General features: G+C 45.3%; 1 pseudogene; it reads left to right on the forward strand.

Moving 5' to 3' along the window:
- The first annotated feature begins 30,124 nt into the window (after nt 1-30,124).
- Nucleotides 30,125-36,092, forward strand: LOC123080093 (cytochrome P450 71A1-like; annotated as a pseudogene).
- The last annotated feature ends 22,507 nt before the right edge of the window (nt 36,093-58,599 follow it).

Here is a 58,599-nt window from a genome sequence, read left to right on the forward strand (position 1 = left end):
GGAAACTCGTCTGTTACAAAGGGATTTCATTTTTTGAACTTATTTGAACTCCATAGTTTTTCTATGTTTAAAATGCACCATTCAAGCTACATCATCAATTTACAACCCTTTCCGACGTCATTTGTTATTTATCATGCATTTACTGATTATTTTGAGCTATAAGACCATGAAATTGAAAAGCATTTGAAATGAACTCTGAAAAGGTTCCAAGTTGGCATGGTATCATCATTTTACCCACATAGCATGTGCGAGAAAGTAGAGAGGGTTACGACAAAAACTGGATGCACTTCGTGTACAAAACGGACAATCTCTTTCGAAGTATCAGGGTTTCATACGGAAACTCGTTTGTTACAAAGGGATTTCATTTTTTTGAACTTATTTGAACTCCATTATTTTTCTGTGTTCAAAATGCACCATTCAAAGCCACATCATCAATTTACTACCATTTCTGACTTCATTTGTTATTTTTCATGCATTTACTGGTTATTTTGAGCTATAAGACCATGAAATTGAAAAGCATTCGAAATGAACTCTGAAAAGGTTCCAAGTTGGCATGGTATCATCATTTCACCCACATATCATCATTAATAGAAGTTCATCATCACATTAAAACCAAAGTACATACATAGTTCTCATTGAACACCATATAGCTCTAATTAAACCATACATTGAAATTATGTAAAACATTTCAATGCAATAACAAATGCGATCATAATCGCAACCAAGGTAACAACTGATCCAACTGCATAATGATAGCAAGCCTCGATATGAATGGCATATTTTCTAATCTTTTTAATCTTCAACCGCATTGCATCCATCTTGATCTTGTGATCATCGACGACACCCGCAACATGCAACTCCAATATCATGTTCTCCTCATCAATTTTTCTTATTCTTTCCTTCAAGTAATCGTTTTCTTCTTCAACTAAATTTAAGCTCTCGACAATAGGGTCGGTTGGAATTTTTGGTTCAACAACCTCCTAGATAAATAAAATCTATGTCATGTTGGTCGGCATAATTGTCATAAACAATAAATGAACCAAATAGTTATGAAAATATAATATATACCACATCTGAATCATAGAGAGGACGAGGGCCGACGGGGGTGGATACCAAAACCATCGCACTATATAATAACAAGGAATAATAAAAGTAAGAAAATCCAGTATCTATCTGAAGTAAGAATTTTTTTCTTTCAGAAAGAAGATAAGAACAAGAGGCTCACCACGGTGGTGCCGGCGACAAGATCGACACAGGCGATCGACGAAGGTGAAGACGGGGACAGGACGTGACGGACCGCTAAACCTAGACAAATCTCGGGGAAAATGGAGCTCGGAGGTCGATTTTTGAGAGGAGAAAGATTAACTAGTGTGGCTCGGGCATTTCATCGAACACCTCATGTGCATAGGAGGTGAACTAGAGCACCCAAATGCCCTCCCCTCGCCTGCTTGAAAAAACAGAGTATTGTGGAGTGCTCTGCCGCGGCGATGGGTATATATAGTCAAATTATTTGTCTCGGTTCGTGGCACGAACCGGGACTAAAGCCACCCCTTCTACACCGGTTTAAGGCATGAACCGGAACCAATGGCTGTGGGCTAGGAGCGCGGCCCATTGGTCCCGGTTCGTGCCTAAAACCGGGACAAATGGATCCAAACGAACCGGGACCAATGCCCTCGAGGACCCGACCGCCCCTCTGGGCTCATGGACCGGGACTAATCCCCCCCATGGGTCCTAGTTCGTGAGGAACCGAGACTAATGGGCTGGCCAGGCCCGAACGATAGCCCTGTTTTCTAATAGTGCCCATAAATTTTATTGTTCTTCATATTGATTGCAACCCGTCTTGTCCAATTATTCTTGGTAGATCGTTTTTACGTACTATTGGTGTCATGATTGATATGAAAGAAGGCAATATTAAATTTCAATTTCCACTAAGGAAGGGTATGTAACACTTCCCTTGAACTAGAATTAAGACACCATATGAATCAATCATGAGGGCATCGTATGGATCTAGAAACAAAGATGACAATACTTAGATCTTTGCACTATGCCTAGCTAGGGGCATAAATCGATAACGCTTGTTGGGAGGCAACCCAATGAATAATTTTTTTCTTTTTTTTCTATTCTTGAGTTTTAGGACCATTATGCTACTGTTATGATTGTGTTTTTTGTGTTTTAATTAGTGTGTGTGCCAAGAAAAGCCTTTGGGATCATGTTGGATGATAGTTGATTTCATCTTGTTGAAAAACCGAAACTTTTGCGCTCAGAAAAATAATTTTCATAAATCACAGAAATGTGATTTTGCTCTGAATTTTTTACACATGATTGATATACAAATTTCCCACATTTTCCTATTTTTCAGAACTTTTGGAGTTACAAAAGTATATGAAGTTCCCTGATTACTCAGACTGTTCTATTTTTGACAGATTCTGCTTTTTTGCATTGTGTGCTTATTTCGATGAATCTATGGTCTGTATTGGAGGGTATAAGCTATAGTAAAATTGGAATACAGTAGATAATGCAAAAATAAAATATGGATGTGTTTGCAAAAGTACTTATAGTAGTGATTTGCTTTGTTATATTAACGGATCTCACAAAGGTTTTGTTGAGTTTTGTGTGATTGAAGTTTTCAAGTTTTGGGTGAGATCACGATGAATGAAGGAATAAGGATTAAGAACAACTTAAGCTTGGGGATGCCCCATGGCATCCCAAGCTATTGTCTAAAAGAGAAGCAAGCAACTAAGCTTGGGGATGCCCCGAGTGGCATCCCCTCTTTATTCTAACGACCATCGGTATTTTCCTCAAAACTATATTTTTATTCATCACATATCATGAGTTTTGCTTGGAGCATCTTGTATAATATGAATCTTTTCTTGTTTTGCTTTTTGTTTTATGTCATCTATCGTTGCTGGACACACCTATTTGACGGAGCCAAAAATATGCTATGACTTGTTAGAATTTCTCTCTATGCTTCACTTAAATCTTTATGATCTTTGGAATTGCTCTAGTGCTTCACTTATATCTTTTTTAGCACATTGTGCTTTATTATTTTTTAAGAAATTCTCTCTTACTTCACGTATATTATTTTGAGAAAAGAAAATTGTATGCTCATGTCCTTCACTTATATTTGTTTGAGCTATCAAAAGCAACATATGAAATTAGTCTGAAAGTGATAGATATTGAAGAGGGATATAATAAAAACATTCATGATGATCATTGGACAAAATAAACTTTATTCCTTGAAATGGTTTTGCGAAATGTTGATATAATATGTGAGTCATTTTTATGAGTAATTATGCTTTAGTAAGAATATTGGTGTTAAGGTTTTTGATTCCCTATACAAGCACGAAAGTCAATAATTATGCAATGAAATTATATCCTACTTGTGGTGCATTATTCGGTGTTAGTTATGCTTAATGCTTGTTTATGATATTTTTTGTTTCTTGGTTGGATGCTTCTCAATCTTTTGCTAGCCTTCATTTGCACTAAGTATGATCACTACTTGTGCATCCAAAATCCTTAAACCCAGTTTTTCCACATGAGTCCACTATACCTACCTATATGCGGTATTTACGTGCTATTCTAAGCAAATTTGTGTGTGCCATCTCTCATTTTCAAACTAAATTTCTCTTTTGTGTGCTCGTACCACTCATGAAATGGTAGGTGGTGGCTAATATTTTTCCATGCTAGATGTGTTATTCTCAAGATGAGTGTTTATTCACTTGTCATTGCACGAGAGTACGACAAAGGTATCAGGGATGCCCAATCCCGAAATGAAAAATGAATTTACTTTATGTTGTCAAATAATAAATTCCTTGGAAAGTGTTGGTATGGACGACACCCGTGGATTCAGTTAGTCGTGGAATGTGAAAATATGGTGGAAAAAGGAATAAACTTTATTTTCTGTTTGGGAACCGCCTAGCATGGAAAGTATTGGGAACTACTCGATCGTTTTTGCTGACAGGAAAAGCATGCCGCCCAAAATGTTTTATCTCTATCTTTTCCGCTTTGAGCTCTGGCACCTCTACGAATCCCTACTTCCCTCTGCGAAGGGCCTCTCTTTTACTTGATGCAATTTTTATTTTTATTTGAGTCTCCATCTTCTCTTATAAAGCACCAACTAAGGGGCACTATGATCGTACTTGAGCATTGGGTTTAGATAATATGCGAGTGTGTTTCATGAATGGATCAATGATTGAGTATAATGGGCTAGGGATAACTTGCTTTAGTGTTGATATTTTGAAAGACATGGTTGCTTGTTGATATGCTTGAGTATTGAAACCTTCATGTCAACACTAGACTATTGCTTTGAATCATATATAAGTCCAAATGTCCATACTACAAAGGAAATATTATGTGATGAACATGTTAGGCAGCATTCCACATCAAAAATTATGTTTTTATCATTTACCTACTCAAGGACGAGCATGAATTAAGCTTGGGGATGCTGATACGTCTCCAATGTATCTATAGTTTTGATTGTTCCATGCTGTTATATTATCATTCTTGGATGTACGATCATTTTATAACAACTTTATATCATTTTTGGGACTAACTTATTGACATAGTTCCCAGTGCCAGTTGTTGTTTTTTGCTTTTTTTTACTTCGCAGGAAATCAATACCAAATGGAGTCCAAACGCAGCAAAAAATTTTGGTGACTTTTTCTGGACCAGAAGACACCAGATGGGCCAAAGAAGTACCAGAGGGGTGCCCCAAGGGGGGCACAACCCACCTGGGCATGCCTAGGGGCCCAGGCGCGCCCTGATGGGTTATGCCCACCTCAGTGGCCTCCTGCACCGCCTCCTTGCTCTATAAATACCCTAATATTCCAGAAACCCTAGGGGAGTCGACAAAAATCAATTCCAGCCATCGCAAGTTCCAGAAACCACAGATCCAATCTAGACACCATCACACAGGGGTTCATCATCCTCATTGGTGACTCTCCGATGATGCGTGAGTACTTCATTGTAGACCTACGGGTCCATAGTTAGTAGCTAGATGGCTTCTTCTCTCTCATTTGATTCTCAATACAATGGTCTCTCGGAGATCTATTTTGATGTAACTCTTTTTGTGGTGTGTTCATTTGGATCCGATGAACTTTAAGTTTATGATTATATCTATGTTTTTATCCATGGAAGTTATTTGAGTCTCTTGATCTCTTATATGCATGATTACTTATAGGCTCGTATTTCTTCTTTGAATCTTTGGTTTAGTTAGTCCAACTATCACTACCACAGGATGCTGCTAACGCGACACTACGATCAGAGACCCTTCGAGAAACTGTGTGCGATGCAATAATCGCAAACGGTGTTGTCAGAGAACCGTCTAAAATGTGCAAAACGTTTGCGATGACGGATGCATCAAAGATGGTTCAGTTTTTTGTTGCGTGTGTGTGCATGGCATACGGTTCAGTTCAATTAACTATTTTCAATGAGGAGGAACAAAAGAAACGGGCAGCCGGATGAAGGCGTGTGTGATACACAACATACGGTTCACTCGGATGAACTGTTTGTGATTAGGCAACACAAAAGAAATGGTAAGCCAGATCAAGGTGTGTGTGATATACAACATGCGGTTACTCGAATGAACTGTTTGTGTTGAGACAAGAGAACAAAAATGGTTCAATATAAGAAGATGTGTGTGAGACGCGACAAACAGGTCTGTAATCCGAAATGTGTGGGAAGACCGATAACAACACAAACAATTCCTGTTAACAAGCCATGTGTGTTGTGAGCAAACGATTGCTGGTATACAATTGTTAGTGATTGATGAAATCATCATCGACGGGTTCCCTTGTTTAGTCCGTGTGAGATGTGATTTGCTATGTCTACAGAGCACCAACATATATACTTAAAAAGACAGCATTGCATAACCAAATTAAGCATACAATTACACAAGTGACTACACATATAATATTTTCACACACCAAAGGAAGCAATTACATGCATACTAAACTAGGGGAAACGAGGATCTAATTAATCATCTACTTCTTGTTGCAACGACGCTTGCCATTGCTCTGCTTCCGGCTGGATCCCTGGCCGTTTTGGGGAAGGAGGCACTTCCTCATGTCAACAATCCGCCTGTACATGTCGTAGCACGTGTACGCCTCCTTGGCCGTGTACACGACGTGAGCTTTGTTGATTTTCTCCATCCAGGCCGAGTGCCTGGCAGGCTGGCACGCTTGTCCTTGATGCAGGAATCCTTCATGTCTCTCTCCTCCACATAGGAAAAATTTCCATGTAAGCAGGCTATAAGCCCGCTATTGTAGTTCTTGCTCTTAGCGGCATGTCGGACCAACCGTGTGGGGTGCAAAGTCATTCGGGTAGCCGGATAATGGAGGAGTGCAATAAGTCATTCGGGTAGCCGGATACTTACGATTTTGCCAGGGGCTTGACCCTGGATGGCCATTCCTCCCCGCCGTCTTTGGCATCGGAGGTGTAGTTCGGCAGAAGGGTCTTCCCCTTCTTGGACCCTCCGGCTTCCCCAGTTGGGGCGACCTTTCTTTTCTTTCCTCCCCCCGTTGGAGGGGGAGAGGCTTCTTCTTCTTCTTCCTCCTCCTCGTCTTCGGAGGCGGAGGGTGCGTCGGGGTTGTCGGGTGAATCCGACACCGCCAGGTGCCGGGAACTCTTTCGGGTCCCCGTGGCCTTCTTCTTGGCCTTCTTCTTCGACACCACGTGGGGTGTCGGAACCAGCAGCCATGTCAATTGGGCGTCCACTGGGTCTTCTGGTAAGGGAGCCGGACAGTTCATCTTCCCGGATGTCTCCGACCAGTTCTGTCACAAGAGAGGGAGTTTAGATCCCACATGGAGTCAGACTAGGAAAAACGAGAATACCATAAAGGGTAGAGTAGCTTACCTCGCCGGCCTGGCGCCGCGAGCTGAATCCGCGATCTTCGGTAGCGGATGCGGGTGCCTCAGCACCCTTAAACAACACCTTCCAGGCATCTTCATACGAAGTGTCGAAAAGCCCGCTCAAGGTTTGGTGCCGTGCCGGATCGAACTCCCACAATTTGAAGGCCCGTTGTTGGCATGGGAGGATCCGGCGGATAAGCATGACCTGGATTACGTTGACAAGCTTGAGGTTCTTGTTCACCAGCTTTTGGACGCAGGTCTGAAGTCCGGTCGGCTCTTCCGAATCCCCCCATGTTAGGCCCGTCTCTTTCCAGGAGGTGAGCCGTGTGGGGAAGCCAGATCGGAATTCGGGGGCCGCCGCCCATTTGGGATCGCGCGGCTCGGTGATGTAGAACCACCCCGACTGCCATCCCTTTATTGTTTCCACAAAGGAGCCTTCGAGCCAGAGGACGTTGGCCATCCGGCCCACCATGGCGCCTCCACACTCCGCTTGGCGGACGCCCACTACCTTCGTCTTGACCTTAAAGGTCTTCAGCCATAAGCCGAAGTGGGGCTGGATGTAGAGGAAGGCCTCGCACACGACGATGAACACCGAGATGTTGAGGATGAAGTTCGGGCCAGATCGTGGAAGTCCAGGCCATAGTAGAACATGAGCCCCCGGACAAACGGGTGAAGAGGAAAACCCAGTCCACGGAGGAAATGAGGAAGAAAAACAACCCTCTCATGGGGCCTGGGGATGGGGACGAGTTGCCCCTTATCTGGAAGCCGGTGCGCGATGTCGTTAGACAAGTATCCAGCCTTCCTCAACTTTTTAATGTGCCTCTCCGTGATGGAGGAGGCCATCCATCTACCTCCCGCTCCGGACATGATGGGAGAAGGTTGAGGTGGGAAGTGCGGGCTTGGGCGTTGGAGCTCGAGCGCGCAGGGACGAATAAGCAAAGGAGGAAGAAGGCGTGAATGGAAAGGGTAGATCCTTATCCCCTTATATGGGCGGCCAAACCTACGAGCCCCCACCGGCCTAATAAAACTCGCTTATCTCCCAAGCGCCGCGGTTAATGGCGTGGTTGGGTTACCCACGCCCGTATTGATGAGAATCCCGGAATAAGGGAACACGATCTCTGCTTTGACAAGAAGTGCCAAGGAAACCGCCTCGCTAAACGCGCTGAGGTGGAATAGTAAAATGGATAAAAGCCTGGCCGTGGCGTGATGTCACGCTGCAGAATACGTCAGCGGATTAGATTGGTGCAAATGTTATTCTCTCTATGGCGGCATGTGGAGCTTATTTTGCAGAGCCGGACACTATCCTGGTGTTCAACATCTTCTATGAAGTATTCGGAGGAGGAACCCGCCTTGCAATGCCGAAGACAATTTGCGCGCCGGACTCTTTCTCATTGAAGCCTGGTTCAGGGGCTACTGAGGGAGTCCTAGATTAGGGGGTGTCCGGATAGCCGGACTATGACCTTTGGCCGGACACCCGGACTATAAAGATACAAGATTGATGACTCCGTCCCGTGTCCGGATGGGACTTTCCTTGGCGTGGAAGGCAAGCTTGGCGATACAATATGAAGATCTCCTCCCATTGTAACCGACTCTATGTAACTCTAGACCTCTCTGGTGTCTATATAAACCAGAGAGTTTTAGTTCGTAGGACGAACAACAATCATACCATAGGCTGGCTTCTAGGGTTTAGCCTCTCTGATCTCGTGGTAGATCCACTCTTGTACTACCCATATCATCAATATTAATCAAGCAGGAGTAGGGTTTTACCTCCATCGAGAGGGCCCGAACCTGGGTAAAAACATCGTGTCCCTTGTCTCCTGTTACCATCCGCCTAGACGCACAGTTTGGGACCCCCTACCCGAGATCCGCCGGTTTTGACACCGACAGTGACATTTTGGGCCGAACGATTTTTTTTCTGTCATACTTATGACACTTCTATGACGATAATTGTGACAAAACCCGGTATCATCATAGATGTGGTGGGCTCCTACTTCTATGACATAAAATCATGACAGAAAATGGGCTTTTCATCCTGGGCGGGCTGGAGATGCAGCTGCATGACATTCTTTGGGCCGTACATGATGGAAAAACCGTGGTAGAAGCGAGGGCGAGGAAAATTTCGGGGAGTTCCCGGTTACGATGGGTGGTCGGGGGCCAAGCGATGCGCGTTTCTCTCGTACACGTACGCGTGTGTGTGCGAGGTGTTGGCTCTAACTGAACCTGAGCGACGCGTTGGGCTCTAACTGAACCCGAGCGATTGCACTGCAAGCTACGCGTTACTGAACCCGAGCGATCGATCGATGGCTATTAACTGAACTAGATCGAGCGATACCATCACTACTGCTGCTAACTGAAGCCAATCGATGCTGCCTCTGGATGAACAGTGAGCGTTGCGCGTGCGCGTGGGGGGGGGGTTGGATGAACAGTGAGTGGTGGGGGTGGATGAATAGGACCCCGTGGCGTTGCCTCTGGATGAACAGGACCCCGATCAATCGAGTCGGTTGGGGCTGGATGAACAGGACCCCGTGGAGGGCTGGATGAACAGGACGACCCCGTGGAGGGCTGGATGAACAGTAGACGGTGGAGGGGTGCCCGTGGAGGGGTGGTTGAACAGGAACCCATGGAGGGGTGATTGAACAGTAGCTGGCGGAGTAGCGCGCGGTGGAGGCTGGATGAACAGGAGCCCGTGGAGGTTGGAGAAGGTCGATGGTGGATGAACAGTAGCCCGTGGAGGCTCGAGGAGGTCGACGGTGGAGATGAATAGTATCCCGTGGAGTCCCGTTTTGCGGTACACCACACCCCTCCCGATGAATAGGACCCCCGTTTCGACCGTAGCGCTCCAACACAAGTCCGTTTCGTCCGTTTTGCGGTACGCCACACCCCTCCTGATCAACAGGACCCCTGTTTCGACCGTAGGAGGTCCGTTTCCTCTGTTTTGCGGTATGCCAGACCCCTCCCGATGAACAGGATCTCGTTTCGAACATGGCCGGTCGAACACAAGGCCGTTTCCTCCGTTCTGCGGTACGCCAGGCCTCGTTTCCATCGCCTGTTCAGTCCAAGCCCTCCCGATGAACACGACGACGCATTCCGTTCCGACCCAGCCGGTTGGCTCCCCATGAACACGACGATGATGTTGTTTCTCCGTTCCGGCCCAGCCATGTACACGAGCCCTGGCCGTACATATGCACGAGTAGGCGTTCGAGACCCCGCCCGTATGCACACATAGATGGCCGTATTTTCTTTCTTGCACACTGGCCACTGTACGTACGTGTACATGCTACGTGCGAGCCTCTACTACGACACGTGCGCGCCTCTACATCCACCAGTATGTACATACATGTTCGCGACCAGAATGACAACGCTACGTACGCTTTGACTAGGAGGGTCCCGACTGTCAGGCACTTCCTTGCGTGCGAAGATGTAGATGGTGGGTCCCAGCAGTCAGGGGGCGAATCGTTTTTTATGTTTTGCCCGGACGCACTTCCTTGCGTGCGAAGATGTAGCTGGTGGGTCCCAGCAGTCAGGGGGGCGAATCATTTTTTTCCTGGACGCACTTCCTTGCGTGCGAAAATGTAGCTGGTGGGTCCCAGCAGTCAGGGGGAAACATTTTTTTTGCAAAATATGGTGGCCCGTCCGGTGGGTCCCTGCTGTCAGGTGGAGGAATCATTATTTCCCGCGTAATAAGGAGGCACTTCCTTGCTGCGGCCGTGGACCCAGCTGTCAGCCTCTCCACGTACAGTCCATGTCCGATGGAAGTCGTTCCTTGACCACGTTGACCTCGCCGCACCGAGAGCACCAGGGCAGTGGACGACAGAGAGGCCTAGGAAGGGGATGAGGAGGAGCCAGGGAAGACGCGGCAGTGGATTCGCACGCGTAGAGGAGTATGAGGGTTCACTCATTCGGTTGCAGTGTGAGGCTGCCGTCGACACAGAATAACAGGGGGTGTGGGTGAGTAGAGGGATGTCCTGGCCAGCGGTGGGAGTAGTAGGGGGCGGTGAGGCCTCCGCGCCATCACTGCCGGCCATGGGAGGTAGGAGCATGCGGCACGAACGGCGCTGCTTTGGGCGGCTAGAGCAAGAAGACCAGAGGTTGAAGAAGCACTACGGCCGTTGGATGGACATCGTACGGTCACTGGAGCTAGAAACGTTCATATATTGACTAAAGTTGACAAAGGACTCCATCCCAGTCAACTTAGTAGGCCCACAAGTCAGCCTCCCACCAAGGTGGGTCCCAGCTAGCAGGGGGTATACTTTTTTTTGTGCGTAATAAAGAGGCACTTCTGGTGGGTCCGAGCTGACAGCGGGGGGAACGTTTTTTTCGCGAAATACGGTGGCCCGTCCGGTGGGTCCCAGCAGTCAGGGGGAAACAATTTTTTCGTGAAATACTGGTGGCCCGTCCGGTGCGTCCCTGCTATCAGGTGGAGGAATAATTATTTTCCACATAATAAGGAGGCACTTCCTTGCGGCTACCGTGGACCCAGCTGTCAGCCACTCCACGTATAGTTCTCTTCTGATGGAAGTCGGTCGTTGACCACATTGACCATGCCGTGCCGAGAGCACCACGGCGGTGGATGACGGCGAGGCCTAGGAAGGGGACGACACGGAGCCAGGGAAGATGCGGCAGTGGAAGCCCGCGTGGAGAGGAGTACGAGGGTTCACCGGTTCGACTGCGGTGTGAGGCTGCTGTTGCCGCAGAATAACAGGGGGTGTGGGTGAGTAGAGGAATGCCCTAGCCAGCGGTGGGAGTAGTAGGGGCGCTGAGGCGTGCGCGGCAGCACAACCGGCCACGGGAGGCAGGAGCAGGCGGTCCCGCCGGCGTTGCTTTGGCAGCTGGAGCAAAAATATCAGAGATTGAAGAAACACGACGGTCATTGGATTGACATCCAACGTTTACGTCTGCTAGAATCGTTTGTTGATGTATATAATAACTAAAAAAATCTTGCATATGCGTCAACTAAACAGGCCCACAAGTCAGACCACTCCCTCGTTTTTTAATAATTTATATATAGCACATGGCAACTTCTTATGCAATTTATTGCAGTCGTTTTCTTTGGTTGGCCAGGGCCAATTTTGCATATTTTTGTGGGTTCCAAACTATTTTTAAAACTGAAATGTCGAGCCAGATTTAAAGTACTTTGAAGATATATTTAAAATAGGTTAATGCCCAGTGAAATAGGAATCTGAGAATGTGAAAAAATTCAGAAATTATAAAGTAATTGCCAATTTATCTTCTGTTTTTATTTTTACAACCCATTTCATATTACTTTCAAGATTTGCAGGCGTCTTGAAAGAGTTGCAGCCCATCAGGGCATAGAAAAATAAGTAGGCCTGGATAGGGTATTCTTCAGAAAAAATAAACTGGGCTCATTTTCACAAAGAAAAAATAGTTGGGCTGGTCACATGGTGAACATAAAATATAAGCCTGGGCTAGACAGGCTACAACCCAGTTCAAACCCTGCTCCGTCTCAACAATAAAAAACACTAGGAGGAAGCATTTTATTTTTCCATACACTGACGTGGTGGGCCCCTACTGTCATCCTCTCCATGTACTTCTGCCAATTCCTGTTGTTTGTTGACCATGTTGACAACGCGAGAGGGCGGCGCCGCGGCGAGCGCACCAAAGCGCGCGGAGGACGTCAGCGTTAACGATTTAGCAGACGGTGGGGCAGCGATGCGTGCGCTGCAACCAACCGTGGGAGGTGGAAGCAGGCGGCCCCGCCGGCGCTGGTTTGGTTTTAGCGACTAGAGGAAGACAGGACTGAAGAAAATCGACAAACTGAAAAAGCAGCAGGAGTACTTAACAACCTTAACTGAAACTAGCAGGGGCACTTAACAACCAAAGCTTAAAGCAGTATGAGTACTTATACAGGTTCAACCGTACAAAGCATGCCTCGAACAGTGCTACTTTGCCTACAGTTAACCAAGGGTGAGGCCGTCAAGCCCCAGGACAAGGCCCAGGCGCCACCCCGCGCATCCACAACCTTCTGAAAGCGGCTTCATCTCGCAATGTGGTCAATAAACAGTATATTTGCTTTAGAGCCATGGAAAAGCATGAACATAATCTTCTGTCCTATTCTCCAAGATGGACGGGCCTTCATTATTTGAGAGCACCCATGAATAAGTATCTTTTCACCTCCAAGGGGAATTGAGTAGGTCGACATAAACATTATGTTGTGACCGAGCGCAAGTCTGACCCGACCATGGTCAGGCATCTGTATAGGAGCAATAGAACTGGGCAGTATCTATTTCAAGAAGATCACAGGTGTAAAATTGTGTATAAGAAATAGTTTATGAACAACATATATATAACAGAAAACAACTCGTACCATAAGTTTCTCGACACAGTTGGACCTGTTCAACGAGTGCAGCAGTGGCACACATATCCCACGTGGCCTTCCACCATTGAAACGCCCCACAAGGACCTCAAGACGATCAATAAAGTGCAGGAACTTGTGGATGTCGACCGAGTCAACTTCAATGCCATCAGTAACAACCGAGTTATTACAGAATAACAAATGAGCAGCCTGCTTAACTCAAAAAACCTACATGTGCCACCAATTATAAGAAAATATTAGTTAGAAGTAGCATCTTCGTGAGAGATTCGTTGCTACTTCTAAAGTTAAATTGTGATTAGTTAGACAGAATAGGTGAATTAAGAAGTAATCGAGGCAACAAGCAAGAACCAGATACAAAACTAACATGGATGAACAATTGGAACGACGTCAGGGTGGAAGATCGCAGTGAAGATGAGACCAGGTTCTGCTATTTCCATCAGCATTCGTGCGCCAACTTTCAGTCCGTAACACTTGAGAAAGTTTATCCAAGTTCGGCCATAAAAAAGCAGCGATCTTCTTGGTTCATGAACCCAACTCGGAACTTAAATCTATGGCTTGTCTTCACTGTGACCATTAAACTAGTGTATTCAGTTATGGCAAGGTCGAGCATCTTGAGTACATGTGTTCTGGCAGAGCAAATAATACACCGCAGGAAAAATAATATGAGAACACAATGCATTCCCTATCCAAATCTAGAAATAACTTCCTCCTTCACGTCAGTGTTGAACATCATACTAGTAGCACCTTTTATCCAAATATAGCAATCCAAATTTCCAAATTAGTCGACAGCATGTCCAAAAAACCCCCACCCTCCCGGATAGAAAAGAGGATTCTAGGAACATACTGTGCACATTTTAAAATCCTGTGTTAGGATGAGAAGGAACAAGTGTGTCGTCTCGCCGAGGGCGCATAAACCTGTAGGGTACTCACACTTTGGGCACTGCAAATGAAACACACTAGATTCAGTAGGAAGAAAAATGCATCAACGGCGGCGGCTGCCATCCTAGGATTACCTGCAACCAAGGGACTTGGATTTATCGGGGATGGATGAAGAATTCGTACCTGGTTCTCCATGATAAAACCCTATGCAATCGCCGAGAGGGGGTTTTATCTGAACAAGCAGACGAGGGAGAAGGGGATTCACGCCCAGTGAAATATTGCCGCTTCGTCCGTCCAGCTTAGTGCTAAAGCTAGAAGGGGGGGGTTGTGATTTGACGGCTCATTGGGCATTACTGCGGCGCTACGACCCGGGAGTGTCTACCATGTAGTTGTGCACTCTAATTTGTGCATATGGCACGTGGACCCCGTTGCCGGTTGCCCCACATATCAGTGAAAGGAAGTAGAAAGACAGGAGTAACTAGTTACACATAAATATATTTTAACAGAGAGATACTCCCTCTGTAAAGAAATATACAAATCTTTTATATCACAACTTTATACATGAGAAAAATCAATGGGAATATGTATAACATATATAATTATAAAAAACAGAGTTGTTTTTAACACAGTATAGACGAGTTGGTGATGATGGTGTGCCTGCCATCCTGCAATATAGGCCGTCCAATTTATATTTGACGGATAGGACGGAAACTATGGCAATTTTGCAAAAAGGTACCCATACACCTCTCCACATTTGCATATAAGGCCTTCCCTCATTCATCCTTTTCTCTCACAAGATAAAATACTCATACAAATGCATGTTGATGTTACGTGCAACACACGTGCATTATGGGGGTTCAGCTTTTTTTATGGGGGTTCAGCTGAGAATATAATACTCAGACAGGCTCACGGTTCTGGATTTTGGGTCGCAAGTCCACCCTGCATGTTAGGGGGCCCATGTGTTCTACCTCAGCGCTTTTCATATTGCAAGCGATCAGTACGGCACTGGTTTTAGATGCTGTCGCAAGGCGAATACACAAAATTGAATAAAGCATGACACCTGTTGGAATGAAATCGAACGACAGTTCCTAACCAACAATCAGAGTTGCAATTATATTAATGATATACCATGTGATAAATAATACTGTCGTACTACTTATACACACAGGACACTTGTTTCACCACGCCAGATTATTACATCAAAATCTCTCGGAGGATAGATCAGTTCGGCAGTTGCGTGCTTCTACTGAAGAATTTCAAAGTTGATTTGGACCAGCTCTCCTTGCTGAGAAAGTTCGATTTTGACATCATCCCCTACCGCAAGATATGATTTAGATTTGAACCTTGACCATCCTTTAGCATCAATCATCATGCGACCATCCTTTGTACTTATGGTATATTGAGCAGGTTCATTCACAGCAATGTTGCGCATGGTAAGAGAAACTTGGCCGTGGTCGCCCGGATTGTTGAACGACTCCCTCGTTGCTCTAGGAATTCTCTGTTTGCAAACAAGAACACATACCCAAACAGTTAGATCAGCACAGTGAATCATGTGAAACAACATGGAAAGAAAAAAGAACGAAGCACTTGGGCGGCCAATGCTTACCAAGAAGGTGGACATGTCGGTTTTTGTAAGGACTTTGGTATATGAAGTGCGAACTGCAACTCAGTCTGTTGCCGGTGCAACTGCACGGGCCGGAGCAGATGCAAGTGCAAGTGTTGGTGCAGGTGCCGAAGCCGCTGCTGCTACTGGAGATGGTGCTCCTTGTAGAGCTGGTGCCGGTGTCGGAGCAGGTGTCGGTGTCGATTCCCAATCCTCTGGTAGATTAGACTGATCCGCTGACGCGGTCGGTGCCCAATCCTCAGCTGGATCAGACTGAGTTGCTGCCACTATCAGTGCTAGAGCAACTGCCGGTGCTCGATCCGTTGCTAAAGGTGGTACCGATGTGCGAGATAGCGGTGATCGTGTCTGGTCTGCTATGATCAGATTTCTAACTTGACTAGGATCCGTGACCGTGATCCAGTTTTTTCTTCATTTCTTTTAAACACGAGAAGGACTAATTGTGGCTTTTTGTTAAACCAAACTGCAGTTCATCATAGGGATTCAGCTTGTACTCAGACAACAGACTGATCCAATTTTTTTCAGTAATATAAGTGATGGAAAGTGCCTTCATTACTGACATGACATAAGAAGTGAAACCTGCAAAAATAGCCATCGTAGAGCAAACAAAACGGTTTATTCTGTGATGAATGTCACATGGCAAAACCTGCATCGTAAAATTGCAGGAAAAGAAAGAAAACATGACATTAAATCAATAAGATTTAGACAATAAATCAATAAGATTTACTTGATGTGACACAAGTGAATCCTTACCAGGAAATCACTATGTTGAAGTACTAAACAGAAGATTGATCATCCAACTACGCGTGGCATGCAGGGCCCCCGCCTACTCCCACAAGCAGGACAGTCCAAAGGTCATGACAAATCGTATGGACCAAACATCCATGGGACTGGAAATCCTGGTGGGTGCGATAAACCCTGCAATGCATACAGATATTGGAGTGTAACCATAATTGATAAACCGTCCTCACAAAAAAGATGATTTGGATACTTCAAAATATACAGACTGAATTGAGTGAACATACATTAACATAGACCGTTCTCAGGACTGACCACACACCAAAAGCGGCAGTACTAATAAACAATACAGGGTTCACAAACACAAATCAAGTACTAAACAATAGTACTTACTACAGACAAGCAAAGTTGCACTAATTAAACTCTGCAGACTATTTCTTGCCACTGACCTACGGGATGAACCCTGCATAACTGACTAGGCCATGGACTTCGTGAGAGATGTCTACATGCACCATCACCATTTTGTCAACCTTGGAGAACCTAATAGAGTGGTCTTTCCACTCATAAACATGATGATGAAGACAGGCCGCATCAGATTCGTTGGGAAGCTTTACAAGGACCACACCCTTCATAACCGAAGGCACAACCAGGAAATTGTTGTGGTCAAGTACAGCCTCAAGAACACGCGTGACAACAATGCTACATGAAAACACTAGTTCAGGACACGTGGCGACAAGGACACAACAGCTGGATAGTTTAGCAGTAGAACTCATCATCAGGTCTTCCAGTTCACACGGCATGACTTTGAGAACTTCATCTCCACCGCGGACCTGGTTCTAATTCAAACAGAAACCATATTTTATTAATACCTCCGTTCAGAAATATAAGGTGATTTTTGATATTATACTCCATATATGACTACATACACACACAGAAATGAGTGAACAAAGACACTAGAACATGTCTTCAAAGGCATGAGAGCAGAAGGATTACTTGCAATATCCAGAACACAAGTTACTGAGGCAAATATACCCTCTTCAAAGGTAGCATTGATCTTCATAAAGTACTCCCTCCGTCCCAAAATTGATACATCCGTATCTAGACAAATCTAAGACAAGAAATTTGGAACAGAGGGAGTAGTTGAAAGTAATCTATAAGAAATCAGTGTCAACCTCTCGCATGTTTTGGTCACAAGAGGAATTTAGAACCGTCATTTGGCACACTAAAATCACATGCAAGATCACCTAGAAAGTTGTACTACTAGTACTAGTAATGTGTGTTAGATGAAAAAACATGATCAAGATCGAGAAAAAGATCGTCAACTAGAGACATTACCTGGAGAGATGGGGGCTTGGACCAGGCGATGGCTTTGAGCTTGTCTGTGGTAGTCTCGGCGGGGTGCTTGCGCTTCTTCGTACCATGAGCCTCGACGGTTTTGGCCAGAGCCATAGACATCACGTCGGTCGGTGCTCCAGCATCCATCCAAGAGAGGAAGCTGAGAGAGAAGAGTGAAAGGAGGAACGAGATGAGGGAGAAGCAAAGCGAGTGGGGGTTTTCTTCAAGAGAGGAAGCTGAGAGAGAAGAGTGAAATGATGGTTTCTTCGTCCGTCGAACTTACTGCTGGAAAGGAGGGGGTTTGTGATTGGACGGCTCATTGGGCATTACTGCAGCGCTTCGATCGAGGTAGTCTACCGTCACCCTACTACGAGTAATTTAGTGCATGACTGGTGGACCCAGGTGCTGGTTGTCCCACACGTCGGTGAAAGTGAGTAATTTAGTGCATGGCTCGAGGAGGATCCACACGGTAGAGCGTGTCCACTGTTTTTCTGAAGAAAAAAATGATTACAGCAAGCGTTTCCACTCTTACGACGGAGGAGTGCGAAACACGACAGCCACTTGAACATACACAGTGCTCCTACTACTAGGCATGTGCAGTGGTTCATACATCAGTACTACACAATCTTGTTGCTAGTGTAGTAAGATATGACGATAACAAATGATGTTGTGCACATGTCAACTACTCCTATATGTACTGCTTTTTCGACTGTCCTGTCGAGATCAATGTTAATAGAACTAGGTCTACAGCGCACGGAGAGTACGACGCTACAGTACTCCACGAAACATGAACCATATGAAGCACGAATAGTGTTTGGCAGGGTGTATAAAGGGTGCATGGGATGGGAGCAAAAGTGCCGTTCTTGACACACTTTTGGGTGTTTGGCAGAGTGCATGAAGGGTGCATGAGTCCACACTAGTAGGTTAACAAAAATACACGAAGAGGAAACAACTATATTGAGATGAGAATGCAACCAAACACACCCACACGCTTTGTGCTACAATGACTGATCTGCACCATCTGAGTTTGATCCAACGGTCATGTTGCACCGAGACATGGACATGCCCATGTAGTGGGCGCCTAAACACCACCGAAGTCCCTCTTCTTCTCGAGGCGCATGATGTTGGTGATGCAGGGTGCAACCGCCCGCAGAGCCCGCTCCCGGTCGACGGGAGCCAGCTCGTGGAAGACGGCGTCCAATGTCACGAATGGATTCCGGTGACGGAGCCCTAAAAGGATTCGCCCGCCAACGGCGACGGCAACCCACAACCCCTCCTTGTCCAGCTCAGCTCCCACCATCGCGCGGAGACGGCTCAGCTCCTCGAAGATATATTTGAATAAGGAGACCAGGTCAGGAAGCCGCAGCTCGTTGAAGTCGACCGGGTGGTCGAACGGGTTTAGCCCGACGGCCGGCATCGTCGCGCTGGCACGACGGTAGGCATCGCGCAGCCGCAACACATGCGTGGCAACTTGGTTCACCAAGTGGCTGAGGCGATCCCCTGGACCTCGTCATGATCAGCCCGCTCACACTCCAGCCGGCTCCCCTGACGGCCTATCGTATCTCCCGCTTTCTGTAGCAACGCCGCCGACGCCTCGAGCATCTTTGTGGTGGACGCCTGCCGCTTTTGAAGCTCCATGAACTCCCGCACATAACGGAGGAGCATGGCACTCCTCTCCTCCTTGAGCTCACGGAGCTCCACGTCCTTGGCCCTGAGGTCCGCATCCTTGGCATGGAGCTCCTGTGTCAGGCGCCTCACCTCGGACTCCGTGATCTGCTGCACCGCCATGGCACCAGGTAGAAGCAATGGGGAGAGGAAGCAAAGGGGGCAAAACGGCTGAAAGGCAATGCAATCTACGGGAAGGCGGAGGGAGCCAACCGAGGAGTGGGGAATCTTTTGGTTTTCACCACAGTAAAACACCAGTCGACGACTTCTCACATCAGGGAGCAGTGGGTTTTACAGGTGGCGTCATCGTGACTAATTGCTGCCACGCCTGCTCCCGTCAATCAAAAAAATAAAAATCCTGCCGCGCCTGCTCCCGTGAATCAAAAAATTAAAAATCCTGCCGCACCCAAACACCAGAACAACGCTGCGGTGGATATTTAAATTTATCCGCCGACAAGTAGATAAAAAAAGGGGTGAAAAAACAAATGTGGCGGCGGCCTAGCTAATCGGTCGATCTAGCCCAACTAGCTAGCCATCGTGCTTCACTGATGTACTCGGCGGGAAAGGTGGTCTTTCGTGATTCGACGACTCATTTACTTGCTTCGGCGCTATGACCGAGGAGGACCCAGAAAACGCATGGTAGCATGTCCCACGTCAGGAAGAATATATGGATGCACCACCCCGGAGGATCCCGAAACCGCACGGTAGGGTGTGCCACGTCTCGTCACGGAGGAAAAATGTGCATGTGAAAATATACTATATCAGACGTAGTACCTATGGTTTGACCTCGGGACCCAGCCAGTTGGTCGAAAACACCCCACTAGCCACACAACTTCATCATGCAAATGTGGCATGGAGGATATATGTGGTTAGCTCCGTGTCGACCAGCCACAACGTCTCTTGTTCTAGGCGATTCTTCTATTATCCAAGCTTTTTTTTAGTTCTAATAACACCATGGCAAGCTAGCGCCGCTCTTCGTGTGTGCCCGTGCAAAGGTTAGACGATGGAGAGAAGAGAGATTGAGATCGTAGACCTGGGACCCACCAGTAAGTGAGACAACGGTCATGCACTTGTTGACGAGGCACTCCCTCTACTCTACTCAATGTAATACTGTATAAAATCAAGTTATGGGACAAAGCCAACAACCGTTGTTGTTTCAGGCTATCGACTTATGCTTGGTAGTCCCGGTTGCCAGTTCGAATCTCGTCTTTCAGATTTGTTAGTTTTAGGTCCAAATTTGATTAATGTCAAGTGGGACCCGCGTGTGTTGTTCCGATATTTCAGTGTAGGATGGTTTTTTTGAACAAACACTTTGCACGGTTAGACAAGTAACGACACGAGTTACACGTATTTTGCAAGTTTACGAACAAAAATGACAACGGCATAGAATATCACATCCACCCTGCAGCTTAGATGCTATGGTGATACGAGTTTTTACACCATTGGAAGTGAGATCCAATGGCTTGGGAGTAGTCTTTGTAATTATGCACAATTTTCAAACTCTCCAAAGGTTTTTTTGCAAATAAAACATTCAGGCCTCGTGTGTGCCACTGCATCTTCGATCCAACGGCTCCCCGTTGCTCATATTAGGTGCTCCCCGTAGCTTAATTACCTGCTACGTTGATATGAGCATCTAGGTCGTATGATCAGTGATCAGATGGCACATGCGTACTACTTGTACTTTCTGCGCATTTCCCAAACTCTATCAGCCGTATATTGCAAAAACATTCAAACCTCCTACTGTGGGCCGTTAGATCTCACTGAACTCGTATCACCATAGAATCTACGGTGCAGGAGCACCTCATATTCTCCCGTGCGATAAAACATAAGGTGCTATCGCAGCTTGGATTCTACGGTGATATGATCTTTGAGGTTGTTTGATCTGAGATCCAGTGGCATCTGAGCAGTCTTTGTGCTTGTAAGCAGTGGCCGAACTCTTTTGGGGCTTTTCTGCAAAAAAACATTCGAACCACCGAGGAGGTGTTGGGTCACAAATCCAACGGCTCCGAAGAGCTTGTATTACCAAAGCATATAAGGTGTGGTAGCACATGATATTCTTACATACAGGAGAATATGATGTCCTCCTTCATCTTAGATGCTACGGTGATACGAGCTTCGAGGTCGTTGGATATGAGATCCAAGGGCATCTGAGTAGTTTTTGTACAAATTGTGTGCAATTCTCAAACTCATCAAGGTTTCCTGTAAAAATATTAAGACACATCATGTGATATGCTATATCTCAGATCTACAAGCTCCAAGCAACTCGTATCGGCATATAGCATCTAAGGTATGGGTGCACATGATATTCTCCCATGGAGTAGGGGTGGGGGTGCACAACCAATCGGTGGTTGGGAGGGTGGGGACAAATATAATCTAAACAACCCTAAACAGAGCTCCACAATTTTATCTAAGGTCGAGGGGTTGTAACACCCCGGATGTAACTTTCCATCTTTGTAATTCCAACTCTTGACATTTCCGGCTATGTGATATGATATTTCCTTCGTGGTTGGGTTTTTGTCTCTCGCTTTGCATTTGTGCTTGGTGTCATTTTGCATTCCATCCACATCATGGTGCTGTTTTGGCATTTTTGTGTGATTTATTTCAAACATTCTATGAGGTTGTTTGGCACATGGTTGGCTTCATTTTCATGCCTACTCCATGCTAGAGTTGTTTCATGCCATGATATGCTATGTAGGGAGTTAATCAAGCTTGTTAACATGCCAACATGAATCTGTTTCTGCCATGCCATTAAATTTCACTAAGTCTGAATCTGTTTATAAATCTTGCTATGTTTGCATGGGTGTAATCATATTTTCTGTGCCCTTTTGGCTCATGTTCAGTAAGGGAGTTTTGTTAAGTGCATTTAGTAGAAGCATGCCATGTTTTTTTGCTATGTTATGTTCCTGTAGCATGTTCTTTGCTAGCTCTAAACATTGCTAGCTGATGCTTTTTATGCCATGTTAGTATTTTCACCAAGTCTGTGAAGCTGATATCTTTTGCACTTTCGCCATCCTTGTTTGAACCTGTTCTAGTGAGTTATAGCAGTAGCTCAGTGTTAATGTTTTGTAGAGCTTGACATGTACTTCACTGCCATGTATTTAGTTGCCATGTTTGGGTGCTGTAGCATATTTAAACCTTGCTTCTAAGTGGCCATGTTGCTGTTTTAAACAGTTTGCATCATATCTTGTTTTGCTCGTCATTTGCAAACCGTGCATCCGTTTCCGGTGATCCTTATATCAATTTCGACCGAAATCATCTCATATTTCCAGCGGCATACTTGGTTTGCCAAGTTGATGCCTTGATCATCATTTCCCTTCCGGAGTTCTCATATGCATTGCACATCATACCTTGCATCCCATGCCTTGTATTGCATCATGTTGCTTGCGCATTGCACCGTGCTTGATTGTTATTCCATTGCTTGTGTTCTTCCTTTTGGTAGAGCCGGGAAACGAGTACGTGAACGAGGAACCTGTTGAGTACGCTAACGAGGATCAAGCTTTCCACAAGTCTGAGAACATTGCAGGCAAGATGACCATACCCCCGAAATCACTTCTATCTTTGCTTGCTAGTTGTTTCGCTCTATCGTTATGCCGCGCTACCTACCACTTGCTATATCATGCCTCCCATATTGCCATGTCAAGCCTCTATACCCACCTTTCCTAGCAAACCATTGTTTGGCTATGTTACCGCTCTTGCTCAACCCCTCTTATAGCGTTGTTAGTTGCAGGTGAAGATGAAGTTTGTTCCTTGTTGGAACATGGATATTTTGGGATATCACAATATCTCTTATTTAATTAATGCACCTATATACTTGGTAAAGGGTGGAAGGCTCGGCCTTATGCCTGGTGTTTTGTTCCACTCTTGTCGCCCTAGTTTTCGTCATACCGGTGTTATGTTCCTTGATTTTGCATTCCTCACACGGTTGGGTGATTTATGGGAACCCCTTGACAGTTCGCTTTGAATAAAACTCCTCCAGCAAGGCCCAACCTTGGTTTTACCATTTGCCAACCTAAGCCTTTTTCCCTTGGGTTCTGCAGACTCAAGGGTCATCTTTCTTTTAAACCCCCGGGCCAGTGCTCCTCTAAGTGTTGGTCCAACCTGTCAGCCGCCGGTGGCCACCAGGGGCAACTCTGGGCTGGCCTATCAGAAGTTTGGACAATCCGGTGTGCCCTGAGAACGAGATATGTGCAGCTCCTATCGGGATTTGTCTGCACATTCGGGCGACTTTGCTGATCTTGTTTTACCATTGTCGAAATGTCTTGTAACCGGGATTCCGCGACTGATCAGGTCTTCCCGGGAGAAGAAATATCCTTCGTTGGCCGTGACAGCTTGTGATGGGCTAAGTTGGGACACCCCTGCAGGGTATAAACTTTCGAGAGCCGTGCCCGCGATTATGTGGCAGATGGGATTTTGTTAATGTCCGGTTGTAGAGAACTTGACACTTGACTTAATTAAAATGCATCAACCGCATGTGTAGCCGTGATGGTCTCTTTTCGATGGAGTCTGGGAAGTGAACACGGTTTGGGTTATGTATGAACGTAAGTAGTTTCAGGGTCACTTCTTGATCACTTCTAGCTTATCGATCGTTGCGTTGCTTCTGTTCTCGCTCTTATTTGCGTATGTTAGCCACCATATTTGCTTAGTGTTTGCTGCAGCTCCACCTCAGTACCCCTTTCCTACCCATAAGCTTAAATAGTCTTGTCGTGGGTGTGAGATTGCTGAGTCCTCGTGACTCACAGATTCTACCAAAATAGTTGCAGGTGCCGTTGATACCAGTGCAGTTGATGCAACCGAGCTCAAGTGGGAGTTCGACGAGGACCTTGGTCGTTACTATGTTTCGTTTCCAGATGATCATTAGTGGAGCCCAGTTGGGACAATCGGGGATCTAGCATTTGGGGTTATCTTCTTTTCATTTGGATTTGACCGTAGTCGGTCTATGAGTGTATTTTGAATGATGTATGAATTTATTTATATATTGTGTGAAGTGGCGATTGTAAGCCAACTCTCTTTATCCCATTCTTGTTCATTACATGGGATTGTGTGAAGATGACCCTTCTTGCGACAAAACCTACAATGCAGTTATGCCTCTAAGTCGTGCCTCGACACGTGAGAGATATAGCCGCATCATGGGAATTACAACTTTGGAAGACCAAATTCGTGAGGCACAACTCCTTGATGCCATGTTGAAGAAGGTGAAACACCGTATTGCCAAGGGCTTATCCAAATACATGTGCTATCGCATTGATGACAAAGACACCTTATTCTTAGAGGACCGGATTGTGGTTCCTAAAGGTGATCTAAGGAAGGTCATAATGAACGAAGAGCATAATTCTCTCCTTTCCATTCATCTAGGCAGTTCGAAGATGTACCATGACCTCAAGCAGTCGTATTGCTGGACTCGAATGAAGTGAGAAATTGCTCAATTCTAGAATGAATGTGATGTCTGTCGAAGGGTGAAAGCAGAACACCAACGACCAGCTGGTCTCCTCCAACCTCTTGCTATTCCAGAATGCAAGTTTGATCACATTGGGATGGACTTTGTCACTGGATTCCCTAAGTCCAAGCGTGGGAATGATGCCATCTTCGTTGTCATCGACAAGCTTACTAAACTGGCTCATTTCCTTCCAATCAAAGAATCTATCACGGCAGCTCACTTGGCAGAGCTATACACCTCCAGGACTGTCTCCTTGCACGGTATTCCACAATTGATCTCTTCAGACCGCGGAAGCAATTTCACCTCTAAGTTCTGGGACTCCTTTCAAAAGGCCATGGGCACCAACATTCGCTTCAGCACAGCATTCCATCCTCAAACAAGTGGCCAAGTCGAGCGAGTCAATCAAATCCTCGAAGACATGCTCAGAGCCTGTGTCACCTCTTTCGGTATGAAGTGGGAAGATTGTCTTCCATATGCCGAGTTCTCCTACAACAACAGCTTCCAAGCAAGTTCGGGCAAGGCCCCATTCGAAATTCTATATGGCAGAAAGTGTCGTACTCCTCTCAATTGGTCAGAGACTAGTGAATGCCAACTTCTTGGCAACGACTTGATCACAGAGGCTGAAGAGATGTGTAAAGTCATCCGTGAAAATCTCAAAGCCGCGCAATCATGCCAGAAGAGTTACTATGATAACAAGCACCGTGACTTGGCTTTCAAGATCGGAGACCATGTCTACCTCCGTGTCTCTCCAATGAAAGGCACTCGCCGCTTCGGTATCAAAGGGAAGCTTGCCCCTAGATACGTGGGTCCTTTCAAGGTCATTGCAAAAAGAGGCGACCTCGCTTATCAACTTGAACTTCCATCCAACTTCGCAAATGTGCACGATGTGTTTCACGTGTCACAGCTTCGCAAGTGCTTCAAGACTCCCGAGCGCACTATCAACTTTGAAGAGATTGACCACCAAGAAGATATGTCTTATCATGAGCATCCCATGGCTATTCTTGAAGAAACCGAGCGCAAGACTCGCAACATGTCAATCAAATTCCTGAAAGTGAAGTGATCACACCATTCCGACCGAGAAGCCACCTGGGAGCGCGAGGATCACCTCTGTTGAGGATATAACTACTGAGTGTAAACCGCCTAGGTGGGGCCGGTTCACGCTCAACTATACTGAAGCCCAGGAAGACAAAGAAGATGGCGGTATACTAATAAAGCTTAGAGGCCCAGAGCCCGAAGGCGGATTAGGGCCCATAATGGTAAACTGCCATAGTTGCATAACTTGTATTATAAGTTAGGAAAGGGGAGACCGAGTCGTACACTTGTATGAGCCGGCCTCGGGACTCTGTAAACCGGCCGGGCGTCAACCTGTGTATATAAAGGGATGACCCGGCGGCGGTTCAGGGACAAGAAACAACAACTCGAGACTCAGGCAAAGCGTATTCGCTCCCTGGTCATCGAAACCCAATCAATTCCATCACAACTAGACATAGGCTTTTACCTTCATCATAAGGGGCCGAACTAGTATAAAACTCTCGTGTCCTTTGTCCAGTTTAACCCCTTCAAGCTAACCCTCTGCGATGGGTCCATGACTAAGTCCTTTCATGAGGACATCTGACGTGATATTTCCACGACAGTTGGCACCCACCGTGGGGCTATCGCACGATGGTTTCGAGTTCTTGAAGGGCAACTTTGAAGGACTCAAAGGATACGCGGTTGGCCGGATGACCAAGAGTCATCGCGGCAAGCTCTACATCGACGATGCAGGCTGGGGCTCCGATGCCTGCTCAATCGACTACGGGTACCGGGTCCCCTTCGGAGGAATTCACGTCTTCATCGGCAAGATCGGCAAACCGGGCCCTGAGCCGGACATCTGCACCGACCTCATTGAGACGGCTCAGTGTGCGAGTCCCGCCCGGATTCAGCCCACCATGAAGCATGCGTTCGTAGGATGTGTCCTTGGGATCGGATCTGAACCGGTGTCCGAAGGTGAGACAACCGTTTATTCCGATGGCGAGTCATCCACCGGTGAAACCGAGTTCCTGAACCAAGTTCATAACAGTGTGTTCGAAGGGTATTCTGATGACACTAGTATTCCGGAATTGCTTGAACCACCGAACCGAGTCGCAATCTTCATGGCTGGTACACAGCCAACCTTGCAAAATTCTACTGGGGTGGCATTGGTTTCAGACCAGCAGCTGGGGCAGGAGGCCCCGCGCGCCGGCCGGCTCAAGTTCTGTCCGGTTTGTTGGATTCTTGGACGGCGTTATCGGCCATAGCAGTCACCCCGGAGACTCAAGATCGGCATAACACGGAAGTCACAAAGCTACGGGATCAGATAACTCATGCCAAAGAGGACTTGGCGGCTGAAGAAACCAGGATGGCTGAGGAACGAGCCGCTTTAGATGCCCAGGCGCAGAGGATTCATGCCGAGAATTATCGACTTTTGTTGGATCAGAATGCCTCGAATGAAGTGTTGAGGAGGAGACACCAGTCTCGCTTCCCAGCGGATTACAATGCGATGAATCTCTTCAATATGCCATGGGCAGGAACCAGCAACCCGGCAGCCATAAATCGGACTATCGTGCCAAGGACTAGAGTGCCGGATCAACCTCAAGTGATGGGTCCACCCCGATGAACAGACAAACCGCCGCGGTACACAACACCCCCGCCGGGTCACTTCTCTACCCCTTTGGATAACATGATAGCAGCTCGAGGTGGCAGGAGAATCTGAGCCAGAAGACAACCCATATGTGTCGGAGTTGGCCGCTGCAGAGCCAAGTGTTGTCTGTTGAGAAACCGTGCTTGTCTCATGATCCATGCTATGAGGCGCAGATGACGTCGATTCCGAATCAGCAGCAGAATCTGCATGAGCATCAAAAGAAATAGACTACACATCGGCCATTAGATCATTAGAACTATTAGTACTTCCGCTTGGGGCTGGAACATGGGCTGGTGAATGTGTGGTGTGGGGCAAAAGTTGGACGTATGGGAGTGTTGATGAATTGGCAGGTGCAAGCGTAGCTTCGAACATACGAGCAAATGGAAAAACCGCTTCATCAAAAACCACATCACAAGAAATATATATGCGTCCAGTACTAGCATCGAGACACTTATATCCCTTGTGGTGTGAACTATAGCCAACAAAGATGCATTCTTTGGATCGAAAAGCCAGTTTTCTAGAATTGTAGGGGCGAAGATGTGGCCAACATGCACAACCAAATGATTTCAACATGGTGTAGTCGGGTTTAGTGCCAAAAAGACGCTCCATGGGAGACGCATTATCTATGACACGTGTTGGTAGACGATTAATAAGAAAGGTAGCTGTGAGGAACGCCTCATCCCAAAAGCGAACAAGCATGGAAGCATGGGCAAGAAGAGCGAGTCCAGTTTCCACAATATGCCGGTGTTTGCGTTCAGCTGCGCCGTTCTGCTGATGGGTATAGGGACATGAAACATGGTGTGCAATGCCTTGAGCTTGAAGATATTTATGCAAACGTTGATATTCGGCACCCCAATCAGATTGAATGCATTGAATTTTCTTGTTAACAAGGCGTTCAACATGGGCTTGAAAACGAATGAAAACTGCCTCAACATCAGATTTAGCATGCAACAAATAGATCCAAGTGAATTTGCTAAATGCATCGATAAAAGAGACATAATATTTATAACCACCAACTGAAATAGTAGCATGCCCCCATACATCGGAATATATGAGTTCCAAAGGAATTTTGCGGAAAAACTAGATGAACCATACGGAAGTTGGTGACTTTTTCCCTGTTGGCATGCATCACAAACAGATGCATCATGATTCCGACTGTACGGAAGTTTATTCAAACTAAGAATTGACTGAACGACTTGGGACGACAGGTGACCAAGGCGATGATGCCATTGTTTTTTATTGATCGACGCAAGCATGGCAGCCTTGACATGGTGGAGGGTGGATGGCGGAATGGGGTAGAGGCCGGCTCTACATCTGCCTTGGAGCAGGCTTGTCTTCGATGCTTGATCCTTAATGACAAAAAAATCAGGGTGAAATTCAACGAACACATCATTGTCTTTGGTCAGTTTATGGATGGAGATGAGATTCTTTTTTATGTGGGGAACATGAAGTATGTTTCGAAGAACAAGAGGTTTAGCAGCGGAAGTATTAATAGAACTTTGACCAAAATGTTCGATGTGCAAACCTGCTCCGTTGCCAACTTGGACAGTGTCATTGCCGTTGTAGCGCTCACGGAAGAAGAGGCGATCCAACTCGCTGGTGATATGGTCCGTTGCGCCCGTGTCCGAGTACCAGTTAGGATCAACCTGGTAGCCAGCGCTAGTTCCGACGATATTTGCCGAGTGCTGCTCCTCGTCGCCATGGAAGGAGGAGTCAAAGCGCTTGCGGCACTTTAGGGCAACATGCCCTTTTATGCCACACAGCTGGCATGTGGGGCGCTGACCCCCACCATTTTCGTTGTTGCCACCATACCCACGACCTCCGCCACGACCATTTCTGCCATTGCCGCGGCCTCGACCGCCACCATAATTTCCACGGCCTTGTACACCTTGGTTGCTGCGTCCCTTGTTTTTGCCTAAGAAGTTGGCGGAGTGGTTGGAGCCGACACCGGCGTAGCTAGCCGAGGAGCTCGAGCCAAGCTGGAGGTCGGAGCTGTACTGCTCATGACGATGCTCATGGCCAAGAAGAGCAGCGTAGACATCATCAAGAGTCAGATTAGGCTTCACATTCAGTGAGTCCACGAGGGACTCGTACTCCACTCCGAGGCCTGACAGCATGTAAGAAACTATCTGATCAGCATGAAGGGCCTGTCCAATGGACGCAAGTGTATCAGCCAGGGTCTTCTTCATCTTGAAGTAGTCTGTGCCCGTCATGTCGCGTCTCTTCAGAGCAGCCAGTTGTGCACGTATCTGAACAAGGCGAGCACGGGAGCGCGATGCAAACATCCGCTCTAGCTGCCCCCACGCCTCGGCCACCGAGGTCGCAGCCATGACATATGGCAAGATGTCCTCACTGACGGTAGCGAGGATGCCGCCGAGGATTGTCTGGTCCTTGCGGTACCAGATTGTGTACTCCGGATTTTCCACCTGAGTGGTGGTGCGGCCTTCACCTGTGCCCGTGGTCTGTTCCACGGTCGGAGCAGGGGCCATCTCTCCGCCGGATGCGATGCCGAGGAGATTGTAGGTGCGCAGAAACGTGAGGAACTGTGCCTTCCACATGAGATGGTTGTCGCGAGAGAGACGCACGGTGACGACGATGGTGGCTGCTGGCATGGAAGCCATGAGAGAGGAGGAAGAAGTCGACATTGGTCAGATGGCGTCTGATACCATGTAAACTCAAGTGTTGCTGTTTAGGCCGTGATCAACCTCACCGGTAGTGCTCTGTTTATATAGCTTGAATGACAACATCAGTTACAAATGAATAGATCATGGATAATCAAGAGAGGACTCTTGTCCTTCAATATTCTAGCACTAAGTACTAATTACCCAACGTTACTTCATGCTAATGGCAGCACTAACTCATACTTGTTATCTTAACACAGCAACCTGCACCAGCTCGGCACTGGCCACCTCCACCGGAGGCTGCAGGCGCTGGCCAGGTGCTACGGCCCGCTCTTCCTCCTCTGCCTCGGCTCGGTGCCCACCCTCGTGGTCTCCTCGGCCTCCCTGGCCAATGCCGTGCTCAGGACCCAGGACCACGTTTTCTGTAGTCGGCCGCAGCAGCACACGGCCTGCGGCACGCTCTACCGCTGCAGGTACATCGCCTTTAGCCCCTACGGCGAGCGGTGGCGTCAAAACCGCCGCATCACCGTCGTGCACCTATTCAGCGCCAAGCGTGTGGACTCCTTCCGCACGCTCCGGGAGGAGGAGGTTGCGCGCTTCGTGGGATGGATCCATGCAGTGAATGGCGCCCAGGAGAACTGTAGCGAGCGCCGGGGAGTCAACGTGACCGAGCTCATACTAAGCTTAACCAACACCGTCATCTCGAGGGCGGCGTTCGGGAACAAGCTCGGAGGAGTGGAACCAGGGATGCTCCGGGATATGAGGCCAACTCCACCGCGCGACCCTATCCTGTCCAACCCCGTCCGTTTGGAGTAAAACGGACAAACCGGACGGCCCAGCGCGCGGCAGCAAACGGACTTTTGTCCGTTTTGTGTCCGCTTTCGACCCATCCGCGGCCTAAGTTTGCGTCGCTTTTGGGGCGAAACGGACAACGCGCGGACGGGCGGGACGCGCGCGCTTGTCCGCCCCTGACCCGCATGTCGGTGAAACAAAGCACCCCCCCCGCCCATTTGGCGCCATTCCCCCCAAACCTTCCCACGTCCCGCCCGTCCCACTCCCTCCCCCGTCCATGGCCGACGCCCAGCCTAACTCCGGTGGGCTGGCCGCCGACCCGCCCGGAATGGCCAAGAAGAAGAAGGGCAAGGCGCCAAGGAAGCCGCGGTCGGAGTGCACGCCAGAGGAGATCGTCAAGTTGGACGCGGAATCGGCGAAGAGGAGGAGCCGGAGGGCGGTCGCCAAGACCAACGTAGCCGCGACCAAGAGAGCCGCCGAGCATGCTGCGATTGAGGCCGTGCGGCACAAGGCCGAGGTCGAGGAGAAGGAGGCCATCGTCAGCAAAGCGCACGTCCTTCTCATGGCTGGCGTTCGTTGTCCGCCCGGTTTCTCTGGAGGGGCCGTCGGTACGGCGAGCACAGGGTCGTCGGTCGCCCGGCCTCCGCACTGCCAGTCGCCGACGTCGCGGACCACGCCCTTGTCGCCTGGCTTTCCTCCGCCAAGGCACGACGGCCAGACCCGTTTTGGGGGGGCGCCGGACATGAGCGTGATCGTGCCGTCCACACCACGCCCCTCGGCCATCATCGACCTCAACGTCACCCCTGGGTCCAGCAGCGGCGGCTGGCCGTCCATCGAGATGCAAAGAAAGCAAGCACGACCGCTGTTTACCGGCACCATGCCGTCCCCCCGCGTCTTGTTCGACGGAATGCCTACACCAACAGTACCGGTCGACGACCCCTACTACGACCAGTTCATGGAGGAAGTGATCTACGAGGGTGGTCACGTCCCTGTCTACGACCCCGAGGAGACCCAAAGTCAGGATGGCCGCGGCCAGTTCACTGCCGATGAAGAGGGCGACGACCGTGCTGACTACGACCATGGTGACTCGTGGCATGAAGACGATGACATCTATGTCGAAGGTGATGGTGATGAAGAAGAAAGCAATGACATTGACATTAGTGGCGAGCCATTGTTCATCGACGAGCTGACACAAAGAGCGGAAGCACAAAAGAAGAGGAAGAGCATTCGCACGGGTTCATACACACAAGATGAAGACAAGTTGATTTGCCAAACTTGGATGGAGATTAGCCAAGATCCAAGGACCGACGCTCAACAAAAGGGTATTGTTTTTTGGACGAGAGTCCACAAAACATTCCATGAAAGGAAGTTGTTTGAGCCCTACCAATTTGAAAGCAACCGCGGCGTCGGCTCGATTCAAAAAAGATGGTTGTTCATCCAACAAGAGTGCAACAAGTATCAAGACGCATTTGAGAGCGTTCAAGCACGGCCCGTGAGTCGTACCGGCGTTGGGGACATGGTATGCTCTCCTTCCTTGCCCTTTCCTTGCTACGACCATGAGACTCCGGCCTTGTACATGTTTGCATGTTCACTTTGTTGTTGATTATATGGTGTAGGCATTTCAATCTTTGGAGGCATTCAAGGCCCGACACAATGACAAGCCGTTCACTCTTATGCATTGTTGGACTATGATCAACAATTGCCCTAAGTTCAAGGACCAATACCGCGAACTCCAAAGGAAGAGAGGCCTGAAGACGGCCAAGTTCGCCGGAGGTGGAGATGGCGAGGCGTTGAAGAGGCAGAGGGGCAAGACCAACTCCAAGGTTGACAACATTCGTAATGCCTCATCCATGGCATTGCATGACACTTTGCATGGCATGATGTCGCAAAAGGATGTGAGGGACGAGAAGAAGCGGCAAAGCAAGGACGAGCAAATGAAGCAATACCTAGAGCTTCAAACGAAGAAGCTTGAGATGGAGGAGGCGTCCAATAGAGGGAAGATCGACATGGAGGAGGCGGCCCGGCAAAGACAGCTCGACATTGAGGCCGACAACGTCAAGGCCAGTCAAAGGCAGCTCGACATCAAGGCCACCAATGCCGCCACCAAAGCGAAGGAGGTGACCCTGGCGATCATGAGCGTGGACTTTTCGAAGATGAGCGAGAAGACGAGGGCCTGGTTCGAGGCCAGGCAGAAGGATATGCTCGACGCCGACGGCCTGAACTAGGAGATTGGCATGGTTGCCGCCCGCCCCGCTGGCCGTGTGCCGGCGAGAAAAATATTCATTTCAAAGGCCGGCTGTGTTGCCGACCGCTGGCTGTGTTGCCGGCGAGGACAACCATACATTTTGGAGGTTGGCTGTGTTACCGGCCGCTGGCTGATGCCGGCGATGGACGTGTAGGCCGCTGGCTTTGTAGCCGGCGTGCGTGATGAACTGGGGCCGTAGGGCTTGGCATTTGAAACGTTTCTCTTTTTTTTAAAAGACGCAGACAAGATGGGGTAAAGGATGCGGCCGCACGCTGGGCGCACGGCCACCGCATCCCAGGACAGGCCCGGACATGACCCCATCCCCCTGCCCAAACGGACAGAATCCGGACAAAACAAACGTCCGTTTGGGGTCGCGTGGTGGAGTTGGCCTGATGGGAGAGATCAGCGATTTGCTCGGTACCATCGCCGTGAGCGACGTGTTTCTGCGACTCCGTTGGGTGGACTGGGCAACAGGGCTCGATGCGAGGGTGAAGAAGGCGGCGGCTAAGCTCGATAACATTCTCGAGAAGGCGGTCCAGGAGCACAAGAGAAGCAAAGGAGACGACGGCGGCGAGGCTGGTGACCTCCTGGACGACTTGCTCTCGGTCGTCAAGGATGGTGATCAGGGGTTCAAGCTGGACCGGACTGATGTCAAGGCAATCACCTCAGTAAGACCTAAGTCGATCAACAACATGTTTAATTACCCCTCAAGGTTTTTCCATCTTAACCTCTCTCCCCTGAGGCGGCGGCGCCGCGCCGCCCCCGGGGAGTCCCCGTCCACACCGCCCTCAGCCCTACCCCCCCATCGCGTCCCACTACCGCCGCCGTTGTTAAGGACGTCGCGGGGCGAAGCCCCTGTGGTGAGGTGGCGTAGTCCTCGGCCGACGGTAAAGCGTGGGGGCAGCGGCGTCCATGCATCTCCCTCCTCCTCCAACGGCAGTGCGCAGCGGGTTGCCGTTGGCCAGGAGATCTCCGGCGGATGAGATTTTGGCTGCGATGAGATCTGATCTGGGCCCGAGGGGTTTAGATTGAGATCCATTGCGGCTGCGCCTCGTCTCGACAACGGCAAGAGGAGATCCCCCCTGGGTAATCTTCGTGGCACGAGGACATCCGGGTCTCTTGGGCCGGGCATGGTGGTGGTGGCTGCCTTCTCCACCGAAGGCGGTTGTCCAGGCTGGTAGTGACGGATCTTGGATCCCACTATTAGCACCGGCGGCGAGTTGGGGAGACATAAATGGCCGTCGGTGAAAACTAAGTCGACACCGGTCATGGCGGGCGATGGCGGCGTCTACGTCGTTACCTTGATGAAGGCATCGTCAAGCAACTATCGTCAACCTGCTCGTGCCGCTCGGGGAGAAATCCTAAGATCACCGGATCAAATGATGGCGGCACTGCGGTGTCGTGTTCCCTATTGGGGGCATCATTTGTGGAGCGGCGCCGGATGCAAGAGGCGTGAGGTGGTGTGGCGTGCCTTCTCTCGCGTCGACGAAGGCAGGTCTCGGCGGCATGGACCAGCGGGGTCTCACCGGTGGACGTATGATGATGGACGAGCGCAGGATGGTGGCGTTGTCTGGTGTCGTGGTGACGTCGACGGCAGCTAGACCGAGCAAGGTAGATGCAGCAGTACATTACTGAAGATGGATAGGTGGCGGGTGGCTGCGGGGGCCTCGTACCTGGCAGACGCCTGGTTGAGGCGTGCGCTGGACTGGTGGTTGCCCCATACCCGGCAGGCGTCTTGGTTGGGACCTCAGGTCTTAGATGTTAGGTTTGGCTGCGAGGTTCTGTTTGGTATTAGGCCCAGACTATCAGCATCCCTATATCAACTGGATAGGAGTAGCTCTGCCTAGACAGTGGCTTTAGTCTTACTGTTGTATGACTTTGTAAGGTCTTATGTAAATAATTAATAAAGTGGCTGCATGCATCGTCCAGATGCAGAGGCCGAGGGTCCTCCTTCTTTTCTAAAAAAAATTACCCTTCAAAATAAAAAAAATAAAAAATAGCATGTTTAATTACCTTAATTACCTGCTAGGAGGGTACCACTAGCATATTGTTAAGTGTTAACCCGCCTCTCTTAATTATGGCAGGACATGTTCCTGGCAGGAACAAACACGACTTCTAAGATGATAGAATGGACCATGGCCGAGCTCGTCAATAACCCAAGAGAAATGGAGAAGGTGCAGCAAGAGGTGAGACGGGTTGTCTTGTCGGTGCACGAGCACGAGTCATGGAGGAGGATGTGGAGAAAATGAGCCTCCTTAAGGCGGCCATGAAAGAAGCACTGCGGCTGCACGCGACGGTGCCGCTCCTCATCCCGCAAGAGTCGATCAAGGACACTTGGCTCCACGGCTACTACATCCCGGCAAAGACTCGGGTCATCGTCAACGCATGGGCGATTGGGAGAGACGGCAAGACATGGGAGCACGCCGAGGAGTTTCGGCGGAGAGGTTCATGTGCGAGAACATCGACTATGGCGGTAGGGACACCCGGTTCATACCTTTCGGTGCCGGAAGGAAGGGATGCGACCAGCGTTTTGATTTTCGTTTTGTGATTTTTCTCGCCCTAGGCCGAGATGGCCGAATTTCGGTCGTTTTTAAAAATTTCGGCCGAAATTTGACCAAATTTTGACTGAAATTTGATTAAAATTTGACCAAATTTTCTCAAATTTGACCAATTTCGGCGGAAGATAGATTTCGCCCTAGGCCGAGATGGCCGAAATTCGGCCGAAATCCATTTTTTACGGCCGAAATTCAAAACCCTGGATGCGACTCGCTTGGCCGAGCTAACGCTAGCAAACATGATGTACCATTTTGACTGGGAGTTGCCGGATGGGCAGGACCCTGAGTAGTTTGAGGTCATAGAGTCCAACGGGATCTCTCCCGGCCTTAAGTCTGCCTTGATCCTTACCCCGAAACCACTGTAATACCGTTGGAATAGGTGCTTTGTCCCTGCATGGCCACTTTTCTCACTTAATTTATTGGCTTAGCTCACTTTACCTTTCAAATATTTTGGACCGAGATAACCTTCTATGGCCTTCCTTGTTGGCTTCGGTCCCAACAGTTGTAGACTTGCTGCAGTGAAAACGTTGTTGTACCGATTGCGATGAAGGTTAGCTGTGTGACAATGTTGTTGTGAAAGCGGGTGTGAGTGGGTGAAAAGGCTAAAATGTTCCTAGAGATCTAATATCTGTTGAGCAATAAAACATGTGATCGTATGTGGGTGTCTCCCGGGAGGTGTCTTGGGGAAAAGGTTGCTCCCCATCCATTCATCATGTATATAAGTGAGTCTCTCACGTTACAATGAAACGAAAGAAACATTTGGACTCTTTGTTTGTCTACTTTTATTTCGCTCTATAAATCGTTATCAGCATGCTCATAACCGAGAGCGACTTGGCCGCACAGAAAAGAAAAGATAGAATGGCCTCCACGGCAGTTCCATCCAGCGCACGGGCAGGACCCTGAGTCGTTCGATGTCATCGAGTCCAACGGGCTTTCTCGTGTCCTTAAGTTTGCTTTGATCCTTACCACGAAACCACTATAATATCTGTTCGCATAGGTGTTTCGTTACTGCTTTGCCATTGCCACTTTGCTCACTTAATCTATTGGCTTAGCTCAGTTTACCTTTCAAATATTTTGGACTGAGATAACCTTCTATGGCCTTCCTTGTTGGCTTTGGTAGAAACAATTGTAGACTTGCTACGGTGAAAACGTTGTTGTGCCGAGGAAGCGGTTGTGATGAAGGCTAGTTTTTTTTTTTGCGGATGTGATGAAGGTTAGTTGTGTGGCAATGTTGCTGTGAAAACGAGTGTGAGTGGGTGAGGAGTGCTGAGATCATTGCGGTTTGCTGACTAATCATTTGTTTTGACTCTGATTTAATTATAAATGATTGAGTTGTAAGTAGATCGCTTGTTATTGTGTCAACTGGACTATAAGTAACTAGTTTAACAAACAAAAAGGTTTGTTTTACAATCTTTCGAGTATTGACGAGGAAATTGTTATGCATTTATTTAATATAAGCAAAAGCATAAAAACATTTTTTTAGAAATAGTTGCAAGTCTATACATTTATCTATACCTACTAATAAAGCAAGGTGTGTTTTGTTGAAATTTACGTTTTCTAAAATAATTTATACTTAGACACATAGAGTTGTTTCCTGCTGGTAAATAGTAAAGGGAGCCCAGCCTAGTGGTTCTCTCGTCACGCCGTCGACCTCCTGAGTTCCGACTCTCCATTTCGTTTGGACACTTCCATTTTTCGTGTTCTCTTTTTCAGCAGTTATTAGGCTGGCCCGCCATGCGTCTCTTGCGAGTGCCAGCAGCCCTAACGGGTGCTTCAAGCGCTGAATAGGAGCTCCCTATCCTGCCATTAGCAAGGCTAGCACATATGCCCGTGTGTCGCAAAGGGAGAGATATTTTCTGCAAGAAGCAACGGAGGAGTCCAATAAACACGATCTCCGCGGCGGTGGGGTGGCCGAGCTAGGAGTTGTGGTCTTCTCGCGGATCATGTTTGGCCTGCGAGATCTTGATAGCGGTCGGGGCAGCATGACGGCGACCACCCAACTCATGCTTTTCCTTCCTTTGGGTCCACCTCCGTGTCGGGGTTGTCGCTGCCTCCACATTTGGTGGTTGCAATAGGAGCTCCCTATCCTGCCATTAGCAAGGACTAGCACATATGCCCGTGTGTCGCAAAGGGAGAGATATTTTTTGCGAGAAGCAACGGAGGAGTCCAATAAAAACGATCTCCGCGGCGGTGGGGCGGCAGAGCTTGGAGTTGTGTTCTTCTCGCTGGTCATGTTTAGATCTTGATAGCGGTTGGGGCAGCATGGCGACGACCACCCAACTCGTGATTTTTCTTCCTCCGGGTCCACCTCCGTGTCAGGGTTGTTGCTGCCTCCACATTTGGTGGTTGCACGGCGACCTTCGGGGCACGATTGCTTCGACCACTCTCTCCTATGATGGCATAACGGGATGGATTACTAATTGCAGCGCAGAAATACCATTTCATTATCATAATCAACGCATAAGCAGGCGGTCCGTCCTTTATCAGGATTTATTCTCTTTGATTTTTTAGCGCTTATATGCCCGCAGTTTTTTTAGTTGCGCCAAACCAGCATATTCTTTTTTATTGACACATGTCCACAATTTATTTCAATTATAGCCAACCAACATATTCTCTTTTATCGTCAAATAGTGGGACGCACCACAATTCGCGTCTGAGCCCGAGCAGGCATCGAAACGACCTGTGTTTGTAAGGCGCGTGTAAAAATTCAAAAAAATGACGAGTTGAAGGATCAAACTCAAGACCTCAAAACTAGACCACATGTTGCTAGCACACGAACAAACGGGTCTTGCTAATCAAAGGCCAGGACAAATGTTTAATAACATACTACAACATTAGATTCGAAATACTTTTTTGTTTTTTTAACTTTTCAAAAATTATACTCCTTTCGTTCCTAAATATAAGTCTTACTAGGGATTCCGATATGAAACACATACGGAGCAAACTGAGTGAATCTACACTCTAAGCTACATGTATATACATCCGTTTTAGTTCATAGTGAAATCTCTAGAAAGACTTGTATTTAGGAATGGAGGGTGTATTGATAATTATTATTTCCCTAATGTCGTTGGAAACGTGAACATTTATAGAAATCCCGAACATTTTCCAAGAAAAGGAAGACTTTTTAAAAAATCGTTCAACTTTGTAAAAGCCAAATAAAATTTGAAACTCAAAGTTTTTTCTGAAATTCACAAAAAAATTGAAAACATGAACCTTTTATAAAAACATGAACATTTTTTTGCATTTATGAACAATTCTTTTAAATGGGAACATTATTTGAACATTGCGAATGGTTGTAGAAAATGTGGTTATTAAACACGAGCATTATTTTGAATTTGTGAGCATTTCATTACAACAAGAATAATTTTTGAATTTGGAACATTTTGTAAAATGCAGTTTTATTTAGCAACTTTTAAACAGTTTTGGAAAACACAAAGGTTTTCGTAAAAGAATGGGAACATTATTTGAATTTTGAACAAATTTTGGTACGAGAACAAAAATTTAAAGTTCCAAATATTTTCAAAAAGGGAACAAAATTTTCTAATTCTAAACATTTACAAGAAATTGAAATGCTTTCTGAAAATTTTGAATTTAAGAAAAAAGGGGAAAATAAAAATAAACTTGGAAGGGAAATGTAAAATAATCATGAAGGAAAAAGAGAAAGAAACAGAACACGAAGAAAATGAAAATGGGCTGGCCCAATTTTGGGCAGCCTGATGAAAGCTGTGACATTTGCCGCATCGTCCGACAAATAGGGTTTTCCAGTGTCATGGACAGGAAAGAAAAGTGTGCTGGTTTTGCTGGGCCCACGTATGAAATTCTGGACAAAAATATAGTACCACCTTGTATAGAAAAAAAATGGACTGTGGTAACTTCCGACTGATCGGAAGATAAACAACACATGGAACGTTTTCTTTTTTCTAAGTAATTTCACATGCATGCAGCCTTACTAGCTAATCCGCGTGCGTGGTGGCAAAGGAGTGCATGCAACTAACCTTAACTCATGATTCGCCATGCATGCAAACTACAGATGATGTCACCAAAAGATTCTTTCGGTTTTGAAACTTTAAAATGTTTTGTAACTCAAATCATTTCTCTGATTCAAAATTTGTTTTCACATAAAAAATTCGTCACGACAAGACCTTCGAAACTAGATCACATGTTAGTATGTTTCAACGACTTTTTTTTCAGGTCAGAAGTTACCACACATGTACTTTTGAAGCTTACCATGGTGTTTAAGCAGAAGAAACTCGGGGTGTTTCAAATTTTTTTGCGTGGGCAAACAGTTACCACGATGTTTGTAAGTAAATTACCAAGTATGCAAATACCACCTTCTAGCATCGGTGGCATGCCTCGCCCGCGCCGCATGGTATGACTCGCTAATGGAAGTTTGTGGGTCATGCCTGGCCAGGCCCATTTAGGCGTATGCCGGGCCAGTCTCTTGGCCATCTACGATCAAGGTTTAAGGTTCGTAAAAAACATCCTATTTATGCAAAAGTTATCCGGTGTATGTTTTGCAACTAGTTAGTTTCTCTGGGTCAAAATCAATGCGGTGTTTGTACGTAAGTTATCAGGTTTATGGTCAAAAAACTGTCATGTTATTTACACAAAAGTTATCAGAGTTATGTTCTTCAAAAAGAAAACCCTAGTGAAAGTTACCGTGGTGTTTGTACATGAGTTATCAACTCTGTTGTGCCTGTATTACCATGCTATTTACACATAATTTACCAGGTATATTTTTCAATAACTTTTACCCCAGGGTCAAAAAAGTTACCGGGAGTTGGTATATGAGTTGTCAGCTCTGTAGTGTGTATATTAGCATGCTATGTCCACATGATTTACCGGGGGTGTTTTCAACAACTTTTTTTCTCGGGTTAAAAGTTATCACGCCTGGGCTAAGTAAGTTATCACCTATGTTGTGTGTATATTAGCATGCTATGTCGGAGATATGTTTTCAACAAATTTTATCACGATGTCAAAAGTTACCCTGGTGTTTGTATGCGAGTAATCATCTCTGCTGTGCATATAATTACCACACTATTATCATAGAGGTTACCGGGGTATGTTCTTTTTTAACAATTTTCATCCCGAGGGTCAAAGTTATTGTGGTATTTGTACATGAGTTATTAGCTCTGATGTGGGTATATAACCATGATTTTTACACCAAAGTTATCAGGGGAATATTTTTGAACAACTTTTATCTTGGGGTTGAAAAGTTACCGCATTGTTTGTACATGAATTTTCAGCTATATTGTGCATATATTATCATGCTATTCACACAGAAGTAACGGCGTGTATGTATTTCAACACTCCCGCTCTCAACCCAGGTACAATATGAGTCCAGAGCTTCTTTCGTAACTCCCATAATTTCTTCGTAGTGGCTTCATTCCATTTTTCTCTAAGTCAAAAAGTTACCTTGTGTTTGTATGTGAGTTATCAATATTGTGTGTGTATTACCACGGATGCTACTTACGCACAAATTATCAGGATGTGTTTTTCAACAACCTTTTTCCCGTTAAAAATAATTACAGTGGTATTTACATGTGAGTTATCAGCTCTATTGTGTGCATATTATAATGCTACTTACACACAAGTTATCGGGTATGTTATTTCAACAATCTTTTTCCTGTTAAAAAAGTTGTCGTGGTGTTTGGATGTGAATTATCAACTCTATTATGTGTAAATTATCGTGCTACTTACACAAGTTATCGGGATATGTTTTTTAACAACCTCCCTGCTATAAAAAAGTTACCGTGGTGTTTGTACGTGATTTGTCAGCTCTACTGTGTCTAAAAGATCGGGTATGTTTCAACGCCACTTTGCACAATAACATGAGCTAGGTGAGTTGCCTGTTGGGGTCAAGTACAATCTGGTTGGTCCTAGGTTTGGATCCCACACACCTCATTTTTTTTCTCTTGCTTGATCCATTTTTACGTGCAAAAAAAAGACAGCAAGCAAACCAAAAAAAATTAGAGGAGATCATGCAATTATGATCGAGGCAAGAAAATAGGATCTAGAAAGAAAAATGGAGGAGATCGTGCAATTCTGATCGAGGCAAAAAAAATAGGATAGGATCGGGTAGGAGAACAAGAGTCCTGATTGACGCGAAAAAACCGCATCGGAGGGGCATCGTGCACTGAACCAACAACATAACAGGAACCGTTCAATTAGAAACATGCGGCATCCGAATCATGCAGATCTGTCGCAGAATTCCGGCCAGTCGAATTTTAGCTTTCTCGGAAAAAAAATCGGTGGTGAATGGATGAAAAAACCAAAGAAATTTATCTTGCTTCATTAGTATGTATAGATATAGATATAGATATGGGGTAAGCTCCTAGTGTCAAGCCCAAAACAATTTTGCAAGAAGGTGACATGGGCCCGGGCTGCACGTACGCATCCACTCGTTTTGGGCACTGATCAGTTTCCTTTACAGCATCATCAAGGCGTTTTTCGCTTGAAAAAAGAACTCGTTTCATTACTTTAGCGAAACCGATGTTCAAGCCTACAATGTTGGTTGTTGCCTTGTTGGATAAAGACATGTCTAACGCAGACCTTCAAACTGCTCATATTCGTCCAGTCTAGACCTAGGCATTTCTTGACCGGGCCGGGTTTCAAAAAGAAAAATCCCAAACCGGGGCCAGGCCCGCAGCCAGGCAAACTGCCTACTTTTCATATGTACAAAAAAATAATCACTTTCGGGGATTAATACTATAATGCTATTCCAATATCTATTTTGAAAACTTGGAAATCATGTCTTGTCGGGCTTTCCGGGGCTTTGGGCTGGAAAGTGAGTTAGGCCCGAGCCCGGCCCAGATGTCGGGCTTCGGGCTAGACCTGTCGGGCTGGGCCACCCATGCCCAGGTTTAGTCCAGACCAAGTGGTTCGGACGCATTTTGCCAACAACGTGGCACCACATGTGTGGACCGGTCTTGATGTTTGTTTTTCCATAAATCGGAGGCAAATCAAGGTGCTATGCGGACGTATGAACTGCTCCCACGTACACATCGGCCCCATCGAAAATCTTCTCTAGCGAAAAGCGATTGCCATGCATTCATGTTGATTGGCACTACTCCAAAGCATCAACATCGCGTTCCTGCTGGCCCAGAGCAGACAAGACTTCTAACTAGACTGACATTGAAGTGGCTCGCCAGCCAAGAGTGCCGCCCACGCCAATTCCTGGTCTCTGTGTCTATTCAAACGCCGGAAAGACGTGACCTGACTATTCTCCCCACATTGAAACATGTTGCATGTTTGTCCGCCTGCCGACATCAAACAAGTGTGATTGCCGAGAAACTCACTCATACGCTCACATTCAGATGACCCGTCGCTTGGCCTGGCCGGTGCCCGCTATTTATACTTGGCCAGGCCGCCAAATCCGTACTACACCACACCTCCGCTCCCGATCTCTTTCGTGCACAAAGTCCGCCATGATCTCCAGCTCCAAATTGTTGTAGGATAGTCTCTTCACCGAATAGAAGTAGGAGCTGGTCGGCACCGCATCTGGCTGACATGCTTGCCGTACCAGTCAGATAGAGGTTGGCTTAACGGCAAGCTTGCCAGAGGGCAGCGACGTCAACGAGCCGGCACCACCGCCCTCACCGGTCCATGCCGGTGATGACCCACAAGTATAGGGGATCTATCGTAGTCCTTTTGATAAGTAAGAGTGTCGAACCCAACAAGGAGCAGAAGGTAATGACAAGCGGTTTTCAGCAAGGCATTATCTGCAAGCACTGAAATTATCGGTAACAAATAGTTGTGTGATAAGATAATTCGTAACGAATAACAAGTAATAAAAGTAACTAAGGTGCAGCAAGGTGGCCCAATCCTTTTTGTAGCAAAGGACAAGACTGGACGAACTCTTATATAAAGAAAAGCGCTCCCGAGGACACATGGGAATTACTGTCAAGCTAGTTTTCATCATGCTCATATGATTCATGTTCGTTACTTTGATAATTTGATATGTGGGTGGACCGGTGCTTGGGTGCTGACCTTCCTTGGACAAGCCTCCCACTGATGATTAACCCCTATCGCGAGCATCCGCAACTATGAAAGAAGAATTAAGATAAATCTAACCATAGCATGAAACATATGGATCCAAATCAACCACTTACGAAGCAACGCATAACATCGGGTTTAAGCTTCTATCACTCTAGCAACCCATCATCTATTTATTACTTACCAATGAATTCCCCTAGGCCCAAATCATGGTGAAGTGTCATGTAGTCGATGTTCACATAACACTACTAGAGGAAAGACAACATACATCTCATCAGAATATCGAACGAATACCAAATTCACATGATTACTTATAACAAGACTTTCTCATGTCCTCAGGAACAAACATAACTACTCACAAAGCATATTCATGTTCATAATCAGAGGAGTATTAATTATCATTAAGGATCTGAACATATGATCTTCCACCGAATAAACCAACTAGAATCAACTATAAGGACTAATCAACACTACTAGCAACCCACAGGTACCAATATGAGGTTTTGAGACAAAATCGGATACAAGAGATGAACTAGGGTTTGAGAGGAGATGGTGCTGGTGAAGATGTTGATGGAGATTGACCACCTGTCGGTGAGAGGATCATTGGTGATGATGATGGCTTATATTTCCCCCTCCCGGAGGGAAGTTTCCCTGGCAGAACAGCTCCGCTGGAGCCCTAGATTGGTTCTGCCAGGTTCCGCCTCGAGATGGCGGCGCTTCGTCCCAAAAGCTTCCTCCTTATTTTTTCTAGGTCAAAACACACCATATAGTAGAATATGGGCACCGAAGGGCTGCCAGGGGCCCACAAGGTATGGGGCGCACCTAGGGGGGTAGGGTGTTCCCTCCACCCTTGTGGATGGCTGGTGGCCCCCCTCTAGTGCTTTCTTCTCCCAATGTTTTTTATTAATTCCAAAATGACTCTCCGTGAAGTTTCAGGACTTTTAGAGTTGTGCAGAATATGTCTTTAATATTTGCTCCTTTTCCAGGCCAGAATTCCAGCTGTCGGCATTCTCCCTCTTAATGTAAACCTTGTAAAATAAGAGAGAAAAGGCATAAGTATTGTGCTATAATGTGTAATAACAGCCCATAATGCAATAAATATTGATATAAAAGCATGATGCAAAATGGACGTATCAACTTCCCCAAGCTTAGATCTCGCTTGTCCTCAAGAAAAAGCCGAAACCGAAAAATATGTCCACATGTTTAGAGATAGAGGTGTCGATAAAAATAAAATACGGAAATGAGGGCATCATGATCATCTTTAGAACAACAACATATATTGTCATATAATTTCTTATGCCAAAGTAACAATTCATTCACTAGGTAAAGTATGAATCAAAAACTTCATTCAAAACTAACGAACTATGATCTCAATCATTGAAGCAATTGAAATTTATCATAATATCGGAAAGAGTCCATTTAAGAGCTTTTCAGCAAGTCCACATACTCAACTATCATTTAGTCTTTCACAATTGCTAACACTCACGCGGTACTTATGGGTTCAAAGCTTCAATCGGACACAGAGAAAGATAGGGGCTCATAGTTTCGTCTCCCAACCTTTTACCTCAATGGTAATATCAACAATAATACTTGATGATAACCTACATCCGAGTGGATATATATATCTGGATCTTTCTCCAACACATAGTGCTTGCCAAAAGGAAAAAAAGTGTAAAAAGGAAAGGTAAAGATCACCATGACTATTGTATAAGGGTAGAAGATCATATCACAAGTTCGTATAAATCTTATTTTCTTCAGACTAATAGATCATACATATTTAGAGAGTAATTTTTATTGCTTGCACCGATGACAACTTACTTGAAGGATCTTACTCAATCCATAGGTAGGTATGGTGGACTCTCATGGCAAAAACTAGGTTAAGGAATGTTTGGAAGCACAAGTAGTATCTCTACTTGGTGCAAAGGATTTGGCTAGCATAAGAGGGAAAAGCAAGAACAACATGTTGGAGGATCCATGACAATATAACTTCTATTCGGTTATAAGAAAACATAACCCATTATGTTGTCTTCCTTGTCCAACATCAACTTTTTAGCATGCCATATTTTAATGAGTGCTCACAATCACAAAAGATATCGAAGATAGTATATTTATATGTGAAGTCTCTCTTTCTTTATTACTTCTTATTAATTGCAACAATTACCAAAACTATGTTTGTCAACTCTCAACAAATTTTATTCATCATACTCTTTATATGTGAAGTCGTCACTCTTCATAAGATCAATGCATGATCTTTTTATTTCTTTATTTTTATTTTATTCCCTCAGGATCATAGCAAGAAAGCAAAGCCCTTAACTAAAAAATACTATTTATTATTTATAGCTCACGAACTCGATTACATATATAGATCTCAAAGCTAGATCATATTAAAACTTTATTCTACTAGATCAAGATATAACCAAAAGGATCGAACTAACAAAAAACGATAAAAGTAAAGGTGTGATGGTGATACGACACCGGGGAACCTCCCCCAAGCTTGGCAGTTGCCAAGGGGAGTGCCCATACCCATGTATTTATGTCTCTTTCTTCGGTGATGGTGATGATGGAGTTGTTGATGAAGTAGTGCCACGCTTCGAGTGTAGGAGATACTCCAGTCCACATATGATGCTCTAGAGGTTGATGATATGCTCTTGCATAGAATATTTTCATGAGTGAGATATTTATTTTGCACACGAACTATTTCAGTGATCTTAAAAGCTTCAATTTCAATAGGGGTAAGATGATTGTAGTATGGTTGAAGGATGTCTTCTTCTTCTGTTGCCAGAACTTGATCTCCCGCGACCTTCTTGATCTTATCACCCTCGTTGGTTTCCCCAAGTTCTTCTATCTTCATCTCCATCTTCATTAGCCAAGCATCGTCGCCCCCATTGTTGGAGGAGGGAGAATACATGATGCCTGGCCTTGAAAACTCTGGTAGAAAACAGCTCAAAATGAAAACATGAGATATTCCCGTGGTACGTTGGTCAAAACCTTCGGGAGATTATACAATGAATTTTTACTGACCAAAATAAGTATTGTGCAAGAAAACAGAGTCCAGAGGGCACACGAGGTGGCCACAAGGCAGGGGGCGCGCCCATGGGGTAGGGCGCGCTCTGCACCCTTGTGGCTTCCTCGTTTCTCTTTCTGACTACTTTTAATTTTCCTAATTTTTTAAATATTCCAAAATGCAGAAAAGTTGCTCTTAGAACAATTTTGGAGTCGGTTTACTTACCGTACCACATACCTATTCCTTTTCGGAGTCTGAAACATTCTGGAAAGTATCCCTTACGTACTCCTCCAGTGTTATGGTATTAATTATATTTGTTTCAACATTTATGGGAGTACCTAAGATATAATGTTTGATTCTTTGACCGTTTACCACCTTCGGATTCGTTCCTTCGACGTTGTTGATTTTGATGGCACCAGAATGATAGACCTCAATAATGTAAGGACCTTCCCATTTAGAGAGAAGCTTTCCTGCAAAAAATCTTAAATGAGAGTTGTATAGCAAAACATGATCACCTACATTAAACTCACGCTTTTGTATCCTTTTGTCATGCCATCTTTTAACTTTTTCTTTAAACAACTTGGCATTCTCATAGGCTTGGGTTTTCCATTCATCAAGCAAGCTTATGTCTAATAACCTCTTCTCACTGGCAAGTTTGAAATCATAGTTGAGCTCTTTGATTGCCCAATAAGCTTCATGTTCTAGTTCAATAGGAAGTGACAAGCCTTTCCATAAAACCATTTTATATGGAGACATACCCATAGGGTTTTTATAAGCAGTTCTATAAGCCCATAATGCATCATCAAGTTTCTTAGACCAATTCTTTCTAGATCTATTAACAGACCTTTGCAAAATCAATTTAATCTCTCTATTTGTCAATTCTACTTGACCACTAGACTAAGGATGATATGGAGATGCAATTCTCTGGTTAACGCCATATTTAGCAAACAAATTACGGAAAGCGCCATGAATAAAGTGTGAACCACCATCAGTCATTAAATATCTAGGGACTCCAAACCTCAGAAAAATAACTTCTTTAAGCATTTTAATAGAAGTGTTATGATCTGCACTACTGGTTGGAATAGCTTCTACCCACTTAGTAACGTAGTCAACAACAACTAAAATATGTGTATACCTATTAGAGGAAGGAAAATGTCCCATATAATCAAAGCCCCAAACATCAAATGGTTCAATAACAAGTGAATAATTCATAGGCATTTCCCGATGTCTACTAATATTGCCAATTCTATGGCATTCATGACAAGACAAGACAAACTTGCGTGCATCATTGAAGAGAGTAGGCCAATAAAAACTAGGTTGCAATACCTTGTGTGTAGTTCTATCTCCAGCATGGTGTCCTTCATAAGCCTCGGAGTGGCACTTGCGTAGGATATGTTCATGTTTATGCTTAGGCACACAATGTCTAATAACACCATCTACTCCTTCTTCATAAAGGTGTGGTCATCCCAAAAGTAATGTCTTGAATCATAGAAAAACCTTTTCTTTAGATGGTATGTGAAACTAGGTGGTATAAATTTAGCAACAATGTAATTATCATAATCAGCATACCATGGAGTATTAAGAGAAGAATTTATGACAGCTAATTGCTCACCAAGAAAACTATCATCAATAGGCAGTGGGTCATTAAGAACATACTCTAACCGAGACAAGTTCTCTGCAACGCGGCTCTCAACTCCCTTTCTATCAATAATATGCAAATCAAATTCTTGTAGCAAGAGAACCCATCTAATAAGTCTTGGTTTAGCATCTTCCTTTTCCATAAGATATTTAATAGCAGCATGATCAGTGTGAACAATTAATTTGGAATCAACAATATAAGATCTGAACTTATCACAGGCAAAAAAACTGCTAAAAATTATTTTTCAGTAGTAGCATAATTTCTTGGGGCACTGTCTTGAGTTTTACTAGCATAATGAATAACATTCAGTTTCTTATCAACTCTTTGTCCTAGAATAACACCAATATCTTAATCACTAGCATCACACATGATTTCAAAGGGTAAATTCCAATTAGGTGGTTGAACAATAGGTGCAGAAATCAAGGCTTTCTTAAGTATTTCAAATGCTTCTACACAATCATCATAAAAACCAAAGGAACATCTTTTTGCAAGAGATTGTGAGAGGCCTAGTAATTTTAGAGAAGTCTGTAATAAACGTCCTATAGAAACCAGCATGACCAAGGAAACTTCTTATACCTTTGATATCTTTAGGACACGACATCTTTTCAATAGCATGCACTTTAGCTTTATTAACTTCAATACCTCTTCGAGAAATTTTATGCCCCAAGACAATACCTTCATTAACCATAAAGTGGCACTTCTCCCAATTCAAGACAATATTAGTTTCTTCACATCTTAGCAAAACTTGATCAAGGTTGCTTAAGCAACCATCAAAACAAGTTCCGTAAACGGAGAAATCATCCATGAAAACCTCAACAATCTTTTCACAAAAGTCAGAGAATATAGCAGTCATACATCTTTGAAAGGTAGTAGGTGCATTGCATAAACCAAAAGGCACACATCTATAAGCAAAAGTACCGAAAGGGCAAGTAAAAGTGGTCTTTTCTTGGTCTTCTTTTGACATAGGTATTTGAGAGAAACTAGAATAACCATATAGAAAGCAGAAATGTGTATGTTTGGATAGTCTTTCTAGCATTTGATCAATAAAAGGTAGAGGGTAATTATATTTTCTAGTAGCTTTGTTCAATTTGCGGAAATCAATTACCATTCTATAACCGGTAACAATTCTTTGTGGGATAAATTCATTCTTATCATTAGGAACAACAATAATACCTCCCTTCTTAGGGACACAATGAATGGGACTTACCCATCTACTGTCAGCAATAGGATAAATTAAACTTGCATCTAGAAGCTTTATTATTTCATTTCTTACCACTTCTTTCATCTTGGGATTTAACCGTTGTTGATGATCACCAACTGGTTTAGCATCAAGCTCCATATTAATTTTGTGTTGACATAGACTGGGACTAATGCCCTTAAGATCATCAAGAGTATATCCAAGAGCGGCACGTGATATGTCTCCAACGTATCTATAATTTTTGATTGTTCCATGTTGTTATATTATCATTCTTGGATGTTTTACAATCATTTTATAGTAGTTTTATATCATTTTTTGGGACTTACCTATTGACATAGTGCTCAGTGCTAGTTGCTCTCTTTTGCTTGTTTTTTACTTCACAGGAAATCAATACCAAGCGGAGTCCAAACGCAGCGAAACTTTTTGGTGTTTTTTTCTGGACCAAAAGACACCAGATGGGCCAAAGAAGTACCAAAGGGGTGCCCTGAGGGGGGCACAACCCACCCGGGCACGCCTGGGGACCCAGGTGCGCCCTCGTAGGTTATGCCCACCTCGGTGGCCTCCCGCACCGCCTCTTTGCTCTATAAATACCCCAATATTCCAAAAACTCCAGGGGAGTCGACAAAAATCAATTCCAGACGCTGCAAGTTCCAGAAACCACAGATCCAATCTAGACACCATTACGGAGGGGTTCATCATCCTCACTGGTGCCTCTCCGATCATGCGTGAGTAGTTCATTGTAGACCTACGGGTCCGTAGTTAGTAGCTAGATGGCTTCTTCTATCTCCATTGATTCCCAATACAATGGTCTCATGAAGATCTATTTGATGTAACTCTTTTTGCGGTGTGTTTGTTGGGATCCGATGAACTTTAAGTTTATGATCAGATCTATGTTTTTATCCATGAAAGTTAATTGTGTCTCTTGATCTCTTATATGCATGATTACTTATAGCCTCGTATTTCTTCTTCGAATCTTTGGTTTAGTTAGGCCAACAAGATCGATTTTTTTTTGCCATGGGAAGAGATGCTTTGTGATGGGTTCGATCTTACGGTGCTTGATCCCAGTGACAGAAGGGGAACCAACACGTATGTACCATCACCATTAAGGATAACAAGATGGGGTCTATTTCCACATAAATAGATCTTGTCTACATTATGGCGTCGTTCTTATTGCATTACTCCGTTTTTCCATGAACTTAATACACTAGATGCATGCTGGATAGCGGTCGATGTGTGAAGTAATAGTACTATATACAGGCAGGAGTCGGTCTACTAATCTTGAACGTGATGCCTATATAATGATCATTGCCTGGATATCTTCATGATTATTTGAAGTTCTATCAATTGCCCAACAGTAATTTGTTTACCCACCGTATGCTATTTTTCTTGAGAGAAGCCACTAGTGAAATCTATGGCCCTCGGGTCTCTTCTTTATTATATTTGCCTTTGAGATCTATTTTTATTCGCTTTTATTTTAAGATCTATATTATCAAAAACCCAAAAATACCTCACTGAATTTTATTCGCTTTTATTTCCATCTACCAATTTATTACAACTTTCTCCCATCCACATGCCAATTTCTGGCGCCGTCACTCGAAAGGGATTGACAACCCCTTTAACATGTCGGGTTGCAAGTACTTGTTCTTTGTGTGCAGGAGCTATTTATGTGGTCTTGCGTGGTTCTCCTACTAGTTCGATAACCTTGGTCTCATCACTGAGGGAAATACCTACTGTTGTTGTGTTGCATCATCCCTTCCTCTCCGGGGAAATACCGACGTAGTTCAAGCCAGCATCAAAAGGAATTTCTGGCGCCGTTGCTGGGGAGACATCATCGACATCTACCAGGTTCCTAATCACAAATCTCATCTCCTTGCAACTTACATTATTTACCATTTTCCTCTTGTTTTCCTCTCCCCCACTTCACAAAAATTTGGCGTTTTATTCGCCCTCATTTTCGTTCGCAGTTTTCTCATCAAATCTATTTTTGAGTGCAATCTTGTTGTGTAGTCACGATGACTCAAGAGAGCACCAAGTTGTGTGATTTCTACAATACCAACAACAATGATTTTATTAGCACTCCAATTGCTCCTCCCGGCACTAGTGGAGAGTCTTGTGATATTAATGCCGCTTTGTTGAATCTATTATGGAAGATAATTTTTCCGATACTCCTAGTGAGGATGCTGCGTACCATCTTAACACATTTGTGGAATTATGCGATATGCAAAATAAAACAAGATGTGGACAATGATATTGCAAGGTTAAAATTATTCCCGTTTTCTTTGCGAGATCGTGCAAAAATTTGGTTTTCTTCTTTGCCTCGCAATAGTATCGATTCTTGGGATAAGTGCAAAGAAGATTTTATTACTAAGTATATTCCGCCCATGAAAATTATTTCTCTTAGGACACAAATCACGAATTTTAAGCAACTTGAGCATGAACATGTTGCACAATCTTGGGAAAGAAAGAAATTGATGCTAAGAAATTGTCCTACTCATGGTTTAAATCTTTGGATGATCATATAATTTTTTTATGCGGGATTGAATTTTGTTTCTAGAAATCTTTCAGAATCCGCCGCGGGTGGTACTTTTATGGAATTTACTTTGGGTGAAGCCAATAAAATGCTAGACAATATTATGGCAGATTATTCACAATGGCATACTGAAAGAGCTCCTACTAGTAAAAAAAGTTAATTCGGTTGAAGAAATTTCTTCTTTGAGTGAAAAATATTATGCTCTTATGAAATTGGTTGCTAATAAAAGTGCTCCTATTGATTTTAATGATGTGCCTTTGTCTACCTTGATTGAGCAAAATAGTGATGTTGTAGATGTGAATTTTATCTCTCAAAACAATTTCAATAACAATGCTTATAGAGGTAATTTTAATCCTAGGCCTTTTCATAGTAATTCCTCTAATAATTATGGTAATTCCTATCGTAATCCTTCTTATAATGATAATAGGAACACCTCTGATCTTCAGAATAATATTAAAGAATTTATCAATACTCAAAAGGTTTTTAATGCTATGATATAAGAAAAGCTGAATAAGATTGATGATATGTCTAGAAGTATTGACAGAATTTCTCATGATGTAGAAAATCTCAAGATGAAAATTTGTGTGCCTAAGGTTGAGGAATCAATTAAAGCTTTATATGTTTCTATGGATGAAAGTAAGAAAAGAACCACTATGCTTAGAGCTAAAAGAGAATTTTCAGAAAAAGCGTTTTCTAGTGATTGCTTTCATAAAAGTGATGAAGATATTAAAATGATTAGTGTTTCCTCTATTGATTCCTTGTTTAGTAAGATTAAAATTTATGATAAAGGGACTATAAAAGAGTCAACTTTAGCTAGAAGGTGCCCCGATAGTTTGAGGGTGAAAATCTTGTTGAGAAAATTGATAAAAGTGGGTTTGGAGAGGTCAAAACTTTAACTAGTGATGTCCCCACTCTTGATTACAAAGACTTTAATTATGACAATTGCTCTTTTATTGATTGTATTTCTTTGTTGCAATCCATGATAAATTCACCCCATGCTTATGAACAAAATAAAGCTTTTACTGAACATATCGTTGATGCTATGATGAAAGCTTTAGAAGAAAAGTTGGAATTAGAAGTTTCAATTCCTAGAAAATTACATGATAAATGTTAACCTACTATCAAAGTCAAGATTAAAAATTATGAGTGTTTTTCATTATGTGACTTGGGTGCTAGTGTTTCTACAATTCCGAAATCTTATGTGATGTGCTTGGTCTTACCGATATTGAAGAATGTTCTTTAAATTTGCACTTGGCGGGTTCTACTATTAAAAATCCTATGGTTAATGATGTTCTTGTTCCTGCAAATACGAATTATGTGCCCCACTAGTAGAAAAAGGACCTATTGTCCCGATTCGTAAGGGCCATTTGTCCCGGTTTTTGAACCAGGACTAAAGTGTCGGTACTAATGCCTTAGACCTTTAGTCCCGGTTCTTGCATAAACCGGGATAGATGGGCCTCCACGTGGCCGGTGCGGCGAGCCCAGGTATGAGGCCCTTTGGTCCCGATTGGTGGCACCAACCGGGACCAATAGGCATCCACGCGTCAGCATTTCAGGTGCTGGGGTTTTTGTTTTTTTGAAGGAGGGGGGGGGGGTTTAGGGGGTTTTGGGGGGTTAATTTAGGTGTTTCATATATTGTGTTAGCTAGCTAATTAATAGAGAGAAGTGTCCTCTCTTATCTCCGTGCTTGGTCGACGCTATGTACTATACATATAGAGAGGACTAGACACACTAGCTAGTAAGCAAATGAAGGAAACAGAAGATCGTCATGAACATATGCATATAGAGAGAAGTGATATCGACCACCTCTCCTTCTCTGAGAGATTGGTCGAACAACAAGTTCTCGTATATCTATCCGATGCTACATACTGAATATAAGTATCTCTTACAATATAATCTCCTAATTAAAAACGAGATGATGAGGGTCCACATGGTATTCTTCGTCTTTAGCGATCATGTGGTCAAGAAAGAATGGCACCAATTCCTCTTGAATTCCTCGCATACGATCTGGTGGTAGGAGTTCATCCCGCATACGAAATATCTAATTTGAAGAAGGGGGTCAATACATATATATGAATAAATGAAACTGAACACAAATGATGGTAACAAAATAAAATTGTGAATATTATTATTTACGCACTTCATATTGTTTGTCAAAGTAGCCCCGCTCATAGGTTGTGTGGCGGATGGACTCGCAAATGTAGTATCCACAGTAATCATTTCCTTGTTTCTGCCACAACCACTTTACAAGAAATAGAGGTCAATCAAACTGATAATTAGCAAGTATGCTAAATGGTATTGATGAAACTAGCGCTTGAATCACTAGGAGATGCGTGGAACATGCTACTATAGTACTTACTTTCCGGTGTCTAAATTGTAGCTTCTTCGGCAGTCCCGGAGTTTTTGAGGTGAATTGTAGCCAGACAAAGAAAACAATTACTTGATATCAGGAAATGAACAAAGTTGCCGATATGGTGCGATAATGATCGATTTAACTTACTTCTCTAGAATTTTAGTCATGTTCGCATACTCCTTGGGATCTTTTCGTCTCGAGTCTAAGACGGTTACTAGTCCCTGCTCAAGCTTAATCTCTAGGAGTATATAGTGGAACATGCGCACGCATGCATAACTCATCAATTACATTACTATAACCTCTACTAATAAGGGAAACCGTATATGCACAAGACAGTAACACTCACTTGAATTCGTAAGGGAAGAGTATTATAGCTTTGTTTTGATTTAGTACAAATGATCGTAGAAGCTTGGCCTCAGTATCTTTGGCCTGAGATTTAACCATATATGCATCTATGAGATTTGTGTTAATGAACCCGGTATCACCGATTTTCATTTCTTCAATTCGGCAATCTTCAATCTGCATAATATAGTGAGGATAATTAAAAATACATGCAATGAAAGAGCTGACCTACATATAGAGACTTAATGACAGAAGTAGTACTGTACTTACATGCAGTAGCAAGTGATCATTAATTTATCGAGGGCCTTTAGATTAAAAAACGCGAAGAACTCCTCAAATGGAACATTCAACAGTTCAATTCCAACGAGGTCATGCTCCTCTCTGACTCTCAATGTCAAAATATTCGTCCCCTCAGACTCTCTGCAGGATTTCATGTACCAATCATGGAATATGAACATCATTGTTGGTAGAGATCTTTCATCTTTGACGAGAGGCTTCCCATACAAGTATTTGTGTTCGTCCACCTCCAAGAAATCATAATGTACATCGTCCGACAGGTAATCTTCAAGATTGTTATAACCGGGCACCATCCCGCGCGGAATATTAGCGACGATATCGCTAGACACCTGGAGCGGGGGGAACGATTGGTTCACTTGTTCGCCGAGCTGGGAAACTTTTTTCCCAGCTCGTCGTTGACCACTGATAGTACTTCCCAACCGCGACGCTTCCATAAATGACTTTGTAAGAATGCGCTCGTAGTTGCCTTTCGCCGGAGACTTTGGTGGTTTCTTCAGGGCAGCCAGAGTACGCTTCACTTTTACCGGATCTATCTTCTCCTCTGGAGGTGGATGTATCTTTGCTTTCACCCCTTTGAAGAAGTTATTCACTTCGGCTTGCACGATCTGCGTGTTATCCTCCACGGTCCTCTCGTATGTTAACTTCTCTGGAGTCTTGAGAGAAGGACCGAATTTGTATTGCCTCCCGGCTCTGGCTGTGCTGCTAGACGCCGGAGAACACGGAGCGGCTATCTTTCCTTTCTTACAAGGTGGAGGAGAAGGACTACGACGCGCTGGAGGAACCGGAGCGGCGGCGGGTCTCTTGATCCGCCCTTGTTGACGAGGCGGAGAAGGAGGAGGCTGGATGCTCGTGAGCGCCGACGCAGGCGGAGAAGGAGGCGGAGTGCCACCACGCGCTGGAGAAGGAGGCTGAGTGCCCTAATCACTCGCTCGAGGAGGAGGCGGAGGAGGAGGCAGATTGCCCTGACTCGCCGGAGGAGGAGGAGGAGGCGGAGGCGTCCAGTTCGGAAGGTTGATGAGCTCCTTCCGCCATAGGCATGGAGTCTTCAAAGAAGAACCCAGCCGAATCTCCCCTTCACCCATAGGGCGGTCAAGCTCAAGGTGGAATCGACTGGCCGTGGTAGGTTGCGCCAGGTTCATTAGGTAAAATAGAGCCAACAGCCACCTTGACTTTCAATGTCATCCATCGCGTCATAAGGTGGCAATGTTGAGACTCCGTGATAGCATCCATGGGGTAGCTAGCAGGAGCCGTGAAGACAGGCTCCAGCTGCTGAGTCTGCTCGGTGGAAGCCATGCTGCATCTCCGCTGAGATGGCGGGGTAGCTACAGGGGAAGCTTCGGCAGGTTGTTTGCTGTGATCTGCTTCTCGTTCCTCTAGCCCTTGTACCCTTTCGTGTATCATCTGCAGTTGGCTATGCTCCACTTTCTTCCTCCTCTCCTGGGTTTTGTAACCCCCTGCGTCCGGAAACCCAACCTTCCACAGAACGGAGCCTGGCGTGCCTTGTGTCCGTCAAGGTGCTCAGGATTCCCGAGGGCCATTGTGAGCTCGTCCTTCTCTCTGTCTGGGACGAATGTCCCTTGCCGCGCTTTCTCGATATACTCCTGAAGCCTTGTGACGGGTATTCGCGGTTGCTCTTCCGTCCAAACGCACTTCCCTGTTACAGGGTCCAACATTCCGCCAACCCCAAAGAACAAGGTCCGGCAATGGTCTAGCCAGTTCAATGTCTCTGGTTTGACCCCTTTAGCAATCAGGTCATTCTCAGCCTTGTCCCACAAAGGTCGGGCTTTGAGGTAGCCACCTGACCCCGTGCGATGGTGATGCTTCTTCTTCACAACATTTTTCTTGTTTATCACTGACATCTTCTTACTCTTTTCCGATGCCTTGTGGGCCACAAATGCGGGCCAGTGATCTCTGATCTTCTCATACTTTCTGGTGAATTCTGGTGTCAAATCTTCGTCGACAAACTCTGTTTTCAGCTCATTCTTCCACCTCCTGAATAGTTCTGCCATCTTCTTAAGAGCATGAGACTTGATCAATTGCTCTTTAACTGGCTTCTCCGGATCCTCCTCTGGCGGTAGGGTGAAATTTGCCTTAAGCGATGTCCAAAGATCTTCTTTCTGCATATCGGAGACATAAGACACCTCAGGGTCTTCATTCTTAGGCTTTAACCATTGCTGGATACTGATCGGGATCTTGTCCCTAACAAGAACCCCGCATTGAGCACGAAATGCATCCCTTGTCCGGATGGGTTCAATCGGCTTGCCATCGCACGCGATTGCTGTGATCTCAAACCTTTCATCCGAGCGCAACTTTTTTTTGGGCCTCGTTTCTTTACCGAAATTGTGCTCGATCCGGAGGGCTAGAGAAAAGAAGAAAGATGAGAGTTAATTAATATGTGTACATACGAAAACAAGGAATGCATCAATTAGCTAGTCACCACAGGCTTAACTAATATATATACCTGGCCGGACTCGGTTCGATCACCGGAGCCATCATGACGGTCTACTTCTTGTACCGACATTGGGTCACCGGAGCCATCATAATCATAACCTTCTTCTTCACTACCCTGTCCTTCCAGACCATCGGTATCATTGAGAAATGACGCAACGACATCACTTCCTTTTGTGATTATGTCCCCAACATCTCTTCTGTTTCTTCGTCTCGGGGGTGCTCCATAGTTTTTGCAAATATTTACAACATGGCAATTATTATTCAAACATGACAAATGGATATATTAGTGGCAAACAACAAGCTAGCTAATATAATCACAATAAGGAATCATATTAGTGGCCTCGACGCTGCTTCTCTAGGGTTTGGGGTGGCCTCGGCAACGCTTCAAGGGTTTGGGTGGCCTCGACAACGCTTCAAGGGTTTGGAGTGGCCTCTACGACAACGCTCTTTTAACTTGGTAAATTTGGGTGGCCTCGAGAGAGTTTGTCAGGTAGGGGCGCGGCGGGAGGGGGTAGGAGACCAACATCGTTTTTTCTAGGGTTTGGGTGTCCTCGAGAGTTTTGGTCGAGCGAGAGGGCCAGGAGGGGTGCTCTCGTGGTATAAGTTATCACGGTCGAGAGGGGGTAAATATATCGACCGCCCCTCATGTCGAAGTTATCCGGGAGGGGGTTATATCGACAACGACACGACAAACATACATGGGAAAATAATGTTATCGGGGAGGGGGTATATCGACCCCCCCTCGTGTTGAAGTTATTGGGAGGGGGTATATCGACAACGGCATACCTGATAAAAAATAAGAAGACAAAAGAAGAAATAAAAAGAGGAGAAGAAGAAAGGAATAGAAGAGAAGCAATAGAAGAAAAAAAGAAGAAAAAAAGGAGAAGAAGAAAGGAATAGATGAGAAGAAGAAAAAAATAGAAAATTTTCTATTTTTTTCTTCTTCTCCTCTATTCCTTTCTTCTTCTCCTCTTCTTTTTCTTCTTTTTTCCTCTTCTTATTTATTTCTCCTCTTCTTCCTCTCCTCTTCTTCTTTCTTCCTCTTCTTATTTTCTTTTTCCCT

This window comes from Triticum aestivum, chromosome 1B (genome assembly GCF_018294505.1).
Source record: "Triticum aestivum cultivar Chinese Spring chromosome 1B, IWGSC CS RefSeq v2.1, whole genome shotgun sequence".
NCBI lineage: Eukaryota > Viridiplantae > Streptophyta > Magnoliopsida > Poales > Poaceae > Triticum > Triticum aestivum.